General features: G+C 46.8%; 4 protein-coding genes across 6 annotated transcripts in view; 3 read left to right on the forward strand and 1 right to left on the reverse strand.

Annotated features, from left to right (window-relative positions):
• The first annotated feature begins 23,947 nt into the window (after positions 1-23,947).
• GJC2 (gap junction protein gamma 2) lies at positions 23,948-29,509 on the forward strand. 2 transcript variants are annotated; one of them, XM_058804546.1, is made up of 2 exons: positions 23,948-25,033; positions 25,091-29,509. In XM_058804546.1, the coding sequence occupies exons 1-2, from the start codon at positions 23,948-23,950 to the stop codon at positions 25,196-25,198; spliced, it is 1,194 nt and encodes a 397-aa protein (XP_058660529.1). In that variant the 3' UTR covers positions 25,199-29,509. The 2 variants fall into 2 exon arrangements, with proteins under 2 accessions (XP_058660529.1, XP_058660520.1); XM_058804537.1 differs by having other exon boundaries at positions 23,948-29,509.
• LOC131557396 (protein BUD31 homolog) lies at positions 25,490-26,128 on the reverse strand. Its single transcript, XM_058804558.1, has one exon. It carries the CDS (start codon positions 26,046-26,048, stop codon positions 25,614-25,616), a length of 435 nt encoding a protein of 144 aa, XP_058660541.1. The 5' UTR covers positions 26,049-26,128; the 3' UTR covers positions 25,490-25,613.
• A 10,925-nt stretch (positions 29,510-40,434) lies between the features above and the next one.
• On the forward strand, positions 40,435-52,902 carry IBA57 (iron-sulfur cluster assembly factor IBA57). 2 transcript variants are annotated; one of them, XM_058809458.1, is made up of 4 exons: positions 40,435-40,697; positions 42,015-42,346; positions 46,137-46,524; positions 52,679-52,902. In XM_058809458.1, the coding sequence occupies exons 1-4, from the start codon at positions 40,447-40,449 to the stop codon at positions 52,743-52,745; spliced, it is 1,038 nt and encodes a 345-aa protein (XP_058665441.1). In that variant the 5' UTR covers positions 40,435-40,446; the 3' UTR covers positions 52,746-52,902. The 2 variants fall into 2 exon arrangements, with proteins under 2 accessions (XP_058665441.1, XP_058665449.1); XM_058809466.1 differs by having other exon boundaries at positions 46,137-46,528; positions 52,679-52,825.
• An 8,548-nt stretch (positions 52,903-61,450) lies between these two features.
• Positions 61,451-68,483, forward strand: part of LOC131566441 (meiosis-specific coiled-coil domain-containing protein MEIOC-like) — a 15,345-nt gene continuing 8,312 nt past the window's right edge. The window contains exons 1-3 of the mRNA XM_058817755.1: positions 61,451-61,488; positions 66,044-66,199; positions 68,041-68,142. Of these exons, the coding sequence (XP_058673738.1) occupies positions 61,451-61,488; positions 66,044-66,199; positions 68,041-68,142 (296 nt within the window). The remainder of the gene's footprint in view (positions 61,489-66,043; positions 66,200-68,040; positions 68,143-68,483) is intronic.

Consider the following 68,483-nt stretch of genomic DNA (forward strand, 5'->3'; position numbering starts at 1 on the left):
CTCCACCCAGCCCAGGCTCTGTGGTGGCTCCACAAACACCTCTGGAAATGGATGTCAGCAGCAGCAGAGGGGTCAGTTCCTGTGGGATGGAGGCTGCTGCCACCATTTCAATAGCTGGAACTAGGTGTAGTTCAGCTGCCCCCATTACCAGTCCAGCTGGGTGATTTAGTGCCTGCAAAAGACTGGAATATTTTGCTCCCAGTGCCTGACAGAGGATGGCTGGCAGGAAATGAGCTCCAAGGCAGGGCAGGTTTTGCTGGCTCTCTAATTTCCCGCCAGGTTTTGGAAATTCTTGGCAATGAGATGGAGAGCAGAAGAGCTTTGGCCAAAGGAGAAATCCCACTTGGTCAGCGGGATTTTTGGGAAGGGTGGAGTGAGGAGCTCTGAATGGGCAGCAGCAGGACAAGGGCTGGATCTGCTCCGCTCAGGTGTGCCAGGAGAAGGCCTGCTCACTTTTGGGGCTCCAAAAAAAGTGGGGATGGACACAAAGCAGGGTCTGGGCTCATGGCAGGGTGATAATATTGAATTTTGTCATGGCAGAAGAGGCACATCCTGTACGGTGTTCACAGGGGTCTGAGGATGAGGGAAGAGATGAGGATCTGACTCCATGTTTCAGAAGGCTGATTTATTATTTAATGAGCTATATTACATTAAAACCATACTAAAAGAATAGAAGAAAGGATTTAATCAGAAGGCTGGCTAAGAATAGCAAAAGAAAGAATGATAACAAAGGTTTGTGGCTCGGACAGAGAGTCTGAGCCAGCTGACTGTGATTGGCCATTAATTAGAAACAACCACATGAGCCCAATCCCAGGTGCACCTGTTGCATCCCACAGCAGCAGATAATCATTGGTTACATTTTGTTCCTGAGGCCTCTCAGCTTCTCAGGAGGAAAAATCCTAAGGAAAGGATTTCTCATAAAAGATGTCTGCGACACACATCCATGCAGGAGGGTTGGGATCAGGTCCCACGTGGGACAGGGTGACAATGCCATGGGAGAAACCTTCAGTGGGACATCCTGGGCTTGGTCTGGATGTTGTCCCCCACCAGGCAAGTTCCTTCCCTCATCATATCTCAGCCACCCTCCACCCCAGGGCTGTGTCTGGTGCTGACAATCCTGGTCTGCAGGACCCTCACAGCTCAAGGGAAGACAAGACCAACATTTCCCTTGTTCTCCTTGGGAGAGGGGGAAATCACAGGATCCAATGGCGTGGGTTGGAAGGGAGATTGAAGATCATCTGGTTCCCAGAAGGAGAATGCAGGCACCAATCCCATTGCCTCACACATGCTGAGCAAGCACCCCACCACTGTGCAGCTAACCCTCTGTGGGATTGCACAGGGGTGGAATGGGGAATAAAGGGCATGGAACAGGGATCTCCTGCTCATTTCTGCCTGGAGTCACCCCAGGGGCAGCACAGAGCTGGCCAAGCAACACTGGCTTGAGCTCCAGAGGATTCAACTGGAGGCTCCAAGGCTTTGAGGCCAGTAGGGACCAAAAAGCAGTCAGGAAAAAAGATGATAATGGGTGCAGATCTGCTTTAAAATGACACAAGGAAGCTCAGAGGCTCTGTATTTATCACAGCTCAGTGAGTCAGGTGCCACCAGTCAGGTGTGGGGCTGCTCCTCTGGCTCCAGCCCCTCCAGCAGGACATGATTTGAGTGTTGGTTCATGTTGTTTCTTCAAGTTTCTCAGAAACACAGATGGTGGTGTGGTTTCTTAATTGTTTCTGTCTGGATACTGCAGGGAGGATGACTTGGAGAGGAAGGGAGGGAAAGAAGCAGAGATGGAAAGATTGAATTTTCACACAGAGCCTCCCACCACTTCATCTTCTTTCCTCAGCTGCTGGTAACGGCCAGGGTCAGTGATGGCAGCTTTTCACTCCAGAAAATACCCAGGGGGTTTCCTGGAATATGGAAATGTGGTGGGATGGGTGCCCACCAGTGACCACCACAGCAAAGAGGATGGACCTCAGCTGAGCACCAACAAACTGAGGCCTGTCCCAAAAGCTGCCTAGAGGTCAGAGACTCTGGCTTGGCATTTTTAAGGTCTATTTATCACTAAGGGAAGGAGAATCAGGTTTTTTTCCCTTAAATACACTCTTTCCACAGAATTTCTGTGCTGATTGCCTCTTTAAACTTAGCAGAGGAGGCTGAACCATCCCTGGGCTGGCAGAAAATGTGGAAGAAATGTGAGCACCAGACTGGGAGCCTGGGAAGGGGCTTGCTGCACGTCATGGAGGGATTTTGGTATTATTGTGAATTAAACCATGACTGCAACATCCTCTGTGTCCCATCCCCAGCCTCACAGAGGAGCTGCAGGCATCCCTGCCTGGGAACCAGACAAATTCACCCAGGGGTGGTGGAGGTTTGGGGTGAGCAGGGCAGGGCTCACTTGAGCTGTTGTTTTCTCCAGCCAGACCTGCACCTGATTTTGGGGTCTCCTCAAGCCAGGTCTGATAAGCTCTTGGAGATTTATATCACACCCAAGACAGCTCAGCTACCTTAGATGGCATGAAATCAGCAGGATGGCTTCTGTGGCAGTGCTGGAAACAGAAAAGTTTATTAAAAGGCAAAGTAACAAAAGTCTTTATAAAGAAAACCCAGCCAGGGCAAGAGGTTCTTTCTCCTGGTAAAACACCTCACAAAAATGATTAGTTCCTTTTGTTCTCTTCTTTTTCTAGTAAATTACTTAGATAGGACCTTTGGCTCCTGTTCAATTAGCTATCCTTAGGTTTGAGGTGAAGTCCCCAAGGCCCTATGAGATGTCTTTTTACCTAACTGAGGAGAGAAACTTTTGGGCTTTTTTTCCTTTTTTAGGAGACAAAGGATAATTTGGTCACTTTATCAACAGGGGGCACATCCCTACCTGCACCCACAGGCTGGTGCTCCCTTGGGAAGTGTCGGGATCTCTCGCTGGTCACAGTGACCCCAAGATGTGTTAGAAAGTCTCTTTCCCAGCCCAGTGCTTGAAGAAGGAGTCAGAGCTCTTCAGTTCTCGGTCTCTAGGTTGTTTATTGTTTCTTATCTATAAAATTCTTTCTCCTGTCCAGCTGAGGTCCGTCCAGCAGGACAGTTTCAGGCACTCTGCCTGCCCCGGGGCACTGTTATGTCTTTATACTAAAAACTACGTGTACAATGTTTACAATTACTTTCCAATCCCTATCACCTGTATTAGACAGTGAGCTTCTACTCTAAACCAATCTGTAAGTGCCACCATCACAGCAGAAGACGGAGGCCAAGAAGAAGAAGGAGAAAGGCTGGACACACCCAGATTCCTCCATCTTGCCCCCTGAACCCCCATTCCAGAAACCCCAAAATCTACTTTTCCACCCCATGATAACTTCACTATTATTCTACCTAAACTGTTGTGGGTTGCAGATCTTCATACAAGGTTGGTAATTTGCTCCATGGGTCATAATCAAACCCACAGGTGTTTTGGGCTCTGTGCCAGGGTCCCTGAGCCCCCTGGCAGGGGTCTGGGCTGCTCAGGACAGCCAGAGGGATGTCCTGGCTCCTGACAGGGACGATCTCTGCATCAGGACCGACCTGAAAACAAAGACAGAGCCCTCGAGCTCTCATCTCCCCTTGTCTCAGGCTGCGGATCAGCCCTGAGCACGGAGCGTGGCTGGCTCGGGCCCGCAGCCACGAGCTGCAGCTTCCCCTGTGTAACAGGCATGGGAGGGCTCTCCTCCTCCTCCTCATCCTCTTCCTCCCCCACCTTCCTGCCCTCCCCTTCCTCCCCAACGTGCTCATTCATGAAAAGCTCCCAGCTGGAAGGACGTGAGGAGAGGAATTGGTGTTGGCGCGTTTTTTCCCGCGCGCCGGCCAAGGGAGGTCGTAGGCCCAGAGGGATTCCATCTTTGTTTTCACAGCTGGATTCCACATTATCCTCTCTTCTCTCCAGCTTTTTATTGCTGCTCATTCTCCAGAGCAACCTGTAGGGAAGCAGAATGTGTGCTGGTGTGGGGCACAGGCTGCTGTGGCTGCCCCAGGGGCAGTGAGGGGTGCTGTCCCCCCAGGACAGGATGAGGAGCAATGGCCATAAACAAAAACACAACGAGTTCCACCTCAACATGACGAAAAGCTTCTTCCCATGGCGGGTGGCAGAGCTCTGGAACAGCTGCCCAGGGAAGGCGTGGAGCCTCCATCTCTGGGGGCACCCCAAACCCACCTGGATGAGCTCCTGTGCCACCTGCTCCAGGTGACCTGGAGCAAAAAAAAGACTGGTGGAAGGCACAGCTGAATGAAGCTTCAACCCCTTCTGTGTCCAGTTCTGGCCCCTCAGTTTAGGAAGGACGTTGAGATCTTGAGCACACCCAGAGGAGGCAGCAAGGCTGGAGAAGGGCTGGGAACACAAACCCTGTGAGGAACGTTTGAAGGAGCTGGGACTGTTTATCCTGGAGAAGAGGAGGCTCAGAGGTGACCTTATTGCTCTCTACACCTTCCTGAAGGGAGGATGCAGACAGGTGAGGTTGGGCTCTGACAGAACCAGAGGACACAGCCTCAAGCTGTGTCAGGGAAGGTATAAGTTGGATATTGGGACAAAAATTTTCACCAAAAGAATAATAAAATACTGGAATGCTCTTCCCAGGGAGGTGGTGGAATCACCATCTCTGGATATGTTTAAAAAAAAGACTGGACATGGCACTTGGTGCTATAGTCTGGTTGATGTGTTAGGGCATGGGTTGGACTCGATCTTAGAGGTCTCTTCCAATCTCATTATTCTGTAATTCTGTGATGATTCTGTGATTCTGTGACCCTACCTAGGCAGGGGGGTTGGACTGGCTGATCCCCAGAGGTCCCTTCCAACCACAACCGTTCCAGGGTTCTGTGATTCCATGAGCTGTTCATTAAAGACTGAGGCTGGAAGGGATTGTGTGCTCCTGCAGTGGGGCCATGCAATGGATCCTGTCTGGGCAGGGAGAGAGGAAGGTGCCATCCCATAATGGTCCCCTGAGGACACCTGGCTGCAGCCAGCATCTCCTAGCTCCTTGTCCAACTCCTTATCCTTGTCCAACCAGCTTGGTCCATCCTTTGGTGGGACAGGGCAGGGAGCAAGGCTGGGATCATCTGCCTTGGCCTGGAGAGTGATGGGATCACAGCAAACCCTTGGGATCATGGTCCCATCCTGGGCCCACCACGAGTTTGGGGAATGCTCTAGGGTTGGGTGAAGGTGGGCTGTGGATTGGTGGCATGGTGTAGGGTTTGGGGGTGCTGATGTAGGTTTGGGGCTGTTGGGTCGTTTTTCATGGTGTGGGTGAAAGTTTGGTGCTGCTGGTGTAGGGTTGGTGGTGTAGGTTTGGTGGTGCTTGGTATAGGTTTTGGGGTGTTGGTGTAGGTTTGGGGCTGTTGGGTCATTTTTCATGGTGCTGGTGTAGGTTTGGTGGTGTTGGTGTAGGTTTGGAGGTGTTGGTGTGGATGTGTTGGTGTAGGTTTGGGGGTGTGGTGTAGGGTTTGGTGGTGCTGGTGTAGGTTTGGTGCTGCTGGTGTAGGGTTTGGTGCTGTGGTGTAGGGTTTGGGGGTGCTGGTATAGGTGTGGTGGTATGGTTTGAGTTTAGTGGTGTAGGGTAGAATTTTTGGTGCTGCTGTAGGGTTGGAAGTGCTGGTATAGGTTTGGTGGTGCCAGTGTAGTTTTGGTGGTGTGGTGTAGCTTTTTGTGGTGCTGATTATGGTTTGGTGCTGCTGGTGTGGGTTTGGGGGTGCTGGTGTAGGGTTTGGTGCTGTGGTGTAGGTTTTTGTGGTGCCAGCGTAGGTTTGGTGCTGTGGTCTAGGTTTGGTTCTGTGGTGTAGATTTTGTGGTGCTGGTGTAGGGTTTGGTTCTGTGGTGTAGTTTTTGTGGTGCTAGAGTAAATTTAGTGGTGTGGTGTTGGTTTTTGCGGTGCTGGTTTAGGGTTTGTTGCTGTTGTGTAGGGTTGATGGTGCTTTTATAGGTTTGGTGGTGACAGTGTAGGTTTGGTGGTGTGGTGTAGGTTTGCAGGTGCTAGAGTAGACTTGGTGGTATGAAGTAGGTTTTTGTGGGGCTGGTATAGGGTTCAGTGCTGTGGTGTAGATTTTTGTGGTACTGGCGTAGGTTTTTGTGGTGCTGGTGCAGGGTTTGGTGCTGTGGTGCAGGGTTTGGCCAACAGGCAGGTGTGGGCTCATGCCCATGGTGGTGAGGGGGTGGAGAAGGTGCTGCTGGAGCCCCCCTGGGTGCCCAAAGGACTGCAGCCTTTGGGGATGACCAGACACATCATGTCCTGTTGTACTTGTGGGGTGCCCCATGGCAGGAAGGAATGATGAATCTGACTCCATGTTCTCAGAAGGCTCATTTATTATTTTATGATAGTATATTATATTAAAGGATGCTATACTAAACTATACTAAAGAATACAGAAAGGACACAGACAGAAGGCTAAAAAGATAATAATTAAACTTGTGACTCTCTCCAGAGCCTCGACACAGCTTGGCTGTGATTGGCCATTGAGTAAAAACAATTCACATGAAACCAATGAAACAATCACCTGTGGGCAAACAATCTCCAAATGCATTTAAAAGCAGTAAAAAACAGGAGAAACAAGTGAGATAAGAATTGTTTTCCTTTTTCCCTGAGGCTTCTCAGCTTCTCAGGAGAAGAATCCTGGGTAAAGGGATTTTTCCAGGAAATGTGATTCTGGCAGTGTCCCTTCTTGGCACAGGGGACTTGGGGCTGTCCAGATGTGAGGCAGGAGCTGCTGACCTCTGCGCGTCAGCAGGGTGGGGACCACCTATGTAAGCATGTCCAGGAAGGTTCCTGTCCCTGTTCCACCCTCAGATCAGACCCTCCTTGGATCAGGACCTGCAGCCCTGGCTGATGCTCCAGCCTGGAGCTCTGCAAGGTACCGTGCTGCTCTGGGCTCTCCTCTGGGCTTTTCTCTTTGCATGCAAACCTGGCTGTCTAATTGAGTCTGTGCCTAATTACCAAAGGGGTAATTAAATATTTGCTGGTGATATCTGTGTAATGAAATATCTTGGTGAGCAGAGTGGGAACCTGCCCTGGTTGTGCTGGGAACCCGGCCAGGAGGGTAGGAAAGCACTTGTGGAAATGATGTTTTCCTTTTTTTCCTTATTTTCTGTTGTGTCTGCTATCTAAGAACAGTTTGGCAATAACACACCCAACCTATTTGCTGCCTTATTTTTCATGCTCGAGTCTCTGTCTTCCCTTTTAACTCCATTTAGGTCTAATTAGTAATGGGGAAATGGGCCACAAAGTCACACCTGAGTGTCTTGGACCTCCTTTGGCATTTTCCTTCTTGCCTCCATAGAATCCCAGAGTGGTTTGGGCTGGAAGAGACCTTAAAGGTCACCTCATTCCAACCCCTGCCAGGGACACCTTCCACTACCCCAGGCTGCTCCAAGCCACGTCCAGCCTGGTCTGGAACAGCCCCAGGGATGGAAGGGGAGGGCACAGCCTCTCTGGGCAACTTCTTGCTGTCTTCAATACAATTTTCAAGTTGATGTTGAATTTCTTTACCATAAAGACTGTGTTACCATGAAGAAAATCTGTGTTCAGGGCTGAGCTCAGGAGGATATTTTGGTGATTTGGGGTGGTGAGCAGATTTATTTGGGGAGGGCACAGCTTCTCGGGGCAACTTCTTGTTGTCTTCAATATAATTTTCAAGTTGGTGTTGAATTTTTTTACCATTAAGATTTTATTACCATGAAGAAAATCTGGTATCCAGGGCTGAGCTCAGGAGGATATATTCATGATTTGGAGTGGTGAATGTGCAGCAGATTTATTTGGGGAGGGAACAGCCTCTCTGGGCAACTTCTTGGTGTCTTCAATACAGTTTTAAAGTTGGTGTTGAATTTCTTTACCATAAATATTTTGTTACCATAAAGAAAATCTAGTGTTCAGGTGTCCAGGGCTGAGCTCAGGAGAACATTTTGGTGATTTGAGGTGGGAAGTGTGCAGCAGATTTATTTGGGGAGGGCACAGCCTCTCTGGGTAACTTCTTGCTGTCTTCAAAATAATTTCAAAGTTGGTGTTGAATTTTTTTACCATAAATATTTTGTTACCATAAAGAAAATCTGGTGTCCAGGTGTCCAGGGCTGAGCTCAGGAGGATATTTTGGTGATTTGGAGTGGTGAGTGTGCAGCAGATTTATTTGGGGAGGGCAGAGGGATGGGTTTATCTGGTGGAGAGAAGGGTTTGACAGCTGTTCCCAGCCCTTGTCCCTGTTTGCACAGCACTTGGATCATGGAGCAGCCTCACTGTTATGGCTCTGTCTGACCTGACAAGTCAGAGGCTCCTCCAAAGCCAAAAGATTGGGAAATAGATAACACAGATATCCCAGCAATGAGTGTTGGAATCTGCAGAAAGATCTGCTATTTCAGACAGGATGGTTTGGGTAAAGTTTTGTCTTTTCTCACAAGTTCTGCTGCCCGAGCTTCACCTCAGCTCCTGCAAGCAGAAACTCTGTGGTAGGTGGTGGGTTTGGGAGGTCACCAGGGTGACCAGAGGGATGGAGAAGCTCTCCTGTGGGGAAAGACTGAGAGAATTGGGGTTGTTCAGCCTGGAGAAGAGAAAGATTCAAGGTGACCTTGCAGCCCCTTCTTGTGGCTAAAGGGGCTCCAGGAGAGCTGGAGGGGCAATTTGGACAAGGGATGGAGGGACAGGACAAGGGGGAATGGCTTAAAATTGATAGAGGGTAGCTTTAGATGAGATATTAGGAATAAATTCCTTCCTGTGAGGGTGCTGAGGCCCTGGCACAGGTGCTCAGAGCAGCTGTGGCTGCCCCTGGATCCCTGGCAGTGCCCAAGGCCAGGCTGGATGGGCTTGGAGCAGCCTGGGACAGTGGAAGGTGTCCCTGCCATGGCTTTAAAGACGGGTTTTAAGATCCCTTCCATCCCAAATCCACCTGGGATTCTGTGATTCCAGTGCTGGCAGAGCAGGCTGGGCCCCAGAGTGTGGCTCAGCATCCTGAGGAGGTGACACACCAAACCAGGACCTGAAGCTGCCCTCAAGCCCAGCAGCTGCTCCAAACAACCCCCAGATGGTTTTAAACCACCTCAGAGCTGTCAGGGGTGTTTAGAGCAGCAGCTCTGCCTCAAGGATGGTGTAGGACAGGGCAGGACAGGGCAGGGCAGGCCTCAGTGGTGCCAGGGTCTGGCCAGGGCAGTGTGAGGGACAATCCTGAGAACCTGGCAGAGCAAACAAACCTGGACCTGATGCAAACACCTGGGCTGGCTCCTGTTCCTGGACAAATTGATGGAGAACTTGCTCACTGCAAGCTCCTGGCCCTGTTACAGTTGAGAGGTTTCTTTTGGCTGGCAAATTACAGATATTTTTTGCGTTTGTAAAACATTAGAACCATAGAATTGTTTAAGATCATCACCAGTCAACCCAGCACCATCGTAGTCACACCTAAACCATGTCCCCAGGTGTTACAACCACACAGTTTTGAACACTTCCAGTGATGGTGATTCCACCACTGCCCTGGGCAGTCTGTTCTAGTGTTTTATAACTCTTTCTGTGAAGAATTTTTCCCTAATACCCAATCTAAACCTCCTCTAAAATGCCATAAAATTGGGGCCATTTATTCTTGTCCTGTCACTTGTTATGTGAGAGAAGATAAAAGCATTAAAAAAAGATAAAAAATTAAAAAGCTTTGGACCATTTCTGGTGGCTGTCCTGGCTGGGTGAGAGCAGCTCGTGCCATCTGCTGCAGTGTCTGACATGGATGAGGTGTGTGCTGACAGAAGTGACACCAATCATTTTTTCCACTGGAACTTCTGGGGAAGAAAAAAAAAAAAAGAGTCAAACTCTCAGGGTCAGCAGCTTGGCTGTGACATTGCAGAGCATTTTCCACACACAAAACCACCCCAAACCTGTGAGAATTGCAGGGGGGGATTGGTGAGGAAAGCTGGAGATGTTGAGCTTTCAGACAACCATGGAATCATGGAAAGGTTTGGGTTGGAAGGGACCTCAAAGGCCATCCTGTTCCAAACACAGGACAGGACACATTCCATCGTCCCAGGCTGCTCCAAGCCCTGTCCAGCCTGGCCTTGGACATTCCAGGGATCCAGGGGCAGCCACAGCTGCTCTGGGAATCCCATCCCACTCTTTCCCCACCCTCCCAGCCAGGAATTCCTTCCCAATATCCCATCTAAACATCCTCTCTTTTACTCTGAAGCCATTCCCTGTGTCCTGTCCCTCCATCCCTTGTCCCCAGTCCCTCTCCAGCTCTCCTGGAGCCCCTTCAGGCCCTGGAAGGGCTCTGAGCTCTCCCTGGAGCTCCTTGTGAGCATTCCCAGCTCTCCCAGCCTGGCTGCAGAGCAAAGCAGCTCCAGCCCTGTCACCTCCATGCCTTTCTTTGGGAGGGTCCCAAGGACAGAACTGCTCCACCTCCACTTTGGGGGTTGCTGTTTTATGCTCAAGCTGTCCCTAAGGTTTTGCTGCTCCCATCCCCTTCCCACGCTGACATTGGGAGTGTGGTTTTCATGCTGCTGAAAAATAGGGCAAAATGTTCCTTTCACCCACTTGGCACCAGTCAGGGACCTCACCCAGCAGCTCTGAAGTTGTGGCTGAGCTTCCAAACCTGTCCTGACCCCTTTTCCTGGGGCTCTTCCAAGCTCCCTCCATCCCTGCCCACCCACAGGTGTTGGGGAACAGCACCACCAATCCCACACCTTGCTGGAGCAGCCAACAATGTGTCCATTTCCCTTTTTATTTCCAGCACTGCCTGACCTCTCCCACACACCCTGACCCTTTTCCACCTGCACTGAGGCACTGCTGGATGGAGGAATGTCCACATGGACAACAGAGGGAGGAGGAGATGAGCTGTGAACTTTTGTACAGCCCAGGGATGGATTTCCTCTGATTTGAATGGAATTGTTTGATTTTTTTTAATTTTTTTTTCACTCTTTTGTACAAGTTCATGAGGGTCTAGAGCGAGTCCAGCCTGGCTTGGCTTCACAGGGCTGGCAGCACCGAGTGGAAATTTTATTGTTTCCTGTTATGAGAGCTGAGGGAGGCGGCAGGATGGGATTCCAGGATGGGATTCCAGGAGGAACAGGGGCAGCTCCAGCTCCAGGGATGACCCTGAGGGTGGGGTTGGGGATGGCCTTCCATTCCCACTGCTCCCTCAGCCTCTTCAGGAAAGGGAAGCAAATAGAGGAGGGAATAATGGCTCCGTTTGACCTCTGGCTATGGAGGCAGATGTTTTCTTTGGAGCAGGAACAGATGCTGGGGAAAAAAATGCTATAAAGGGCTTTGCTGAGCCACATCCCAGGCCTCCACCTGAGTCCCTTCTTTCCACCCCTCATTGTCATCACCTCAGACACGTCAGCAGAAAGGTTTCTCTCAAAAAAATTAATGTGTTTTTTTCTCAACACTGAAATTTATCTCAAGAATGTGTCCATGGCAGAGAAATGTTCAGCTGGGAAGGGCTGGAATAAATTGCTTCAGCTCTCCAGCCTGGGTTTAAACATTTCCTCTGGGCTTTTGTGCTTTGGAATTGAAATCTTGTTGTTATTTAAGCATATCAGATAAGTTTTTAGGTCATTTTCAAAATGCTTTTACCTTTCTGCAGTCATCAGCCAGCGATATCTGAAGGAAACTTTTCCTGGTTTTCAGCAGAAATGTTATTTATTCTGCTAACAGCACTGGCTTCTGGCTCCAGGCACAAACCAATGCAAACTTCACAGAAATTCCATTTTCTGACCTGTCTTTGTGCTAACTGAGGCATAGCTGTGGTCCAAATGTCACGGCAGCTCAGAGCCAGAGTTTACATTTTCAGAGTGCATGAAGGAAAACATCCCTCACCTCGCTTTCAAACAGTCTTGCATTATTCAGCCAGAATCCCCACGGGCTCTGGAAAAATGTGTAAGACCAGATTTTCCCTGTTTCATCCTTGCAAAGAGCCAGAGACCAACCACATCATTCTTTTCCACATCAAAAAACCTTCCTGGGTTCATCCAACAGAGCTGGATGCAGGATAAAAATCAACCTGATGATGAATAAATAGAGATTTTGTCTTTCTGTCCTTTAAATGACACATTTGCATTGGGGTTGGCGTCACCACTGCCCTGAAAAGTCTGGGCAGAGTTTTGTGATGAAGCAGATTTTAGCACAGCTTTTCCTGCTGCATGTAAATTGGTTTTTAAAAGAGAATTAAGGTTCTGGCTGAGTTCTTAGGATTCGAGCCCTGATTAGCCCCAAATCTTGGAGAGCACCCAAAGCTCCGTGTGAAGGAGGGGAGAAGTTTGCACAGCTGGGATGGGTTTGGTGTTAAATCAGGGAGTTTGGACTGCAAATGAGCCTGGAACATCTGGGCTGGCATGGGTGAGCTGAGCAGCACCAGGGCCATTCCCACTGCTCACCCCTGCCTCAGTTTCCCTAACAGCTCCCTGGGACAGCCACGCTTGTCCCCGATCCCTGACCCACGGAACTGCTGGTTGGGTTTCTGTTTCATGAGGAAATGGCTCCTTCTGTGCCCAGGTGCGGCCCCTCCACCCGTTAACCCAACCCCTGTCCCAGGATGGGGCTCCCATCCTTGCTGGGAGCTGCTGGCCTGTCCCAAAGCACTCAGGAGATGGGGACCAGACATGTCACCAGGACAATGACACAGCTTGGGGCCTTGGGGACACAGGTTTGGTTCCCGGGGACACAACTTGGGTCCCTGGGGACACAGCTTGAGTTTCTGGGAACGCAACTGGGGTTCCTGGGATAGTTGTGTCCTTGGGGACACAGCTTCAGTCCTTGGGGACATGGTCTGGGTCCTTGGGGACACAGCTTGGGTCCCTTGGGACACAGCTTGGATTCCTGGGGACCCAGTTTGGGTTTCTGGGAACACAGCTTGGGTCCTTGGGAACACAGCTTGGGTTCCTGCGGACACATTTTGGGCCCTTGGGGACACAACTTGGCAACTTGGGTTCCTGGGGACACAGCTTGGCTCCTTGGAGATACAGCTTCAGTCCTTGGGGACATAGTTTGGGTTCTTGCGGATATATTTTGGGTTCCTGAGGACATAGCTTGGGTTCTTGTGTCCCCAGAAACCCAAACTGGGTCCCCAACTTGGGTTCTTGGGGACACAGCTTGGGCCCTTGGGAACACAGCTTGGGTTCCTTGGGACACAGCTTGGGTTTCTGGGGACAAAGCTTGGGTCCTTAGGGACACAGTTTGGGTTCCTTGGGGACACAGCTTGGGTCCTTGGGACACAACTTGGCTCCTTAGGGACACAGCTCCAGTCCTTGGGGATGTAGTTTGGGTTCTTGCGGATATATTTTGGGTTCCTGAGGACATAGCTTGGATTCTTTGGGACCCAGTTTGGGTTTCTGGGGACACAACTTGGGTCCTTGGGGACATAGTTTGGGCCCTTGGGGACACGGTTTGGGCCCTTGGGGACACGGTTTGGGTTCCTGGGGACACAGTTTGGCTTCCTGGGGACACAACTTGGGTTCCTTGGGACACAATTTGGGCCCTTGGGAACACAGCTTGGGTCCTTGGGGACATAGCTTGGCAACTTGGGTTCCTTGGGACACAACTTGGCTCCTTGGGAACACAGCTTGGGTTTCTGGGGACACAGCTTGGGCCCTTGGGAACACAGCTTGGGACACAACTTGGGTCCTTGGAGACACAGCTTCAGTCCTTGGGGACATAGTTTGGGTTCTTGCGGACATATTTTGGGTTCCTGAGGACATAGCTTGGGTTCTTGGAGACACAGCTTGGGTTTCTTGGGGCACAACTTGGGTCCTTGGGGACACAGTTTGGGTTTCTGGGGACACGATTTGGGCCCTTGGGGACACAATGTGGGTCCTGGGGTTGCTGAAGGCTCTGGACACTCCAGGCATGAAGAAGGCGCTCCTGTGGGAGCTGGTGGCCTCTTTGCCACCAGGAAATGCAAATGGAGATGTCCCAGCAAGACACAGCTTGGCCCTCAGGCCCAAGGACCTGCTGCAGTGGAAGTGTCCCCACCCATGGCCAGGGGGTGGAACTTGAGGCTCTTTAGGGTCCCTCCCAGCCCAAACCATCCTGGGATTCTCCACAGGGCCCCGTTCCCCTCTCAGCCAGGCATGTGCTGCTGGAAATGTCAAGTTCTCAGGGCTGGCTTGAACCAAACTGGTTGAAAATGAGCCCAAATGCTCTTCCAAACCCATGGATCCCCCCACACCTGTGTGCTCCTGGGACAGCAGCTCTGAGAGCACAAGAGGGGGTGGAGGAAAGGAGGACACATTGAGGAAGGAGGTACCAACCCCTGAAGCCCATCTTGAAGGGGATAAAACCTCAGAGTGCTTCCCCAGATCCCCTTTTCCCCATAATTGCCACCTAATTACTGGCAAATAACAATAATAACACAGTTCAGTGGATTTTTAATCTATGCAAAAGAAAAATAATATTTTCCAAATCCCAATATTCCATTTTTTCAGTGCCTTTGCCACGCTTTCCATCACAAATCCCTTTCAAAGTGGGCAGCACCCACAGCCACCAAAGGTGAGGATGAGTCCTGCATCCCACCTCCAAAAATCAGGGAAAAAAAGTTTTTAGTGAAGTTAATCCAAGAGAAAAAAGATAAGAACTAAAACTGCTGCTTCATGTCTTGCTCTTGCTTGTGATGTTCAAATATTTTTGCTTCTCAGATGGGAAATTCCATCATCTCAAAAGCCCAAATCCAACAATAATCAATAAGGTAAAAAGATGGCGGTTTTAATTTATTCCAATTTTTCACATTTGTCTCTACACAGTGGGCCCTGTTTTAAAAACAGGCTTATCATTTGCACAAAGATGCAAACCTTCGTTGCATTGAGTTTAAAACTGAACAAATGAATATACAAAAGAGGAAAATCAGCAAAGACAATGACCTATCAGCACAATCCAGCCCAGAGCTTTGTAGTTTTGTGCGCAGGGTGGGTAATTATGGTCTCTCCTCATCCCTGCTGTAGCAGGAGATGTTACACCAGGTCTCATTATCATTGGTGACAGCACTCCTGTATTTCCATAGGACATTTAAATAAATATGCACAGATCACTGCTCTGAAACACAAATGGTGCCTGGGGGGGAGAGGTGGCTTGGAGAGGTGACTCCCAGCAGCAGCCACAATTATCCAAAGCTCCATCACACCCTTTCCCCTCTGTCTCCTCTCTTTTATTCCCATCTCTCCTGGCCAGGCATTGAGCTGAGGATGCTGCAGTGTTCACAGGGGTTTTCAGATTGGGGAAGAGATGAGAATGTTGACTCTATGTTTCAGAAGGCTGATTTATTATTTTATGATATATATTACATTAAAACTATACTAAAAGAATAGAAGAAAAGGTTTCATCAGAAGGCTTGCTAAGAATAGAATAGAAAGCAAAGAATGATAACAAAGGTTTGTGGCTCGGGCTCTCTGTCTGAGTCCACAATCACAGCTGACTGTGATTGGCCATTAATTAGAAACAACCACATGAGACCAATCCCAGATGCACCTGTTGCATTCCACAGCAGCAGATAATCAATGTTTCCATTTTGTTCCTCAGGCCTCTCAGCTTCTCAGGAGGAAAAACCCTAAGGAAAGGATTTTTCATGAAAATATGTCTGCGACACTGCAGGCGTGGGTTTTTGTCACAGACGTCTTTTCATAAAAATCCTTTCTTTAGGATTTTTCTCCCTTCTGAGAAGCTGTAGCCTCAGCAAAAAAGTGTAAACAATGGTTATCTGCTGCTGTGGAATGCAACAGGTGGATTCATGATTGGTCTCCTGTAAATGTTTGGATTTACTGACCACTCACGGCAGAGCTGCTCTTGCTCTCTGCCGAGACACAGACCTTTGTTATTCCTTTTCTATTCTTAGCTGAGCTAACCTTCTGAGAACTTTCATTCTATTTCTTTTCCGTATAGTCATAATGTAATATATATCATAAAATAATAAATCAAGCCTTCTGAACATGAAGTCAACACTCTCGCCTCTCTCTTCATCCTGCAACCCCTGTGACCACTGTCACAGGTTTTTCCCTGAACACCCATTCACGGCTCTGCCTCCTTGCCTGGGTGCTGGTTTGGTGATGGGAATCCCTCAGTCCCTGCCAGGGTGATGGCAGGAGCAGGAGCAGATGTTGCCTGGCCTGCCTGGAGCACAGATGCCCCAGAAACCTTTCCCCAGCCACGAGAGCTGTGTGTATAAATAACCCTGATGGTTAGAAAGCAAAGAGCCTGGAAAATCTGTCTGACCCACGGGGCTGGGACCACGCTGAGCTGCCTTTTATCTCTGAGCTGAGCCTGGGAGTTGTTCTCAGCGGGTTATTTTTAAATAACCAACAGCACTTCCCTGCTGCTCTGTCCTGCACCAGCAGCAGCAGGTGGGCCTTTCAGCACAGCTCTAGGGTGGGAAAGAGCTCTTGGTGACCATCCCTGAGCTCTGGTGGATGTCACAGGGTGTGGCTTTAGGAAGGAGTAGGTGTGGCATGCCCAGGCTGCAGCCCTTGGGGGGTTTGGAGATCTCCAGCCCTGGGAGGGTTTAGAAATCTCCAACTCTTGGGGATTTTGGAGATCCTCAACCCTTGGGGGAGTTTGGAGATCTTCAGCCCTGGGAGAGTTTGGGAATCTCCAGCCCTTGGGGGTTTGGAGATCCCTAACCCCTGCAGGGTTTGGAGATCTCCAGCCCTGGGGAGATTTGGAGATCCCCAACGCTTTGGGTGGTTGGAAATCTCCAACCCCAAGTTGGTTTGGAGATCCCCAACGCTTTGGGTGGTTGGAAATCTCCAACCCCAAGTTGGTTTGGAAATCCCCAACGCTTTGGGTGGTTGGAAATCTCCAACCCCAAGTTGGTTTGGAGATCCCCAACCCTTGGGGTGTTTGGAGATCCCCAACCTTTGTGGGTGTTTAGAGATCTGCAGCCCTGGGAGGGTTTGGAAATCTCCAGCCCTTGGGAAGTTTGGAGATCTCCAGCCCTGGAGGGGTTTGGAATTCTCCAACCCTTGAGGGGTTTGGAGGTCTCCAAACTCTTCCAGTGGGAAATCTCCAGCCCTGGGGAGGGTTTGGAAATCTCCAGCCCTTGGGAAGTTTGGAGATCTCCATCCCTTCGGGATTGTTTGGAGATCTCCATCCCTTGGGGATTTTTGGAGATCTCCAGCCCTGGTGCTCTCCTCTGGAACCTCCCTGTGTCCTTTGGGAGAACAAACTGCCACTGTGCCATGTGCTGAAGTTGAAACATGAAGCCAGGGTTGTGGTAATTTAACTTTTTTAGAGGTTTATTCCCCAAAACCACCTCCCACACCTGGTTTTCCTGGTGTGGCACATTCCCACCAAGGTGTGTTCATCCCTACACCTCACCCAGCTGATAAGGCTCTTCCTGCCTATCTTGGGTGACTAATTCCAAACAGGGCATAAACTTATCAGTAATGATAAGTAAGTAATTTGTTTATAACAGGAAACCTCGAGGAATGGAGCTGCAATAAAATGCAGATACTGCTCTCTGCAAGAGCATCAAGGCAACAAATTCCAATGAGAAGGAATTGCCCTTCCAGGTCCATTCAGGCTTTTTGGGAAGCCAGGGCTCTGCTTTTTCAGCACCAGGGATAAAATTTCCTGATAAAACATATGATTTCAAACACCCTTTTTAATCCCAGTGCAGATGGGGATGTTTCCCCATGTTTTCTGCCCTCAGGGATCTGATCCTTGCTGGAATTTCTGCCCTGACTGTCCATTTCCACTGTGAGCACAGCAGAAATGTTATTTATTCTGGTAACAGAATAAATTCAGCATTGACACCCTGAGCCCTGGTGCTGCTGGAATGGCAATGCCAGAGCTCCTCATGGATGGAGCAGGTGCTCCTTGGATCATCAGGGTGGAGATTTTCTTCTTGAGAACCACTTGCCTCAGGTTTCCTGCGCATCCCCATCCCTGATATTCCTTCCTGCATCTGCCAAGAAGCCAGAAAACTCTCTGTAGGTGCTCAAAACCCCTCTCCCATCCTTCACCTGCTTTCTGCTCCCTCAACAGATTAAGGAGAGGGGAACCCCCTCCTTCAGGGACAGATTTCCAAGCAGGAGCTTGAGGGCAGATTTTCCCACTAGCGAGATTCCCCTCTTTTATTATTTTATTTTATATTTTATTTTATGTGTTATTTTTAATTTTATTTTTTATATTTTATTTTATTTTTTATTTAATTTTTAAATTTTATTTCAATTTTTATTTTTATTTTATTATTTATTTTACTTTTTATTTTTTTATTTTATTTTATTTTATTTTATTTTATTTTATTTTATTTTATTTTATTTTATTTTAATTTTTCACCCCCAACAGCCAAGCAGCTTTTCCCAGGATGTGTTTTCCTCATGTTCCCTATTAGTCACACTCTCAGCCTTTCCAACCAGCGCCACAAGCTGATGCCATTAATTCACTCAAGCAAAATTCCAGGCGGCGTTCCTGAAACCAGCCCCGGCAGCTTGTTTGGATTTAAAACCAGCGCCTTTCTCCATCCCGGCCGGCTGTGGAGCCCCTTCCCAGCTTCTCCCAGCTTGCGGAGGGTCGGGCAGGGCTGCGGGCAAAGGCGGGGTCTGAGAGCCTTAAATAGGGAGCCCGGCTTGCCCAGCGCTGGGGAGGCTGCACCGAGCTGGACCGAGCTGCTGGGGCTTTACCCGGGGCAGGGAGGAGGGATCGAGGCACAGGAATGTCGGTGGAGGAGGGAAAGGCACCGCGAGCAGCATCATGTCCCTGTAAGTACGTTCCATCCCTTTCCCTGTAGTTTAGGCAGCATGCGGGATGGACTGACATCCGGCTAGCAGTTATTTATATATTTTTTTTTCATTCTTTAGAGTGTTTTAGAGTCGGTTTTTAAAGTTTTCCCAGTTCCTACAGCTGTGTGGAGGGGTCAGGGGGTTTTGGGAAGTCACTGTGGCGAGAACATCTCATCCCTGTACAGCTCTGACTGCTTTAGGAGCTGGTGGTGGTTTGAGCAGTCCAACCCCTCCTTTGCAGCTGTTTTGAAGTGGAGCTTGTGAGCTGTGTGTGCTCATACCCCTGTGGAGGTGATGGATGACTGAATGAAGGGATTTCAAAGCCACAGGGATGGGGAGTCCTTTCTTGGGGAGATAATTCAGCTGCATGAATCTACACTGTAATTCAGGCAGTGTGCAGAATGGACTGATGTTCAGCTAGCACTGATTTATATATTTTCATTCATTGGTGCATTTTAGAGTCGGTTTGTAAAGTTTTCCCAGTTCCTACAGCTGTGTGGAGGGGTCAGAGGGTTTTGGGAGGTCACTGTGGTGAGAACATCTCATTCCTGTACAGCTTTAGGAGTTGGTGGTGGTTTGAGCAGTCCAACCCCTCCTTTGTAGCTGTTTTGAAGTGTAGCTTGTGCCCTGTGTTCATACACCTCTGGAGGTGATGGATGACTGAATGAATGGGTTTCAAAGCCACAGGAATGGGGAGTCCTTTCTTGGGGAGATAATTCAGCTACATGAATCTACACTGTAGTTCAGGAAGCGTGCAGAATGGACTGAGATCCCACTACCAGCTAGCACTGATTTATATTTTTTTCATTCTTTGGCATGTTTTATACTCAGTTCTTGAAGTTTTCCCAGTTCCTACAGCTGTGCCTGTGGTTGTGTGGAGGGGTCAGGGGGTTTTGGGTAGTCAGAAAATCTCATTCCTGTAGTGCTTTAGGAACTGGTGGTGGTTTGAGCAGTCCAACCCCTCCTTTGTAGCTGTTTTGAAGTGGAGCTTGTACCTTGTGTGTGTTCATACAACTCTGGAGGTGATGAATGACTGAATGAATGGGTTTCAAAGCCACAGGGATGAGGAATCCTTTCTAGGGGAGATATTTAAGCTACATGAACCACCGCATCTAATCCCTCTGCATGCTGCAGATCCACCCAGATGGGTTTACTTTTCACCCAGACTACATAACTTTCACACTGCACAGAGGAACTGGGTCTGTAGCAGGTGGAAAGATGCAAAAATCTGTGTTTTGTGCTTTGATGGCTGGGGTTATGAGGAGAGGAGCCTTTTCCTAGTGCCAGTTCAGCACTGTGAACAAGTCTTTCCTTGGAAGCTTGTTTTATTTATAATCAATTCCAAAACATCATGGTGCACTAACCCCCCATCCAAGCAATTAAAAACATTAAAATCCCACAGTTTGGGATTTGTAACCAGTCAATCCTAAACCCCACTGGAAGTTTAACCAAACTGGTTTGTAGGGAGGGGATTTTTACCTCATTTCCTTCGGCTCCTGCTCTCAGATCCAGTGCCAGGGGGGCAGACAGGGGTGTGTTTTGGTAAAAAACACATTCCAACCCCCAAAAATCATAGGATTTTGAGATTTTATGATCATTTTCCCCACTCAGCCATGCTCACCAAGGTGTGACCCCTCACAGGAGGGTGCCAGGGTGCAGCAAGAGCTCAGGGCTGTTTCCTGCAGATGTTCCTGCAGATCCAGATGTGCACAGAGGGCTGGGCAGCAGGGCAGCGGCAGCACCCACAGCTCAGGGTGGAGCTGGTAGCCAGGGATGTTCTCCTCAAAGCAACAACCCCTCACTTCTGATATTTTACAATTTCCTTCCTTTTCCTTGGTTCAGGAGATTTGGGAGCACCTCATTGGGTCCTCCTTCCTAAAATCTGTCTCCCAGAGGGGACAGGAGGTGCTTTGCTAACAACCCTGACAAATACCAGCTAAAAACTGGAATATTTCCTCCAAAATTGGTGAAAACCTTGGTCAGACACCCCCCCCCCTGCCCCAGCACACAGCTCCTGGGAGGTGCACTGGAGCTTTGGGAATTGTGTCCATGATGAACACTTGTGAATTATGAAAACGGTGAATTATCCTTGCTGTAAGCTTCAGAATCTTTTAGGGCAGCACTGAAATTTGGATGAAAAGGATTCAAAGTGTATTTTTAAGAACAATTTTGGGCTTGCAGCTGATTTGGAGCGCAGATGGGAGCTGGTGGGGGGTTGGACACCTGCATGGGGCCAGCCAGGGTTGGGCAGCATCCAACCTTGCCTGATCCAGCCCAGGATGCTCCACAGGCAGATGCACCATGCCCCACACCCAGCAGGACCTTCCCTTCCCAGACCCCTCAGCTGGAGCTTGGCTGAGAGCCTGGATTAACTCTGCAAATCCTTTAACACCCCAATTTACCCTTATCTGAATGTGAACACCACAGAGGAAGAGTTAAATACAGGGAACTTCCCCATCTCACCCCCGAATAAACCAAATTTCCTCAGTAAATAAAGATTATCTCAGTGGGCATCACTTCCCATGTCCTGCAGTGGCTGAATTGACCAAGGCATCACTTTTGGGCCAGGAGGATTCTGCTCCCAGCAGCTTTGAGGGTCGATGGCAGAGAGGAGAATTTCCCACTTTTGCTGGTTGATGACCCAGCTGTGCCTCAGTTTCCCCAGCAGGGTCTTCCCTTCCCAGCCCCATATCAGTTGAGTGCCTGGATTAATTCTACAAATCATTTAACACCTCAATTTTCCCCACTTTTGAATGTGAAAATGACAGAGGAAGAGTTAAATACTCTTTAGGGTGTACCCACTGTAAGGAAGCAAAAAAAGGCATTCAAACAGGGAACTTCCCCCTCTCACCCCTGAATAAACCAAATTTCCTCAGTAAATAAAGAATGTCTCAGTGGGCATCACTTCCCATGTCCTGCAGTGGCTGAATTGTCCCACCTGCAACCAAGGCATCACTTTTGGGCCAGGAGAGGGGGATTCTGCTCCCAGCAGCTTTGAGGGTTGAGGACAGAGAGGAGAATTTCCCCACTTCTCCTTCTGGATGATGACCCAGCTGTGCCTCAGTTTCCCCAGCAGGGCCTTCCCTTCCCAGCCCCTATCAGCTGAGTGCCTGGATTAATTCTGCAAATCATTTAACACCCCAATTTGCCGTTATCTGAATGTGAACACCATAGAGAAAGACTTAAATACTCTTTAGGGTGTACCCACTGTAAGGAAGCAAAAAAAGGCACTCAAACAGGGAACTTTCCCATCTCATCCCTGAATAAACCAAATTTCATCAATAAATAAAGAATATCTCAGTAGGCATCACTTTCCATGTCCTGCAGTTGCTGAATTATCCCAATTATCACATGTACTGAGCAAGGCATCACTTTTGGGCCAGAAGAGGGGGATTCTGCTCCCAGCAGCTTTGAGGGTTGATGGCAGAGAGGAGAATTTCCCACTTTTGCTGGTTGATGACCCAGCTGTGCCTCAGTTTCCCCAGCCTCAGGACAGGAAGAGCACCATCTGCAGAGCTCTCCTACAGCCCCAGCCCGGCGTGTGAAGACTTGGGGGTTTGCGTTCACAGGGGATTTGTTTGATCTGGAAATAGCAGGGTTAGAAAATTCCATCTGCGCGAACCAAAGCAGCGCTGCTTGGCTCCTCTCCGGGGAAGCAGTGGGAGCAGAGCTGCATTCCAGGAGGGCTGGATGTGGAGATCACAGTGGGGCACGTTTCCCTTCCTGCTGCTGTGCTCCCACCACGGAAACCCTACAGCAAAATTTGTGTCTCCAGTGGTGCCAAGCCAGGCTGGTGTCTCATGGCATCACCATGCCAGGCTGGATGGGGCTGGAGCAACCTGGTCTATATAGGTGTCCCTGCCCATGGAATAGGATCTTTAGGGTCCCTTCCAACCCCCAAAAATTATAGAATTTTGACATTTTATGAGCATTTTCCCCACTCAGCCTTTTCCCCACCCAGCATGGAGAATTATGGTTGATGCCCTTCTTGCACATAGGGAAACAGCTCCTTCTCTTCTCTTCCCTTTTCTCTTTTCTCGGGGTGCAGGTGTTTTCCCTACTGTTCTCATCTCTCAGTATCTGTGCCAGCCAAGCAGCGAAATCCCTCCTGTCTTTGGTGCTGCCTGAGGTCACCCAAGGAACTCTCTGCACGTTAAACTAAACACGAAATGCTCATTACAAGCTCTTCCTCCCCAGGTGTCCAGGTCTCCTAATAAATCCATGCTTTTCTCTTGAAAGCTTCTCAAGGTTTATTTTTGAAACAGTCTGTATTTGATTAAAGTTTTGTTTTGTTTTGCTTTGTTTCAAGAGGAACTTAAAAGGGCCATTGGCCTGTAAACACAAATATTCCCATTCTTCCACTGATTCTTCGCATTTTTCTGGGTTTACTGATGAAAAATGTTTCAGCAGGGCACGTCTCTGTGTTGTGGGAGCATCTTCCACTGCTCCAGCCCTGAACACACTTTAAGGGGAGAAATTTCCCCTGATATCCAATCCAAACCTGCATTGGTGCTGACTGAGGCCGTTCCCTCTGTTCCTGTCCCTGTTCCCTGGAGCAGAACCCAAGCCCAAGGCTGTCCCCTCCTGTCAGGAGCTGTGCAGAGCCACAAGGGCCCCCCTGATCCCTTTTTCTCCAGGCTGAGCCCCTTCCCAGCTCCCTCAGCCCCTCCTGGTGTGATGGTGTTCACAGGAGTCCCAGGAGGGAAGAGATGAGAATCTTGACTCCATGTTTCAGAAGGCTGATTTATTATTTTACGATATATTAAAGGAGAATAATATACTAGAACTATACTGAGAGGATTAAATCAAAAGGCTTGAACAGAATAGAAAAGAATGATAATAAAATCTTGTGACTGACCAGAAAGTCCGAGCCAGCTGGGCTGTGATTGGCCATTAATTAAAAACAACCACCTGAGACCAATCACAGATGCACCTGTTGCATTCCACAGCAGCAGATAATTATAGTTTTTCTTTTCCTCTGAGGCTTCTCAGCATCTCAGGAGAAAAATCCTGGCAAAGGGATTTTTCATAAAATATCATGGCTACATTCTGGTGCTCTAGCCCCTTCTCCAGTTCCATTCCCATCTCTGGATTCGCTCCAGCTCCTCAATATATTTCTTTGTTGTGAGGAGCCCAAACCTGACCCCAGCATTCGAGGTGTGGCCTCACCAGTGCCCAGCACAAGGGTCAATCACTGCTCTGGCACAAGATGTGACCTCCCATCCCTGTTTGCTTTTATCTCCCCCCTCTCCGTGCAGGTTCTAACTGAGCAGCCCTTATGACCAACATGAGCTGGAGCTTCCTCACCCGCCTGCTAGAAGAGATTCACAACCACTCCACCTTCGTGGGGAAGGTCTGGCTCACCGTGCTCATCGTCTTCCGCATCGTCCTGACGGCGGTGGGGGGCGAGTCCATCTACTCCGATGAGCAGAGCAAGTTCACCTGCAACACCAAGCAGCCGGGCTGCGACAACGTCTGCTACGACGCCTTCGCGCCGCTCTCCCACGTCCGCTTCTGGGTCTTCCAGATCATCATGATCTCCACGCCCTCCGTCATGTACCTGGGCTACGCCATCCACAGGATCGCCCGCTCGGCCGAGGAGGAGGAGAAGCTCAAGGGCTTCAAGAAGAAGAAGCAGTTTGCCCTCAACTGGCAGGCCGTGCGCAACATGGAGGACGCCATGGAGGCCGACGAGGAGGAGCCCATGATCTCCGACGACGCGGCCGAGCACGACAAGGCCAGCAAGGCCAAGCCCAAGTGCAAGGAGCAGCAGAAGCACGACGGGAGGAGGCGCATCCAGCAGGAGGGGCTGATGAAGATCTACGTCTTCCAGCTCCTCACCCGGGCTTCCTTCGAGGTGTGCTTCTTGATAGGGCAGTATCTGCTCTACGGTTTTGAGGTGGAGGCATATTACGTCTGCAACAGGGTCCCGTGTCCCCACACAGTGGACTGCTTCGTGTCCCGGCCCACGGAGAAGACCATCTTCCTGCTGGTGATGTACGTGGTGAGCTGCCTGTGCCTGCTGCTGAACATGTGCGAGATGTTCCACCTGGGCTTCGGGACCATCCGCGACGCCATCCGCAACCGCAAAATCAACAGCTTCCGCCAGCCGCCCTACAACTACGCCTACCCCAAGAACATCTCCTGCCCTCCCGAGTACAACCTGGTCGTCAAATCCGAGAAAGCCACCAAGATCCCCAACAGCCTGATGGCCCACGAGCAGAACTTGGCCAACGTGGCCCAGGAGCAGCAATGCACCAGCCCCGACGAGAACCTGCCCGCCGACCTGTCCACGCTGCACAAGCACCTGAGGGTGGCCCAGGAGCAGCTGGACATCGCCTTCCAGAGCTACAGCAGCACCCAGGCCAACACCCAGCCCTCTCGGACCAGCAGCCCCGCCTCGGGGGGCACCGTGGTGGAGCAAAACAGGGCCAACACCGCGCAGGAGAAACAAGGTGCTAAGCCCAAGGCCTCACTGGAGAAAGGCAGCTCCAGCAGTAAAGATGGGAAGACATCCGTGTGGATATAACTGTGTCAGGAAGGCGTGAGAGGGGCTTTGGTTTGTTTCTGGTTTTCGGTGTTATCTCGCGTTTGTTTCGCAGGGCGCAGTTTTTGCATGGAAGTCGAGAGAGTGAAAGGAGTGTTGGACCAATTTAGTGCTGTCTTCCAGTTAACAAAAGACATTTCTTCCCTGTTTCCAACGTGTTCTCCAACTGGGAACCTCCAGTGTTGTAGTGCGTTCATTAAGTTCATTTAATTCCTCCCCCATTTTATGTATCTGCTCCCCCACATTTATGCATGATCCAGGTGACCATGCTGATGCTTTAATTTAATACAGAAATAGCCCATCACAGAAAATGGCTGTAATTACACCCATAGTCCATTGAGGAGAAGGAGGAGGGTGTCCGTCAGAGTTCAAAAAACAAGTTTGATGGCAAAAGGCTTCACCCAGAGCAGCCTCTGCATCCACAGTGAGTGCTCTCAATGATTCTGCCCACTTCCAGCTTGCTTTTGGGGACCCTGCAGATGCAGTTGGTGCCAAAGTTGGTGTCCCGAGTCTGGATGCAGCGCAGGCAGCAGAGGTTCTCATAGCCCTGCTTCTTCCACTTGGCTATCAGGTTTTTGTCAGCACAGCCCTCCTTGATGCAGTACTCACAGAGCTCTCTGCTGATTGCTTTCCTCTTGTAGAAGAGATCAAAGATGTAACGTGTTTTCTGGTGGTGGATCCTGAAGATGGGCCAGAGAGACTCCACTTTCCTCTTCCCTTTGTGTGGCTCTGTCTCAGCTTCTCTCATCTTCTGGTCCAGCTCGTCCAGCGTGGGCTCGATCAGCTCCCAGCCATCCGGGGGCGGCTTCCTGCTCCTCTTCACTTTGGGCATTGCCTCGGCAGCGAGAGGGCCAAAGGGCGAGGGGAACTGCCAGCACTCCCTCAGAGTCACGCCGCTCCTGCCGCGCCGCCGGCCCCTGCTCCACCCACTGTCCCCAAGTCTGGGGGTTCACTGGGGGGAAAGAAAGGAATTTAGGTGGTGGGACCTGGCCCCAAGTCTGGGGAAGCAGACCCCACAGGAAAGGGAAAACAAAAAACAATAGGGGTGAGGACTGTCCCCAGAAGAACACCCCGCGCCGAGAGGGCCCCCCCAGCACAGAGAGAGGGCAGAGCTTCCCCGCGCCCGCCAGCACGAATTCTAAAAGACAGCGAAACACGCTGCAGAGAGAGACAATGCAGCTGCGTATACTGCTTTTAAAATTCCCGCGCAGCAGCAGGGAACTGGGACACGCCCTGCCGAGCCGAGGCAGACACAAAGGCTCCCCTGCCGTGGAACGCAGCCGCCCCGCAGAGCCGAGAGAACAGCTGCCCCCGCGCCACGTGGCAAGCCGATCGCCCCCCGCGCCACGTGGCGGGCACCGGGGCCCCCCGCGCCATGAGGCAAAAAGGCGCGCGAAAAGCGGCCCCCAGCGTAGAGCTCTCGCCCCGCGCCGAGAGAGAGAATTTCCCCCGGCCACGAGCAGCGCCCGGAGACCAGCCCTCAAGGGAAGAAGGGTCGGGAGCGGTCCCCAGTGCAGGGAGGGCTGCCAGGGAAAATTAAAAAGGCAGGGGGGGTAACCACCGAGTCTGGGGCTCACCTAATCCAGCAGCGGTGCAAATGAAAAGTTCAAGCGGATGGTTTCTCATCTCGAAGCTCTCCTCAGGTGCGGGGAGTTGCGGCTTCGAATCCCGTCGTAAGGCCTCGGGCTGTGCTGGTTGTAGACTGGATCGCTGCTAAACGACAAGAAGGAAGGAGTTGGACACTCGCCGGGGGGGGGGGGGCTAACCAGGTTTATTGGAAAGCCCACGATGTATCAGCGAATGACCCAGAACAAAGGGTGCTTCAGGGTTATAAAGGGAAGGAGTGGACCCGGGAGGGGTTTACAGAAGACCAATAGGGGGAGAGAAGGGATGAGCTTAACACAAATGACATAGTGGAGAGCCCAATAGGTACCAGGTATGGGAGGGGCCCCGGGACCACAGCCAACCACAACCCCCAAAGAGGAGAAGCTTCTGGAATGCTAGGTGGAGTGGGGGGGGTGATTGACTTGGCCCGGGGAGGAGAAAAAGCATACATATAAGGGAAAAAGGGGAGGAGGAATATATAACCTAACAGATTGACAATAGAACTGGCAGGGCTGTGGCGGGAAAACTGAGGAGGGCAGAACCATTTTACACAAAATGGGGGGGAGCAGATACATAAAATGGGGAGGAATTAAATGAACTTAATGAACACATGTATGAACACACTACAACACTCCAGTGAGTAACAGCAAACCCTCCCCACCTCCCAGCCCCTGGCTCAGCACCAGAGCCCCCAGCAGAGACTGGACAATGTGCTGTGCTGGGAAGAGGAGCTGCTGGTGGCTCAGGAGAGAAGTGAGGCTGACAGGGATCAGCCACCCTCCTGCATGGCAAGGCTCGAGTGCTGCAGGCCAGGCAGTGTTTAATTACTAAACACCCTTAATCAAATTAATTCTTGATCCTTTGGTAAGAAAACCACTGACATATTGCAGGGACCTTGGTGGCAGGCTCACAGCTGATGGCCTGCCTGGGCTGGCACATGCCAATGAGGGCCTTGTTGGATGCTGTGAACCAGAACTGGCACTGTTATAAACAAAAATTCAGTTGATTTTTTTCTGTGAGAAAAAGGTTACCACTACTGCTGGGCTGCTGCCTGTGTTATGGTAATTACGGGTCGTTGTCGTTAATGGTTGTTTTTGTATTAGTAAAAGCCCTGGCTGGGGCGAGGTAATGGCCCTTCTCCGAGACAGTAACAGGTGGGGACCTTCCCGAACAGGGAGGAGAAGAGACCTGGAGGGGAGGTTTGCAAAGTGACTCCAGAACCAGCATGCTGTGGGGGACTACGGCTCCAAACGTACTGAGAAAACCCCAAAAACAACGAGCCAAATAAGAGTTGAGAGACTGGAGTGATGTCTGGACGTGAGGAGCCGAGTGCTGAGCCTGCAGAGATGCGCAACACCTTCGGAGTCCCTCTCGCCCTGACCACGGGAGTTGTCCCCAGCGCCGACTCTGCTCCAAACCCTCAGTGACATTGCATCCTACTGGTGCCTGTGTAGCACTTGCTACAGATGTGATGGGAATTGTTGCAGTTACAGGGTTTTTAACTAAACTGCTGCTTCACATCATCAGAAAGTGCCTTTATGTAACCAGGAAAACAAAAGTGTAAAGGGTTGAGGCTCCATTACTTGCTGAATTTTTGGCAATCGGCGTCAGCAAACTTGTTTTTCTGATCAATTGAGGAAAAGCACTGTTGGCAAATTTGATTTTCTGATTAATTGAGGAAAAGCACTGTTGGCAAATTTGTTTTTCTGATTAATCAAACCCTTATAAATAGTGGCAGGAGACAGATCTATGCATAGTGGTGTGTGTGTGTCCATGTGTAGATACAGGCACTATGAACATGTGAGTGTGAACATAGACATAGAGAACTCGGTGTAAATGTGATATCAACCCTCTGCTCCTTCTACAGCCTCCCTTCCACCTCCTCTGAGAGAACCCAGCTGCTCCAGGGCTGGGGCTGGTCCCATCCTGGGCCTGTTATCCTCCAGCCCCACCTGGGGAATGGGAGGGGGGTCCCACATTTGCTGGGGGGGGCTTTGAAGAAGGTCTGGCTTCTTGCTGGGGACAGGACCAGGACAAGAGCAGGAAGTTTTTCCTGAGTTATGGGGAATTTTTTTCAGCTGGGCTTGATTTTAGGGTGGTTTTCATGCATTTACCTTACTTTGGGTGTATATTAAAATCAAGCTGCTGAGCTCCAAGGCTCTTACTGTTCTTTGTCAGAGGGTGGTTTCATTTCCACCACAGAGAACCCAGACAGGCAGAGCCCTCAGGATCAAACCTATGGCAAAAGAAGTAAATTCTCCCTGTGCCAAGCTGTTCTCTCAGGCTGTGCCAGGATTTCTCATCCATGGGATATTCCTGATTTCTAGCTGAACAACACTCTCATGTCCTTGAGGTCAGTCCCTAACAGCCCTGGGGATGCCTGTTCCCTAAATGTCCATCCCTTTGGCCATTTTTAGGAACAGGCAGGGAATTTGGATATGCCCTTCATCCCCTGGGAACTTTGGCTGAGCTGTGTGGTGCATTAGAGAACAGTCCTGGAAGCAAAAAAAAAAAAAAGAAAAAAAAGTAGAATTAAAAAGAAAGCAGAGAAACTGTAAGGTATCCAGCAGCAAATATTCACTGTGTGGCTTTGTGTGGCTGTCTGGGGAACCTTCCAGGCCTGCTCCTGGTGCTGCTGAAGGCATTGGTAAAATGCCTGGAATGCTGTTTGCTCTTGCAGCTTGAGAAACGGGTAAGTGGATGCAGGAGGAGCATCAGCACAGCAGCAGCCAGCAGTGCCTGCCATCCATCCATCCATCCATCCATCCATCCATCCATCCATCCATCCATCCATCATCCATCCATCCATCCATCCATCCATCCATCATCCATCCATCCATCCATCATCCATCCATCCATCCATCCATCCATCCATCCATCCATCATCCATCCATCCATCCATCCATCCATCATCCATCCATCCATCCATCCATCCATCATCCATCCATCCATCCATCCATCCATCCATCCATCCATCATCCATCCATCCATCATCCATCCATCCATCCATCCATCCATCATCCATCCATCCATCCATCCATCCATCATCCATCCATCCATCATCCATCCATCCATCCATCCATCCATCATCCATCCATCCATCCATCCATCCATCATCCATCCATCCATCCATCCATCCATCATCCATCCATCCATCCATCCATCCATCATCCATCCATCCATCATCCATCCATCCATCCCTCCATCCATCCATCCATCCATCCATCCATCCATCCATCCATCCATCATCCATCCATCCATCCATCCATCCATCCATCCATCATCCATCCATCCATCCATCATCCATCCATCCATCCATCCATCCATCCATCCATCCATCATCCATCCATCCATCCATCCATCCATCATCCATCCATCCATCCATCCATCCATCATCCATCCATCCATCCATCCATCCATCCATCCATCCCTCCATCCATCCATCCATCCATCCATCCATCCATCCATCCATCCATCCATCCATCCATCATCCATCCATCCATCCATCCATCCATCCATCCATCCATCCATCCATCCATCCATCCCTTCTGCTGTTTTTGCAGGAAAGGCTCAGAAGGGTCCCACCATGGTGGTGACAAACATATCCAAGTGCTGTGTTTGTCCTTGTCCCATGTTGGGAATATGCTCCCTGCTGGCTGGGGATGTGCTGGGCACAGCAGGAGAGGCTGGCTGCTCACAGGGCTGCTGAAACCTGGAAAAAATGCCTGCAGGGCCACATCCCAGGCTGCTGGGGAGGAGAGAGGTGATCCTGGGTGGAAATTTGTTCCCTGGATGGAAATTTGTTCCATGGTCACTGCAGCTGTGTGACCGTGTTCACAGGGGTCTCAGGTTGAGGGAAGAGATGAGGATCTGACTCCATGTTTCAGAAGGCTGATTTATTATTTTATGATATATATTATATTAAAACTATACTAAAAGAATAGAAGAAAAGGTTTCATTTCAGAAGGCTAGCTAAGCTAAGAATAGAAAGGAATGAATAAAAAAGGTTTGTGGCTCAGACAGAGAGAGAGCCAGCTGGACTGTGATTGGCCATTAATTCTAAACATCTACATGAGACCAGTCACAGATGCACCTGTTGCATTCCACAGCAGCAGATAATCATTGGTTACATCTTGTCTCTGAGGCCTCTCAGCCTCCCAGGAGGAAAAAATCTCAAGGAAAAGATTTTCATAAAAGATGTCTGTGACACAGCTGTGCAGGGCATGAGCTTGTCCCCCACATCAGTGTGACTTCTCCTTTATTCCCAGCCCTGTGTCCCAGGGGAAACTGTGTGCATTTAAAGTTGTGATCCCAAGGGAGGGATGGAAACTCTGAGGATAACCATGGCTGGATTCTGCCTGGGTTCTTGTGATTCCTTTTCCATGAGCAACAACAATCCCACAGCCCCAGATCAACTTGTGCTTCCCACGCGATGCTGGGAGGCAGGAGTGCAGGATTTTGGGTTTCTCCTGCCCCTACCCCCCTCACAGCACCATCCATGGCCTGAGCACTTGCTGGTGACTCAGATCTGCCCCTCAGCTCCTGCTGACCTGCAGATCCCCCCTGAGTCACCACACCAGGGATAGGAATGTCACTCCCTTGTTCTTGTGCCAGGAAAAAACCTTGGCTAACGCCTTGCCAAGGGGCAGATTTTAAGCTAAAGCCTCCCAAAGTCAGGGAAAGGGGGAAAGCCAAGGGCAGATTTTAAGCTAAAACTCCCCAAAAACTGGTCACAGAGACCTGATTAACCCATGAATCCCAGTCTGTACAGCAGGGCTGCCCCAGCAATACCCCAGCAGGAGATTCCAGCTTTGGAACAGCAGGGTAGGAGAAGACCATGGATCTTCTGGCCAACTTGCCACCATCAAATGACTCCCTGAAGGGTGACATGAACCCCCTCTCTGCAACCCCACGGAGACATGGAGAAGCCTGATGCCTTTAGCTCTGCATATTTTGGTTGTTTGGAGACTGTTTGCACCCTCAAATGTGCTTTAAGCTGAACTCTTCCAGTCCCACCAACCTCTCTGCAAGGGCTGATTTTCTAGCATGGTTTTCTCTGGTGTCTTTGGACCAACAGCAGCCACTTGACAAATTCCCAGCAGTGTGGCAGTGCTGCTCCTTGTGTCACCTTCCCTGCCTTCTCCTCTTCCTCACTCTGCTCCTCCCCAAATCCCCACTGCTCCCCTCTGCAGATGTGTGGTTGCGCAGTCAGAATCTTCGTGCCCTCCTTCAAACCCCTTTTCATTGTCTCACAGCGAGCCAAGGGGGCAGTGAGTGACCTGCAGAGGGTTTGGAGCCTCTCCCCAGCTGGTGTCACCCTCACATCTCGCATGCACAGGCTGTTTTCTGCAGGGAGAGTCAATAACTGCATTATTGATGGGTGCCAGAGCCAGGGCAGACCCTCGGGGGATCAATAACCCCCTCGCTGGGCAGGGACACGGGATGACCACTCCCAGCCCTGCTCATCCCTCGGGCCTGGAGTGTTTCCCTGCACAACATCCCTTCCCAAGGGGAGCTGAGCCTGCTTTCCCATGTTTTCCAAGAGTTTTGCAGGGACTCAAGCACAGGGGTGCATTCCCAGTTGGTGTCAGGGATGCAAAGTGAGGTCCCAGCCAGCCTGGAGGACAATGCTGATCCTCTGGGCATGGGGAGGAGGGATCCAAGCTCTCCCAAACCCCATCTGGGTCACACACAGGAGCCAGCATGGGTCAGACAGCCCTAGGAACAGAAAATATTATTACTTATTATTATTTCTATATATACTGATTTGCTCACTTCCCCCTTTCCTCCTCCACTCTGTAAACCCTTTAGGATGTTGGGTTTCTCCACTGAGTCACTGCCACAAAGGTGACCAAATGCAATGATGATGACTCTGCAGGAATGACTCCTTTCATCCTGTCACTGGGGGCAGGAAAGGGACAGAGCAGCAAAATATTCACAGCCACAAGCAAAATCCCCACCACAATTGTTCCTAACTCAACCAGCAACCAGAGGAAATTCGTTTAGAGGGTGGAGCATCAGCCATGTAAGAAATGCCAATGGTGTAATTAATGCTTTGCTTTTATTTCTGTCTTTTCTCCAGGTAGCAATTTTGTCCACACACACAAGGGAGGTTTGGCTTTGTGGCTGAACTAATCATAAACGTTGACTCTCTCACTAAACTTGGTCAGATGAAGTGCCCACATTTACATTTCTCTTCTTACCATTCAGGGCCAGGAATGTCCCACAAAAGCCAGATTACCTTCTTGCTTGCATTGCATTCCACTGGGAAATACTTGAACTAAACTCAAGGCCATAACCAGTCTGTGCTGTTACAAAGTGTCTGGGATTGGTGGGTTTTTTTTTTTTTCTTTTTTCTTTTTTTTTTTTTTTTTTTTTTTGGTTGTTATTTTTTTTTTAATGTACTAACTGTATTTGTACTAGAAACTCTTGGAGTATGAGGTGGAATCTGTAAGTATTTTGCAGTGTAAATGTTACATCTGGGCTGTAGTTAGAATATGAACCACTGGTCAAAAGGGAAAGGGACACCAGTCCAACTCAACTGTGGCTATTCCACATCCATTACTAATAATATGGAATAAAACTTACATTTTGTTACAGTACGTAAAGCGTGTGGTGCTTGCTTGAGCAAGGGCTCTGAGTGCTGAGGAGAAATCCTTCTCCATCTCTGGCTGGCCTGGTTTGGCCACGTAGGAGCTCTGTTTTCCCTGCTATGGCCACAAACCATCCCAGAATAGTTTTGCCTTAAGAAGCATTTGACCTTGGTGTTGTTTGGGATGCCTTGTCTCCCTGATGAATCACTGCAGATCCCTCAGGCACACAGCTCAGGCTGCTGAGGGAAGCCTGGCCTTTCACAAGCAATAAAACTTCGGGGAATCTGGGAGAAATTGATGATCCAGGGTGAGCAAACAATGGGAAAACACTTTGTGAGAGAGCCAAAGAGGCTTTGCAAGCACCTCAGTGTGCGCTGCTCCCATTAAATCACAGACACTGGGCACTCACAACCCCTCTCCAAATGTCCTCAGGAAAAAAATTCTGGACTCAAACATGCATTTTTTTACTGTTTCTCTGGAAGTTGACCTAAGTTGACTGAGTAATATATAAGTAAAATACTGACTGTATTTTCTCATACTGCAATGAAGGGAGGAATGATGAACCTGACTCCATGTTCTCAGAAGGCTAATTTAATATTTTATGATCTATAATATATTAAAGAATACTATACTAAAGAATACAGAAAGGATACAGACAGAAGGCTAAAAAGATAATAATGAAAACTCCTGACTCTCTCCTCAGAGTCTGACACAGCTTGGCCCTGATTGGCCATTGAGTCAAAACAATTCACATGAAACCAATGAAACAATCACCTGTGAATAAACAATCTCCAAGCACATTCCACATGAGCACAACACAGGAGAAGCAAATGAGATAATTATAGTTTTCATTTTTCTCTGAGGCTTCTCAGCTTCCCAGGAGAAGAATCCTGGGCAGAGATTTTTCAGAAAATGTGACTTTCAGAAAAGTTGACAACTTCTTTGGCAGGACACAGGATGTGGTGCCACCAAGAGACAGGGAACAGCCAAGGCCAGGTTGGATGGGGCTTGGAGCAGCCTGGTCCCTGCCCTAGGGGTTGATCCCAAATCACAGAAGGAAGAAAGGCAAAAGCAGCCCCCATCCAGCAGCATTTTGGGAACAGGCAGAATAATCACAATTATTGTATTTGCAGGGAGCCTCGTGGCAGAGAGGGATGATGAATCTGACTCCATGTTCTCAGAAGGCTAATTTATTATTTTATTATCTATATTATATTAAAGAATACTAAACTAAAGTATACTAAAGAATACAGGAAGGATACTTACAGAATGCTAAAAAGATAATAATGAAAACTTGTGACTCTCCAGAGTCCCGACACAGCTTGGCCCTGATTGGCCAAAGAGGGAAAACAACTCACAGCAGAATCCAATGGAACAATCACCTGTGGGTAAACAATCTCCAAACACATTCCACATGTGAGCACAACACAGGAGAAACAAATGAGATAAGAATTGTTTCCTTTTTCTCTGAGGCTTCTCAGCTTCCCAGGAGAAAAATCCTGGGCAAAGAGGTTTTTCAGACAATGTGAATGCCACACACAACCCCTCCCATTCCTTTGGAAAGCCACAGTGAAATTGCCAGTGGCTCTCCAGTTCTCTCTGGGGTCACAGAATTCCAGAATTCCAGAATTCCAGCCACAGCATCCCCCTGGCTCCCAATCCCTCCTCCCAGGGTTGGAATGGAGCCCCTCAGGGCACAGGGAAAATTTAGGCACAGGGATTGACCTGGAGAAACTGAGATATATGAAGCTACACAGTGAAATAGAAATATAGATTTAGAATATAGATTTTAGCTTTTGGTAGAAACTTACACTAAGTGCCTTGATGTAAAAAAGCTGGAGCAGAGAGCAGAGGCCTTTTTGCTCATAGGCACAATTCCACCATGGTAGTGGTATTTCCATCAAGTTAGCCTGCCCCTGACAAAATGTAAGCTTAGCTCTTACCTACTCAAAATCCCACTCAATTATTACTATTTCACTAATACTACCATACCAAAAATAACAATATATCCCCTTAGAACTCTCACCTGCAAAAGATCTTAAAAGAATATAAAATAAAGACTTTATATACAGGACAACACAACAACAACCTATTCCTTTTTACTCTCAGCTTTTACTCTCAGTGTTTTACTTACAGCTAGAGTAAAACACTCATAAAAAACCACGCCAGGAAAATGCAGGAAGAGCTGTCCCTTCCTCTCAGTCCCCCCAGCAGGAATCACAGAGCCCTTAATTAAGGTTGGAAAAGCTCTTTAAGTTTGAGTTCAACCATTAACCCAGCACACAACCACCAAACCCTGTCCCTAAGTGCCACATCCACTCTGTTTTTAAACATTTCCAGGGCCACTGATCCCACCACTTCCCTGGGCCACTCTTTCAATGAAGAAATTTTCCTTAATATCCAATCCAAACCTCAGCCTGAGTGCAACTTCAGGCTGTTTCCTCTGTCCCTTGTTCCCTGGGAGAAAAGAGAGGTGCCCACCCTCCTTTCAGAGCAGCTTTTGGATGCACAAACTCCCTCCCTCCAAGCTCAGCTTCCACTTTGCTCTGTTGTACTTGCAATTCCCCCTATCAGCAGTGATTTTGCATTGCCACAATCCCTGTTTTTCCTCTCCAAGGCTGTGGGATATTGTCCCGGGAGTGCTGCTATGGTTTACCACAGCTGCCTGTGGCTGACCTCCCACAATATTTCATGCACAAGGGTTGGGAGGAATAATTGCAGCTCACATGGGTGTTGTGCTTAAAACCCCAAGAAAAAGCTGGAGAAAATGAGTTTATGAGGGCAGCATTGCCCTGCGGGGCTGGCTGCAGAGGCTATCCCTGGTCAGGATGAGTTATTGACAATTAAATGCCAAGGATGGGTTTCCCACTAGATGTGGAATTCTAGTGGGTTCCCACTGGAGGTTTCCCACTAGATATGGGATTATAATGGATTCCCACTAGAGGTTTCCCACTAGATATGGGATTATAATGGATTCCCACTAGAGGTTTCCCACTAGATATGGGATTATAATGGATTCCCACTGGAGGTTTCCCACTAGATATGGGATTCTAGTGGATGCCCATTAGAGATTTCCAATAGATATGGGATTCTAGTGGATTCCCACCAGAGGTTTCCCACTAGATATGGGATTCTAGTGGATTCCCATTAGAGATTTTCCTCTAGATATGGAATTCTAATGGATTCCCACCAGAGGTTTCCCACTAGATGTGGGATTCTAATGGATTCCCAGTAGAATTCCACATCTCCCAGTAGGAATTCTACTCATGGAAGCTCTGGGAATTGTGTTGTCCCTCCCACCCAAGGCTTCAGGTCCCCCATTTTTAGTGAAGACAGGCACACACTCACTGAGGGCTGGCACAAACCCTCCCAGGGCTCAGTTACACCATGGATTGTCTCAAACCAACCCCTGAGCTCATTTAATGCACCAAACTGGCAAGGTTGTCGTTTCTGACACTGAAATTTTTCAACATGACTTTATTAGCCACTAAATTCTGGACTCAAACATGCATTTTTGCATGTAATAACTGAACAACTCCATGAGAAAAGAAAAGCAAACCCAAAGGGAAAGGAATAAAGGCAGTAGGAAGTGGTAAAACAAATAAAGGCTTGAACTGGCTGCCTGATTGTTTTCTATTTTCACTTTAATTCCCCTTGCTGCCCTTTCAGATATCTCTGTGGGGTTTGATACAGCACACCTGTGGTGGTTGGGAATGCAGGGAGATGGCAAAGGGCTGCCTGTGGGATGGCCACTGACCATCCCACAGCTTGGTATAGTGGTATTTTTATAAGGGAAGATAAAATGTAAGCTTAGCTCTTCACAAGATAACAATATATAACAATAATATATATAATCATACAAAAAATAACAATATATCCCCTTAGAACTCTCACCTTCAAAAGATCTTAAAAGAATATAAAATAAAGACTTGGGTGAAGCAGGGGTGTGGAACAGGTAAAAAACCCACAAATGTGGATCCAGATGTGCCTCCATGGTGCCTGTTGGACTCTGCAGTTCCAGCCCAGCTGTGCTTCCAGATTTGTGACTTTCCCCTTTCTCCTTCCAAAAGCAAACCCAGCTCCTGCTCTGGACACATTCCCAATTCCAGGGAAATAAAAGAACCACCCTGGGCATCAGCTCTCTGCTCCTCCAGCTGCCCCAGAGCCTGGCAGGTTTGCCCAGCCCCATTTTGGGTGCCAGCAGGTGGGCAGAGCACACACAGGTGCCGAGGTCACCTCTGCCCACACCTTTATATCTCCAGCCCCGAATTCCAGTGGGGAATGGATTCCAGGGTGAGCACCCCACGTGTCTCAGTGCTGCCAGGACACACTGGGGGATGTGTGATAAGGTTATCACTGTGGGGCACAAGGGGACAGCCCAGCCCTGCATTAACTCAGCACATTTCCAGCTCTGCAAAATGAGCCTCCCTTCACTAAGGGTGGGTTTGTGGTGGTGTTGCCTGTCCTGGAGGTTTTAGTGGGGCCATTGGGACCAGGAGGCTCCCCCTGCCCACAGAGCTGCTGGTGCTGGCAGAGGAAAGGGGCAGGATGGGCTCAAACCGAGCAGCAGCCACTGGAAAAACAGGGGGAAACAGCATCAGCTCCATGGTTTAACTGGGGGCTTTAACACAGGGATTGTCCATGCTGAGAAATATTCAGGATCAGTTTGGGGTGAGCAACCTGATGGACCGAACCTGCCCCTGATGGATTGAACCTGTTCCTGATGGACTGAACCTGTTCCTGATGGATTGAACCTGCCCCTGATGGACTGAACCTGTTCCTGATGGACTGAACCTGTTCCTGATGGACTGAACCTGCCCCTGATGGACTGAACCTGTTCCTGATGGATTGAACCTGCCCCTGATGGACTGAACCTGTCCCTGATGGACTGAACCTGTTCCTGATGGATTGAACCTGTTCCTGATGGACTGAACCTGTTCCTGATGGACTGAACCTCTTCCTGATGGATTGAACCTGTCCCTGATGGACTGAACCTGTTCCTGATGGATTGAACCTGTTCCTGATGGACTGAACCTGTTCCTGATGGACTGAACCTGTTCCTGATGGACTGAACCTCTTCCTGATGGATTGAACCTGTCCCTGATGGACTGAACCTGTCCCTGATGGACTGAACCTGTTCCTGATGGACTGAACCTGTTCCTGATGGATTGAACCTGTTCCTGATGGATTGAACCTTCCCCTGATGGATTGAACCTGCCCCTGATGGACTGAACCTGTTCCTGATGGACTGAACCTGTCCCTGATGGACTGAACCTGTTCCTGATGGACTGAACCTGTTCCTGATGGACTGAACCTGCCCCTGATGGACTGAACCTGTTCCTGATGGACTGAACCTGCCCCTGATGGACTGAACCTGCCCCTGATGGACTGAACCTGTTTCTGATGGACTGAACCTGTTCCTGATGGACTGAACCTGCCCCTGATGGACTGAACCTGTTCCTGATGGACTGAACCTGCCCCTGATGGACTGAACCTGCCCCTGATGGACTGAACCTGTTCCTGATGGACTGAACCTGCCCCTGATGGACTGAACATGCCCCTGTGTAGCCCCACATTTCTCTTCACAGAGAAAAGCAAGGCACAATTTTTCCCAAGGATATTTCTGGATTTTGCATTCTCCGAACCTCAGCGAAAAGGAAATCTCGGAGTTTCCACCCTGACAGTCAAAATGTGCCTGGAGGGGGAGAATGGCTCTGTGACCTCTCTGTTTGGATTTTGGGGGCAGGAATGGAGATGCTAAGGAATGACTGGCTCTGCCATGGAGTGCCGTGCTGTGGTTGGCATGGCTGGACTTGATGACCCCAAAGGTCCTTTCCAGCCTGGCTGATTTTCCAATTAAACGGGGATCAGCTGGGACAGGGGTGTGAGAGACAACTGCTTACTTTGAAAATTTAAAGAGGTTTATTAAACGTTAATAATACAACAAAGGACTAGATAAGGAAAAAGCTGCAGAACTGGGAACTGCCCCTTGTGGACACCATATCCTCAGTTCATCTTCAGGATGCTCAGTGTTTGATACCTCTGGGGGTTGCATCAGCCTGGCCCTTCCCAAAGTCTGTCAGTCAGCTATTCTGTGCCATTTATCGGTGGAAACTGCTTTCTTTAAAAGGACTGGAGATCAGGTGTTGCCATGCTGCACCCCCTAAGCACCAAGCTGTTCCGTTCCCCACTGCCCCATGCAAGGGACACATGTGCACACCTTGTTTTTACCTGTCCTAGGTAAAACCTGTCCTAGACAGCCCAGGCTGTCTGATGGCAACAATACAGGGGGGGAAAGGGAACCATGGGGAGAACAGAGGACATTTCACTAAAGCTTTTCTCAGTATTCACACAATAGTTATCTTTTAATTGCGAGAGCCAATCATCTCATTAACCATCCATAACAGGGAGAGCTGGGCTGGGCAGCCCCGACAGCGCCCACACCCGAACAGCGGGACATGGGAGCGCTCTGGGCTGTCCCTTCGCTGTTCCATGGACGGGGGTGTTCCCAAATCCCTCCTTTGGGATCGCGGGGAGCGCTCTGGGCTGTCCCCTCGCTGTTCCGTGGCCGGGGATCCCGGGGGGTTCCCAAATTCCTCCTTTGGGATCGCGGGGAGCGCTCTGGGCTGTCCCCTCGCTGTTCCGTGGCCGGGGATCCCGGGGGGTTCCCAAATTCCTCCTTTGGGATCGCGGGGAGCGCTCTGGGCTGTCCCCTCGCTGTTCCGTGGCCGGGGATCCCGGGGGGTTCCCAAATTCCTCCTTTGGGATCGCGGGGAGCGCCCGGCACCGCTCGGCACCGGGGGCGTGGCCAAACACAAGGGGCGTGGCTATATGGATATGGGCGTGGCCACCTCAGCGGCTGAGTCTATGGGAGGGGCGTGGTCTCTCGTGCGGAATAGGGCGTGGCTAACGGAAAGGGGGCGGTCCCGTGGCGCCCGGCCCCGCCAGCAGGTGTCGCCCTCCCGGTGGACACACACAAGATGGCGGCGGCAGCGGCGGGCGGCGGCGGTGGGGGGACTCTGTGAAGGCGCCATGTTGGTGAGGGCAATAACGGCGCCCGGGCTGCGCCGGTGGTGCCAGAGCCAGCGGGGCGCGGCCGCCGCCTGTTTCCCGCTGGGCCGGGCGCTGCTGGGCGTCAGGGGCGCCGAGGCCGCCGCCTTCCTGCAGGGGCTGCTCACCAATGACGTCACGCAGCTGGTGGCGGAGGGCGACGCCCCCCCCGCGCTCTATGCGCACGCGCTGAACGTGCAGGGCCGCTGCCTGTATGACGTCATCCTGTACAGGTGAGACCAAGCGGCGCGGCCGGGGGGGGAGGAGGTGGGAGAGACCATTGCAGGGTGGCGGGGGGTGACTCCTGACATTTCCGGCTTAAATGTCAAAAAGTCAAAATTAATGTGTAAAAAAGCGCTTCCTCTGTGGGTGTGTGTCATCACTCAGTGCAGAGTTTGGGGATTACCGCAGCAGAGAAGTGTGATGGGTGCGATATCCGCACGTGTGGATGTTGGCTGTGCTCTGGAGCCAGGCTGTGAGGGCTGGGGGTGTTCACCTGGAGAGGAGAGAGCTCCAGAGAGAGCTCCGAGCCCCTGCCAGGGCCACATATGGGATTTTAGGAAGGAATTCTTCCCTGTGAGGGTGCTGAGGCCCTGGCACAGGTTCCCAGAGCAGGTGAGGCTGCCCCTGGATCCCTGGAAGTGCCCAAGGCCAGGTTGGACAGGGCTTGGAGCAGCCTGGGATGATGGAAGGTGTTGGGGTTGGAACTGGATGGGCTTCAAGGTCCCTCCCAACCCAAACCATCCTGGGATTGTGTGTGACAGTGAATGAAGCTTCTCCCCCAGCTGTGTCCAGTTCTGGCCCCTCAGTTTAGGGAAGATGTTGAGATGCTTGAGCACGTCCAGAGGAGGCAACGAGGCTGGAGAAGGGCTGGGAACACAAACCCTGTGAGGAACGTTTTTTGAAGGAACTGGGGTTGTTTAGCCTGGAGAAAAGGAGACTCAGGGGTGACCTTATTGCTCTCTACACCTTCCTGAAGGGAGGATGCAGACAGGTGAGGTTGGGCTCTGACAGAACCAGAGGACACAGTCTCAATATACATCAGGGAAGGTACAGGTCGGATATTAGGAAAAAAAATTGCACCAAAAGAATGACAAAGCACTGGAATGCTCTTCCCAGGGAGGTGGTAGAACCACCATCTCTGGATGTGTTTAAAAAGACTGGCCATGGCACTTGGTGCTAGAGTCTAGGTGAGGTGTTGGGGCACAGGTTGGACTTGATGATCTTGGAGGTCTCTTCCAACCTCATTATTCTGTGATTCTGTGAATTCCCTTCACTGTAGGTAAGAATAGAGAATTCCACCTGGGCAGACCTGTTTGTGCCCCTGGGAGAAGTGAGGGCAGTGTTTGCAAGGGGAGCTGAAACAGCTCAGGTGTTTCACTGTGGGATGTGGGTGCTGCTCCCTCTGTGCCATCCACACAGAAATTTCTGTGTAAATCCAGAAGTTTCTCTATGGATTTGCACCAGGATCCAAATAAATACCCATCTTTGTCTCCTGCTGCTGTAGGGGTTTATTTTCCTGACCTTGGGGGTGTGATATTTTATTTTAGGCTCCACGGGAGCACAGCAGAGGAGCCTCACATCCTGCTGGAGTGCGACAGCAGCGTCCTGGACTCCATCCAGCAGCACCTGAAGCTCTACAAGATCCGCAGGAAAGTCACCATCAGCCCCTGCCCCGACCTGTCCCTGTGGGCTGTCATCCCTGGGGACACCAGCTCCCTCCCCAAATGTGCAGACCAGGCTCTGCTCCTCACCCCTGACCCCAGGGCAGAAGTCATGGGCTGGAGACTGATTGCAAAGAAAGGAGCAAATCTGGCAGAGATTATCCCTGGCAGCCAGGTTGGAGATGTGCAGGATTACCACAGGCACAGGTATAAACAAGGTAAAGCCAAGCCCTGGTTTGCACTATGGGTTTTGGGAGTCCACATGCTGATTTCAGGCAGGAATAAGTTATAAACCCTTCATTCCCATTTTTAATGCATTTAATTTGTTCGTTAATAGATGTATTAATTGCTGCTTTGAGTATTAAAGTGAGCTGAGGTTATAATTCTGTCTAGTGGCAATGTTTGGGTATAATTTCCTCTTACTCAGGTTATGGGGATTGGTCAGGAATGCTAAAAGAAAGCCACGATTATTCATTTTCTTAGAGAGAACCTCTGTGGTGTGGTTGGAGTAATTTTGATTATTTTGAGATGATGCACAGCCTTGGCACTTTTCTTGTTACTGAGGAAGGAAAAGGAAACACCCAGACTTGGCTTCCTAAAAACTTTGTGGCTGGATTTGCTGAGTTAATTCCAAGGTCAGAGAGACTGGTCAGGGATCTCAGTCCTGGGATTCCCAGTGCCTTTGATTTTAGTGTGTCCATGCTGATAAAGGATGAAATTAATTGGGAAAGAGGGTAAGAGGATGGTCCTGTGCTGAAACTGGGATCCCTTTGGATTGGAAAATCAAACTGAGAACGAGCCAAACAATTCAGAGCACAAATCTAATGAGGAGCAGCATTTACCTTGATGCCTCAGGTTTTGGCTTTTATATTTTCAGATTCTGTGCTGCTTTAGTGTGTGGGTCTGAGCTGCACATCAGGGCATGGGGAGCTCTGTGCACAGAGCAGGGAGACAAAACAATTCCTGCTCCAGCTGGGCACCAAGGACAAATGACCCAAATCTCAGCCCCAGAGCACAAACCCCGTGGGCTGGAGAGAGAAAAACAAGCAGGGTGGGACTGCCTGGGCTAAAGCTGCAATGGGACAATGAACTGCAAGGTGCAAATGGAGCAGAGCTGATCCCAGGGAGAGACCCCGGCAGCGCTCGTGCATTTTGGGGCCATTTTGGTTCATCTTGGGTGCAGCCCTGGCTGGGCTCTGGTGCTGCCCAAGGTGCATCCATGGAGGAGATCCTTTGAATAAATCCCTGCTTTATTCTTTTTATTCTTTATTATTTCTATTCTGAAATATGGGTCTCCTCAAGCCAGGTCTCATCAGCTCTTGGTGGTCTATTTCACACCCAAGATAGCTCAGCCACCTTAGAAGGCATAAAATCAGCAGGATGGCTTCTGTGGCAGTGTTGGTGACAAAAAGGTTTTAATAAAAGGCAAAAGAACAAACTCTCTACAGAGAAAAACCGAGCAAGGTGCCAGAGGTTCTTGCTTCTAGTAAAACACCTCACAAAAGCCATCAGTTCCTTTGCTCTCTTCTTTTTCTAGTAAGTTGCTCAGGTGGGACTTTTTGGCTTCTGTCCAACCCTTAAGTTTGAGATGAAACCCTAAGCCTATGAGGTGTCTTTTTCCCTAGTTGAGAAGAGAAAATGTCACCCTTAGGTTGAACATGACACACACACGTGATCGGGGTCTAAGAAAAAAAAGGTTTTTTTATTCTGTGTGTTCTCCAGCTTATATACTCTTAACAAAGCATGATCTTAAGTGTGACTGTGTTCACAGGGGTCCCAGGATGAGGGAAGAGATGAGAATCTTGACTCCATGTTTCAGAAGGCTGATTTATTATTTTATGATAATAAAATAATTGGCCATTAATTAAAATGTGATTGTGATTGGCCATTAATTAAAAACAACCACATGAGACCAATCCCAGATGCACCTGTTGCATTCCACAGCAGCAGATAATCAATGTTTACATTTCATTTCTGAGGTCTCTCAGCTTCTCAGGAGAAAAAATCCTAGCAAAAGGATTTTTCATAAAAAATGTCCATGATCTTAAGTCATTAACCACATCACACTAACTTATTATATTCATTAGTGCAAAGCAATTAACATCAATATAGTTGGCAAAAATTTTACAGAAATTTAATAAAGCATGTTTACACATCTACTTGTGCACATAGTGTAGCTTACAAAAAATTTAGTGTATTTTTTCTGTTTCCGTGATGACAGCCTTGTCTTCTTCCTTGCTATGGATACACTCAAAAATCATCAATTGTTATTTATTTTATTAACTCAGCTTTGCTTGCAGGCCAGCTGTCAAGCCTCTCTGTGAAAAATACCAATCACTTGTTTTTAAAATTTTAAAAGTTTAATAGTAATAAAATTGTTATAAAAATAGCAACACAATTAGAGTAATAACAATTTGAACAATTTGAATTAAGACAATATGAGACAATAAATACAAAGAGTTATGGATGTCTGGGTACTTTTTTCTGGGCAGCACAAGCTGGAAAAAGGACCCAGGTTAACAAAGGATTAAGAACAATAACCTGTTGTATATTCATACACCTCATACATGATGCATAAATTGCATTCAAACACAGGATTCTGTCTGGTCAGAGTCAACTTCTTCCTCTGAATCCTGATGGTGTCGTCATGGCTGAGCAAGGCAGGAAGAAGTTCATTTCTTCCGATAAGAAGGCAATAAATTCTCTTTCTCTGAAAGATTCAGGTCTCCTGTGGCTGTTATCTCGCTGCAAATCCTTTCTTTAAAAAAAGTATCCTACATAGCATCGTTTCTATTTTAACAATTTTTATAACCTAAAACTACATTTAACACCCTACTTAAGAGAATTAATACAGCTTTACTTTCTAACACAACATATATAATATTCATTTTAATATTTACAAAAAGCCAATCATAAAATACACATTTTTCACACCCTCCACATTAAACTTCTGGGTTTGTTTCCTTTTTAAGGGCACAAAGGATAATTTTGTCACTCTGTTAGCAGAGGCACATTGGTATACTGTTATAGCTCAGTCTAGCCTCCAGATCATCCTCCTCAAGGCACCAATCTATTGGAAAAAGGCTCCCAATATCACCAGCTGGATTGTGCCTGGGCCAGTCTGACCCTCGCTGCTGGGCCAAAGGCAGCAGCTGTGGTGTGTCACCCCAGAGACACCTTGGTGTGTCACCCCAGAGATACCTTGGTGTGTCACCCCAGAGACTCCTTGGTGTGTCACCCCAGAGACTCCTTGGTGTGTCACCCCAGAGATACCTTGGTGTGTCACCCCAGAGATACCTTGGTGTGTCACCCCAGAGACTCCTTGGTGTGTCACCCCAGAGACACCTTGGTGTGTCACCCCAGAGACTCCTTGGTGTGTCACCCCAGAGATTCCTTGGTGTGTCACCCCAGAGACTCCTTGGTGTGTCACCCCAGAGATACCTTGGTGTGTCACCCCAGAGACACCTTGGTGTGTCACCCCAGAGACTCCTTGGCTTGCTGGTGGTTGCAGCTGGGCACTGAACAAGTCCAGGCTTGTTGGAACCCCGTTTACCTCAGGAGGAATGGCTTCAGGTGATGGTGAAGAGAAAAAGGAGAGGATTCTGCTGGAGGGTTTAATGTCCAGAGGTTTATTCCATGGTTACAGAGGTCTGAACGTGAGCAACTGCTCCAACAGAATCCCGGCCGCATGCTCTGATGACCTTTTTAAGCTCAGGGACAGGGGAGGGGAGGTCCAGGTGAGCACCAACCAGGTGACAGGGGCAGGGTCTCAGGGGAAGATGACACCCAGACAGGCCAATGACCCCCGGGCCTGAGGGGCATCCTTTGAACTTGACCAACCACACAACGCCTTGCTGGAATGATAAGCCTGATTGACAGGACTCACTCAGCATGGGGGCAAGGGGGAAGGGAGAGAGGTACAGGCACACCTGGGGGGATGACCTGGAAGGCCAAAATGGGACATTACAGCACACCACAACACCAATGTCCACCTTTGTTCTCCCCTAGGAATCCCTGAGGGGGTGAAGGATCTCCCCCCTGGCGTCGCCCTGCCCCTGGAATCCAACCTGGCCTTCATGAACGGCATCAGCTTCACCAAGGGCTGCTACATCGGCCAGGAGCTGACGGCCCGGACCCACCACATGGGGGTGATCCGCAAGCGCCTGCTGCCCGTCACCTTCCCGGGGCCGCTTCCCCCTGCTGGCGTCCCCGAGGGGGCCGACATCCTCACCCAGGCCGGGAAACGCGCTGGAAAGTTCCGTGCCGGAGGGGGACAGCTGGGCATCGCCCTGCTGAGGCTGGCTCACCTCCACGAGCCGCTCTGCATCCCCCTGGACGGGGACAGCGTGGAGCTCAGGGCCGCCACGCCCGAGTGGTGGCCAAAAGGGGCTGCTAAGTAGGTGAGGGAGCGGCTTTGGGAGAGGTTTGGGGTGGGGAATTTGGGAACGCTGCTGTTCTGTGGGGAGGGTCTTGCAGGATTCCTCACAGTGAGAGCCCAAAGCTGTGGCAGATCGCTGTGGGTTGGATCTGCCGTGGAAAGACAAATCCAGGGAATTGCAGCTTTTCCTGAGGGTAATCCCCACTTTTTTAGGGTGCCATGACTTGTTGGGACCCTGTATTTAGGGGGTGCCCTGTGTTGTTGGGTTGGACTCTGGATGGATCTCCAGGCTGACACTCACTCCCTCAGACTCTGCTCTCCCAAACAACGGGATCAGGACTTTCCCTGTTCCATGCACTGATTTCTCAGTTCAGAATAACCATTCTGAGATATTACAATTTTATTGGTTCACAATAACCATTCTGAGATATTACAATTTTATTGGTTCACAAAACCATTCTGAGATATTACAATTTTATTGGTTCCCAAAACCATTCTGAGGTATTACAATTTTATTGGTTCACAATAATCATTCTGAGATATTATAATTTTATTGGTTCACAATAACCATTCTGAGGTATTAAATCTTATTGGTTCACAAAACCATTCTGAGGGATTATTAATTCTGTTGTCTTTTTTGTGAGTGGAGATCATGCTGCTCTTATTAAGATGTATTCTCAGGCTGAAGTTTTTTGCTGCAAATTGTTCCTTGCATCGAGCTTCTTCAACTTGCTGATGGGGCTGGTGTTTCTTCCCACCACTGGAACTGGGTTCAGGAAGAGGAACATCTTGTGCTTCACATGTCAGACCTTGATTTTAACTCATCCCTGGGGAAAAAAGGTCTCAAATCTCCTGTCCTGTCTCCTGCTTTGGTGCCAGTGGAGGGAGCAGAGCCAGTTCCTGACTCCCTTCTCTCAAACCATTTTTTGGGAGAGGAAAGGGATATTTTCAATGCCACAGGTGCTGGCTTGGCCTGGCCTTGCTGAGGGTGGATTTTCACCATGTTCTGGCTCTTTCTGTGCCCCTCACCCTGTCCCTGCTGCCTCCTGCTGCTGGGGTTTTCTCCATCCACCACCCCCAGGGTTTTCAGAGCAGCCCAATGCTTTGCTTTAATTTTTCTGCCTGCCAACACTCCTCTGCTTCTCCAATTTTTCTTCTCGCTGCAACATATTTCTCTTATTATAATATTCCTCTCTTATTCCAAAGCAAACCAGCTCTGTGCCTCCTGACCCTGTAAACCTGCAGTGATTTATAGGAACCCTTTTTATTTTTGTATTGTAATCAATCCATTACACAATGAGAGAGCTGCCCAGGTGAGATCCCATTTTCTCCAAAACAAAACCAAAAAAGCCTTTGCATGAATATTTGTAACAAAACCCGTCCCAAATCACATTCTGCCTTTGTTTCAGTGTTACTGTGAATGGAATTTGTCTGTAAAGAAAATGCTTATATTGATTAAAATTCTATGGTTGTTGTAAACTGATTCTGTGGAATATCTCATTAATTATTGCCTCTGATTTAAATGGGACTCATCTGAAAGAGAAGATGCCTTTTGTTTGCTTGGTGTGAAGACATGCAACAGAATAAATGCATTTTCAGGTTGCTTGCAGACAAGAACCATGCCTGAGCCTGTTGGTCAGGTGTGGGATTGGTATCAGAGCCTTTCTGCTGGGAAAATAAATAAAATTGGACCCTTCAGAGGCCACAAAGCTGAAGCAGCTTTTCCTCTCTGCCACCCGTTGTGCAAAGGCTGCTCAGAATGGTTTTATTGTCCTGGGGTGAGCAGAGCCTGAACCAACACTCAATCAACTCTTCTGTTTGGGGAAGCCCTGCATCTTCTCTGCCTTGGTCACACATTTCTTTTGTTCTTCACAGTGTTTAAATGGCTTTTGTTGCTGCCAGCAGCTGCAGGTGACACAAGGTTAGACACAAGAAGGTGGTGCTGGGGTGAAGAGGTGTTGGATTCTGGAAAACAAAAAAAAAAAAATGAGGTAGAAATTGAAAGGATGGATGGAGGATAACCCAATCCCTGTTATCCTTAATTTTTTTTATTCTCCCTCACAGCCTTCTCTACCTTTAGTGATTGGAGCCAGGTGAATTTGGGGCTGGAGGGTGCAAGAGTTGATTTTGCCTTCCTGAGAGCCATGCAATTATTAAGGCTGGAAAAGACCTCTTGGATCATCAACTCCAACCATTAACAGCACTTCCAAATCCACCACTAATCCGCATCCCCAAGTGCCACATCCACCCAGTTTTTGGCCACTTCCAGGGATGGTGACTCCACCACTTCCCTTGGCAGCCTGTTCAGGGTTTGACCTTTCCAGTGAGGAAATTGGAAAGGAGAAGGGCTCTGCAGGGAGACCTGGAATGGTTGGATGGATGAGCAGAGTCCAGTAAGATGAAGTTTGATAAATCCAAGTATCCAGTTCTGCATTTTGGCCATGGTAACCCCTGCAGTGCTCTAGGCTGGAGATGGTGTGGTTGGACATTGCCCAGGCACAAAGGGACCCTGAGGAATATCACAGAATCCCAGAACAGGTTTGGTTGGAAGAGACCTTAAAGACCATCTCATTCCAACCCTGCCATGGACAGGGGCACTTCCTCCAGACCAGTGTGCTCCAAGCCCCATCCAGCCTGGCCTTGGACACTTCCAGAGAAGTGGAATGATGGGGATGGGATTTCTCAAGCTCAGAATATCAGCTGCTATAGAAAATGTCCTTCGGTTGTGCCATTTTTGGACTTCAAGATAGACTAAAATCCACAAAAGTGTGCAACAGATTATAGAGAGCAGTGTGGGTGTGTCACTGGGTGAGAAATTGAGGGTTTGGGGTTTTTAGTGTGTTGTGGATGGCAGCAAGATGGAGGGCTCAGGGTGTCATCCTGGGTTTCTTCTTCATGCTGCTTCTTCCTCCTTCTCCATGGGTTTGGGTGGCATTTTGTAATTGGGCAGAAAAGTCCCCATTGCAGCTCTGTGGGATCAGTTATTGGGTTAAAAGGGAAAATAATCCAGGTGTCAGTTCTTCATGGGATAGTTTAGTCTGAAAAGCCCTTGGAACAAGAGATTGTTGGCCATTTTGTGCCTTCTAATGAAAAGCTGCTGAACTCCCAGCAGTGAGACTGTTTTACTGATAAGAAACAATAAACACCTGAGTGTGAGCATGAACTGCTGTCTCAAGTGCCTTCAGTCCAGACCCAGAGAAACCCACAACTGGAACCACCACAAGCTGGATATCAGGAAAAATTTTTCATTAAAAGAATGATAAAGTTCTGGCTGCCCGGGGAGGTGGTGCAGTCCCCATCCCTGGGGGTGTTTAACACAGCCTGGATGTGGCACTGGGTGCCAGGGCTTGGTTGAGCTGTTGGGGCTGGGTTGATTTTGAAGGTCTCTTCCAACCTGATCATTCTGGGAATTCTGTGAAATTTCTCCTGAGCACCAACACGGTGCCCAGGGTGGGCTCTCAGGTGACCTGCTCAGATTCCAGCCCCAACCCAAACAGATGGAAAATGTGGGGCCCTTCCTGATCCCTTTTTAATGTGGGTCCCCCCTTGCTGCCTCAGTTTCCCCTTCCTCTGCCTCAGTGATGCTTTGTGAGGGAAAAGAGTGGAGTAAACACTTGGAATAACCTGAAAGCTCTGTGGGATAAGGCAGGAGTCACTGGCAGAGATTGCAGAGGGGAATACATGAAATGGTTGCTTTCGGGAAAAATTTTCCTTTTTTTCTGCCTTTAATTTGATTTTGTTAAAAATTTATAGGAGCAGTGCTTGTCTTCATTGTTACATATTTTTACTTTCTCTGTCATAGTAAAATGCAAAAAACCCATTGTCTTGGTGTGGTGAAGAGTCCAGAAAAATGACTGCTTATACTTCAGTCTACTCTAGTAAATAGAAATAGAAATAGAAATAGAAATATATTACAACATATTTATTTGTTTATTTATTTATATATTCTAGTATATATTCTATATATATTCTACTATGTATTCTATAGATAGATATATATTCAATATATAATTCTATATATGTTATCTACATATTCTTTATATTCTATATTATATATATATACATAGAGATATATATTTTCTATTTATATATCTATAAATATATATAATATAACATATATAGATAGATATTCTACTATATATTATATATTCTATGTATTATATAGATATATCTATATTCTATATATATTCTATATATATTCTATATATAGATTGATATATATATAATTCTATATATATTCTCTATTTGATATATTCTGTATGATATATGTACATAGAGATATATATTTTCTATTTATAAATACAGAAATTTATAACATATATATTCTCTCTCTATATATATTCTACTATATATATTCTCTATTTGATATATTCTATATATATTCTCTATATATTCTGTATATATATTCTCTATATATTTTATGTATTCTACATTTTCTATATTATATAGATAGATAGATAGATATTCTACTATATTTTATATATATAGTCTATATATTATATACATATAGACTATATATGTATATACATAAAAACATAAATAAATATATATATTCTACTACAGGTTGTTAAAACCACTGCTATGCCCTATTAAAAACATAATTACTCACAGGGATCCACACTGCTGTGCCCAGGTTTTGGGTCAGCATCTTCACTCTGGATGACTTTAAGAATCCCTCACCAATATTGTTACTTAAATCAATATTTTGATTGTTTTTTCCTGCTGCTGAGCCCTTTCAGCCCTTCAGGGAGTGTCCAAAAACTGCCCAGACAAAGCCCCAAATTGGATTTATTCCTCACAGGCTGCCTTGGGGCTGCTTTTCCAGGAGATTCAATTGCCCCAGAGTTTTCAGGGCTGGAAAATTTGGCAGTTTTCATCCCCTTTTCCCCACAATTCCTGCTGAAACCATTCTGCATGGCCATTGTGGCAGTTTTAATGTTATTTTGAGAGGAGGGTGTAGCTCCTGCTACTTCTAATTATTTAATATTTTGGGAACACAGTTTCTGCTGGAGAGAAACAAAGACAAATGCTACATTTTGGTTTTAAATCCTTTTTCCCAACTCTTTCCCTGGGTGGTATTTTGCTTTTTTAGACTGTGAATCCTTCATGGAAAAGTTTGGTTTTTTTTTTTTTGTTGTAACCCTCTTCTTGAGCCATTTCTACCTAAACTGTTTTTGTGGATTTGAGTTTGGATTTCCTCTTTTTCCCTCTGTCCATCCAGGCCAAAGGAGTGTGGAATTTTGCTAAAATCACTAAAGTCAGTTTGTGCTTCTGCCAAACTGCCACAGCTCTGGAAATCTTTGGGTTTTCTCTCTTTTCCTTCATCCCTGCCTGAGATTTTTGATTTTTCAGGGTTTTGAGGAAAAAAAAAATTGGAAATGAATAGAAATCTTCTTGTTTCAGTTTTTAGATATTATTTTATTCTCCAGTTTTGCTGGCTTGGCAGCTGGAGGGTGTCTGGGAATCTCATTGGAAGTTTTGGGACAAACCAGAGGGGGAACAGTAATTCAGCAAATCAAAGTTGGGTTTGTAGAGCTGATCTCATTTCCTACTTATTGCTGTGTCAGAAAAGCTGCAGGGAATAAATTTAATATTTGGGGAAGGTTGTGTGCTGTATGTGCCACTCACATTCTGTTTTATGAGAGCAGTTTAATTCAAATTTTGGAGTTTAACTTCAATAAATGCATGTCAAAGGCAGCTTTTATAATTTTTTTTTCTTGTGGTTTTTCTTTTTAAATTTCATGGGAATTCAGCACTTTCTCTTTTTTCCAGTCTCAAGAATAATAATTCCTGACTGATGATGGACTCCACTTCCCAGCAACCCAACTAAATCGCATTTTAACTGGGTTTTGTGTCATTTTCTTCAAAAAGATTAAGATTGATCTGTTTGCAATTCCCATTCCCATTGTCTCTGGATACATTTATTTGATGAAATTACATTTGATTTTTTTTTTTTGGTAGTAAAAATAGAGTGATGTGGGGGAATGGTCAGGATTTGTAATCTCAGGCAAAGAACTGTGGGAAAACCATGAATTTATTAAGCAAAAATAATGTTTAATAGGTGATAAAATGCAACTGTCACTGAGAAATTTGATAAAGGAGAAAATGCAAATCAGCTTAGCATGGAAGGAAGTCTTGACTTAAAATAAATTTAAATTTTAATTCTTTTTAGTGCTACTTTCAGTGGGAACACAGGAACAGAAGTGCCACCACCACCAAAACCACCTGAATTCCAGTGAATTATTTGAGATACCAAACCCCCAGAGATACAAGAGGTGTAAAGTCCTTTTTCTGTGAAATACGATGCAATTGTAATGTCTATGTCTAATACAGAAACTAAATGTATAGAAACGTTTAGTTTCTATATTAGAAATACAGAAATTATGTCTAATAAAGAAACTAAAATTTCCCCACTGGCTTGTGCTTCCTGATTACAGCTTAAATGGGTTTGAAATATTAAAATGTATAGTTTATTACTCTATAAGTATAGTACATTTAGTATATATACACTAAGTATATATGTATAAGTATATATCTATAAGTACACTGCATATACATGCTTTTATTAGATGTATACATATTTGTTTATTTAATATATATAAATACAGCATGTATACACGAATATATACTAATATAAATAGTAATACATATATACTTATATTTGAAAATATAGAAATATAGTATATATATGAATATATCCACTTATATATGTTCTTTATATATTTTATAGATATACACCTTTATACTCATATTCTTTTTTATATATACACACTTTCACACATATTGTTTAAATATATATGCTTGTATATACACAAATACTTATAGTTTTATAGTTATATAATTTTATATATATGTACTTTTACACATATATATAGTTTAAATATACACAAATATATATATATGTTTATACTTCCATGCTTTTATAGATGTACTTTCACACACACATAAATATATACGTATATGTTTTTATATATACTTTTTAATATATATACATATATTTTTTAACTATATATATATGGACACGTACTTTAAGAATATACTTTTATAATTATATAATTTTACATATATGTACTTTTACACATATATATCCTTTAAATATACATAAATCTATATACATATAATTTTATATATATTTGTACTTATACATTTTATATGTGTACTTTCACACACACCTATAAATATATATATGTATACATTTATGTATAAACTTGTAAATATACATACATATATAGTTTAACTATTTATACATATACACACACATACTTTTAAAGATATATTTACATAATTTTATATATGTGCTTCCACACACACATACAAATATATATATACATTTAGAGATATACTTTTTAATAGCTATATACTTATATAGTTTAAAAATATATACATATATACACACATGCTTTGATATATACTTATATACTTTTACAGATACACTTTTATAGATATGCTTTCACACACATGTACATGTACATATACATTTCTCTCTATATATTTATACTTATATACTTTTCTATATATACAAATAGATATTTTTACTTATTTTTATACGTTATTCTTATATACTTTAATATACTTATACATAGATATACTTTTACATATATATACACATATATGTGTATAATAATAAATATTCTATATTTATACGTAACTACAGAATAATGATCACCTGAGCACAATTAGGCGCTAATTGGGGAGGAGAAGCCGCATTTCCCAAACCTGCGGGCGCTGCTTTCCCACCTGGGCAGCGTTTCCTCATTAACCGGCTCAGCTCATTATAAACCCCGCGGGCAAGGGGATCCTGACCTGGGATAACGGGAACGGACCGCAATTCCCGATCCCAAAGCTCAGGATAACGGGAACGGACCGCAATTCCCGATCCCAAAGCTCAGGATAACGGGAACGGACCGCAATTCCCGATCCCAAAGCTCAGGATAACGGGAACGGACCGCAATTCCCGATCCCGCCCTCGGGAACACCGGGCACGGACCGCAATTCCCAATCCCGGGCACACCAGGTACAGACCGCAATTCCCAATCCTCAGGATACCGAGAACGGACCGGAATTCCCAATCTCGGGATACCGGGCACAGACTTCAATTCCCATTTCCCAATCTCGGGCACACCGGGCACGGACCGCAATTCCCAATCCTCGGGCACACCAGGTACCGACCGCAATTCCCAATCCTCGGAATACCGGGAACGGACCGAAATTCCCAATCCCAGTCCTCGGGCACACCGGGCACGGACTGCAATTCCTAATTCTCGGGATACCGGGAACGGACCGAAATTCCCAATCCCAGTCCTCGGGCACACCGGGCACGGTCCGCAATTCCCAGTCCTCGGGCACGGACCGCAATTCCCAGTCCTCGGGCACGGACTGCAATTCCTAATTCTCGGGATACCGGGCACGGACCGCAATTCCCAGTCCTGGGGCACGGACCGCAATTCCCAGTCCTCGGGAACACCGGGCACGGTCCGCAATTCCCGGTCCTGGGGCACGGACTGCAATTCCCAGCGTCCCCGCGCCGCCCGGCCCTGCGGTGACATCAGCGCTCCCGGGCCGGGACTGGCTGGGCAGCGGCGGCGGCCGAATGTGAGCTCCGCTTTCCCCCCTCTCCTCCGGGGCCTCCCCGCGCCCGGCCCCGCCGCCCGGGAGCCTCCGTGGCCCGGCCAGCCCGAGGTGACACCGGCGGGGCCGCTCCCCGGGGCTGTCCCGAGGCTTTCCCGCGCTGTCCCGCGGCTCCGGGAGGGCGGAGGAGACGCGTTGCTGTCATAGCCTGGCAACGGAGCGCGTGTGGTAACCGCGGCTGAGCGGGGATCCGCTGCTGCCGGGGACGGGATCGGGCATCGGCTCCTCCGGCCGCCCCTGCCCCGCTGGGCTGTGCCGGGGGCAGGGAGAGCAGCCGGGGAACGGCAGGTGGGACCCGGCGGCTGCGCGGGTTGGGCTCGGTGCAAGTTGGCTCTGGATGCGGGATGAGGTTTCTGCGTGTCCGGAGGGGATAACAAACTCGGGGTGTCCGGAGGGGATCACTCGCTTGGGTTGCCCGGATAATAACAAGCTCGGGGTGTCCGGAGGGATAACTTGGGGTGCCTGGATGGATGCTCGGGGTGTCCAGGGGAGAGGGATAATTCGGGGTGTGCCAGGATGATAATTAACTCGGGGTGTCTGAAGGGATAACTTGGAGTGCCTGGGAGGGATGCTCAGGGTGTCCAGAGGGATGCTCGGGGTGCCCGGAGGGGTGCTTGGGCTTCCCGGGGAATAACAAACTCGGGGTGTCTGGAGGGATAACTTGGAGTGCCTGGATGGATGCTCGGGGTGTCCAGAGGAATAATTTGGGGTGCCCGGAGGGATGTTCAGGCTGCCCGAAGGATAATTCGGGATGTCTGGAGGGGATAACAAACTCGGGGTGTATAGAGGGATAATTCAGGGTGCCTGGAGGGATGCTCTGGCTGCCCAAAGAATAATTTGGGGTGTCTGGGGGACGCTTGGGCTGCTCAAAGAATAATTCAGGGTGTCTGGAGGGGATAACTAACTCGGGGTGTCCAGAAGAATGATTCAGGGTGCCTGGATGGATGCTCGGGCTGCCCGAGGATAATTTGGGGTGTCTGGGGGGTGGGGATAACTAACTCGGGGTGTCCAGAGGGATGCTCAGGCTGCCCAAAGAATAATTCGGGGTGTCCGGAGGGGTGATTGGGCTGCCCAGAGGATAATTTGGGGTGTCTGGTGGGGATAACTAATTCTGGGTGTGCGGAGGGATAACTTGGGATGCCTGGAGAGATGCTTGGGCTTCCCGAAGGATAATTCGGGGGTGCCTGGAGGGATGATTGGGCTGTCTGAAGGAGAATTGGGGTGTCCATGGGATGCTTGGGCTGCCCAGAGGATATCTTGTGGTGTCTGGAGGGGATAACTAATTTGGGGTGTCCAGACGGCTGCTTGAGCTGCCCAGAGGATAATTCAGGGTGTCCAGAGAGATGCTGGTGGTTTGAACATCTGGAAGACCACCCAGGATACTGATTTCTGCTGATATTGGTGATACTGATGTTGATTTCATGATCAGATCACCGATGTTACAGTGATTTCTGCACAGTAACGTTGGCTGAGATTGCTGTAGTTTAAAAAAAAGTGTGGTGAGTTACTTTCCTAGTAGTGTTCAGTGTTCAGATTTCTCAGAGCTTTCAGGTGGTTATTTGATACCAGTGCTGATAAAACTCAGATTTCTCCAGTTATCTCGTGGTGCTGAGCTCCAGAGCCTCCTAGCAGGAGGCTATAAAAGTTTTTCTCAAAGTGAATAGGAAATTTGAGAATCTTGCTGTCATCTTGAGATGTGTAGTAACTTCCCAACCAGGTAATGAAAACATTAAAAACTTGTCTGTTCCTCTTTAGAAACAGTTTAGGTGTTTGAAGGGATGTTGTCACAGTGCTTTGTTCCAATCTGAAGCCCTGAGGACACTTAATTAGGACTTTATTTTCACAAAGGGAGGAGGAAATCAAATGGGAAAAGTGACTTTATATCTAATTTGAATAGTCTAATGAAATTAAGACACAAACTTTATATAATATTTAGTGTGTCCTGATCTCTGTTCGGCTGATTTAAAAGTTCTGTTTATTTGTCCACATGTTACAGCAGTTGTAACTTCAGTAAGTGTGGGTTTTCCCCATTCAGCAATGCATAATTTCAGCATTTTTGTGCACTTTAGGATATATTTGGAAAGAGTTTGATTTAGTAGAATTTTAACTGTACTGGATAGGTCAGAATGAACTGGGAGAAATATTTTGTAACTCCAGCTGGGATTTTATATTCCTGAACAAAAAGGTTTATTTTAGTACCAATAATCCTATTTTACAGCACAGGACATTATCTACAAATCAGGCACTTATGGTGCCTTTGGATTATTTGTCAATAAAGTGAGTGGAAGTCCAGTAAAATCTCATTACCTGTTTGTTTAATATTCCCTTGTGTATCCTGGGACTACTAGGAGATAATGGAGTGTGAAATGTGACAGGAATTGTAAGTGAAGGTGAATTCCATTCCCTTTTATTTTCATGTAGCCTGCATTTAAAAAAGGTGAAACTTCAGAGTAAAACACTTAGAAATAGTGGGAGATAAGTGTTCAGAGTATTTGTGGCTTTGGGCAACAATCAGGAGTGTAGAGGTGTAAGATCTATCATTAAAAACAATATTGGTAATTTTTTGAAATGGTTTAAGAGCATGTCTGAGCAGGGCTTTGTTTCTAAACTATCTGCTGGCAAATTATTAATTTTTTTTTTAACTAAAGCAAGAATTTCAGTCAGTGGAGAGGTTATGAATTAGAGGCTTTAATAGAAATGTTGCAGAAATGATTTGTGTGTTTGGGTGGGGGTTTTTGGCTCAGAAAGAGGCACCTGTCAAAGGTATCACTGCCTTCTTTCAGGGATGGAATTGAGGAGCTGGTTGGAACCTCTTATCCCCAAAACCTTTCTGCCATGTAGCTTTGTAAAGCAGGCCTAAATATAAAATAAGGGAAAAAAAAAAATGTGTTAGAGGGAAATGTGGGTCTTCAAACCTGGCACCTGATTCTGGAGCTTGTAATGTGGTTGGAAGTTCTCAGGCCTTCCCCATTTCCTTCTGAAATCCCCTTTTTATTTCCCACTAGTGCAAGAAGCATCTCTTTGTGGCAGCCACAGATGGAAAAGATATTTATCTCTAGGAGGCTGGAGCACAAGGGCGGCACCCAAAGCTGTTTTTGAGCACCTGTGTGAATTTTAAGCTTCACTTGGACTCTTGTGTGGGCTGTGAATTCCAAACGCAGCACCTGCAACAGTTTGGGAGTTTCCCATGATTTCAAGGAATTCCTGTTTTAGAGGGATCAATGGATTGTTGTTTGGGCTTCAGGATATTCCTGAGTGCTTTTGAAATCTACTTCTGAAGTTGCAAATAAGGGTTGTGGCACAGAGGTAATGATTAACCAGATCAATAATGTGTATGGTGAGGGGTGCCTCGACAGAAAAACAGCTGATAAAAGGTTGGTGTGGTGAGATCCCATTTCTGGGAGCAAAATCCAGGTTGGACATCAGATCAGCCAAATCCTTGGTGATTTGGTGCTGCAGGATGGGGGGAATCAGCCACAGTGGGATATGGAGTTGCTGCTTTTTTTTTTTTGCCAGGGTCAGGATTAAATGTGTGAGATGGAATTTCTTGTTGGGACTCAGATGTTTATCAGTTCTTATCTCTGTCACACTCTCACAAACCCTGAGTTCTGCAGCACTTCACTCTCACAAACTAAAAATGGAGCCCCATCTCTCTCTCTGCAAGGCCGTTGAAGGATCAACTGTCCAATTCAGAAATGACACCGAAATTATTTTTACTTTTAATCCAATAACCAACCACCCATGGCTGCAAGGCGGACTTTTTATCCAATTACACAAAACCACCCAAACCCATGGGAGAGGGGGAGAAGAAGGACCAACCTCCACCCCAAAATCTCCACCTTGCTTTATATCTATCACTATATTCTAAACCCTTAAACTCTGAGTTTCCCACCCTGTGATATCACACACTTCTATCCAAACTCCACACCCACAATCCCAGTTCTATAATTCCATTCTGGAAGCTTCTCCACACCCTCAGGTCAGTGCAGTGTTCTCTTGGGGGTCAGTGCCTGGCAGCACAGAAATCTGAAATTCTCAGCACCCAGGGCTCCAACAGTCTGACATCATCTCCTTCCTTTAGGACAGGAGCAGCTGCTTTGTCAGGTTTGGAGAATTTATCATAACGTGACTGCTGCGAAATTTAAATTCTAATTTATATTAATCATAAAAGCTGCGCTGCCTCAAAGCTCTGAGTGAAGTTCAGTGAAGATGAAGCCTTAGGTTTGTGCAGGGTGTTGATTCTGTCACCTGGGACATTGCTGTGTCCTGACAAGTGTCACACGTGTGGCAGGGGACAGCCACAGCTGGACAGTCCCTTGTGGCAGGGAGGTTGTGCTGTGATGGGTCAAAGTGGAAGGATTTTGGGATCAGAACATTCCGCCTGGAATGCTCTTGGGAACAGGGAGTTGGTCAGGTTGGAAAAAACCTCTGAGGTCATCAAGTCCAGCCCTGTCCCCACGTGTCACATTCAGATCCCTTTTGAGCACTGCTGGTGGTTCCACCAGTGATGATGGTGATGGATTCCAGCACTCCCCTGCCATCCTGCTCCAATGCCTGACTCTGATAATTCACTTGTGGGGAATAATGGAAGGAATTTGAGCTGGGACCTCTGAATTGTTTTTGATGGTGCAGTTTATTTTCTTATCTTCCCCTTTTTTCTATTTTTTCTAATTCCTTTTTTCTATTGCCTATGTTAATTCTTTGCAATGCATCAAATGCACTGTTGATAATATTGTTCATGATTTATTTTTTTAAAAAATTTTTCTCCTACTGGTAACCAAAAAATTGGTACAGTGAGAATATAGTTGATAAGAGAATATAGTTGATAAGGCAGGAAGGGTGAGCTTGGCTCACATCTTCACAGCATGGCGCAGAAGGTCACCAGACCCTTAGTTACAAGATTTTTTAAGGAGTTGTTGACCAATAAAACACTGCCAATAGGATATTTATGCCCAGGATATTTGTTTTTTGATTTAATCTTTACTATTTTGTCTTATGGATCCATGCTACAGTGTGAGCTTTCTTATCCAATCATGTTATAACACACAAAGCTACAGTACTGTATTATAAACTCCTTGTTTACTTCTGTAACTACTTTTAATTTTTCATATATCTTAAACTTTAAAACTCTAAACTTCCTCTACTTAGCTTAACATTCTCTGCTTTAAACTATAAATCCACATTCTCCCTTCTAGCACCTCAGTTTGGGAGCCTTTTCCAAGGTCAAAGCAAAGCCTGGGTTTAATTCTAAGCTTTGGTTTACAGGCCCAAAGTTCTGAGAGTTCCTTGCATTTCAGATTCATGCATTTAAGTTAAAAACATAAATATCCTTGTTAGCAGTGTTTTAGTAGTCAATAACTCCTTTAAAAGTCTTGTAACTAAGAGTCTTGTAACCTTCAAACCATACAGTAAAGATGTAAACCAAACTCACCCTTCCTATCTATGCAAAAGGTAAGAAAAATAAACCACATCATCAAAATCAGAAGTCCTGTCTCAAATTCTGTGGGAATTGAAAAAACAGAAACTTCTATGAGCACTGAAGGATTTGATTTGTAGCTTTGAAACAAGCTTGGATTGGTGTAAAAATATAATATACAGATGTTAAGTAGAAAAATCATAAACTTATGTTTCTGTAGTTGTAAGAAAGAGAATATGCTTTAAATAAGTGAGAAATTGTATTGCTAAGATGGTGAAGGGTTTATACTGTAGTGGTTGTATAGAGTGAGCTGAGAGCTTAGGAGTTATAATAGAAATATATTTATGCATGTGAGACAAAAGCCCATTGGACAAAAGTATCCACAGGGCAGGAGAAATGAGTAAAGGTGATGGGTCAGAAAAGCAAAATAAACCCTATAGCAGCTGTCTATTAGTTTAGAAAGTTCGGTATTGTCTTGTAACAAAGAAATTATGACTACTCTGAGCTATGGCCGACTGCTTGCTCCTCTAAAATCTCACAGCCTCTGAGACTGATGTTTATCTGAGCAATAAATCATTCTTAGCCTGAAAATAGTAGCATCCCTTCATTAAAAGCAACAACAATGATAAAATGCCTTCCAAAATTCCCCATGAGTGAGTTCTCACCCCTTCCCTGGCAGGATGGATTTCCCTGTCTGGCTTTGGGATAGGGATGGCTGGACTGGAGGAGCTAGAAATGAATTTTGTGTACAAATACAGCTTTGACAGACCTGGTAACTGCTTTTTTTTGGGTTTTTTATTGCTTTTAACAGGAGAAGTTGTTCCTTAGGAGCCTTGATCCCAGCCTGCACGCAATGCTGCTCGCTCCAGAGGAGACAACCTGGGTGCTGATGACAGGGACATGGTCCAAGTGCCACCCCTGGGCAGTGCCAGCCACAGGTGAGCCCAAAGCTGAGCTTTTGCAGGGCAGCAGAAATAAAAACTTGGGTGAGGGGTTTGTTTTATGGTAAATAACCATGTTACATAAAACCTCAGCACCTGGAGGGAATGTTGAATGAGCAGGTGGAGCAGCTCTCCCTGGTTGTGTCAGAGTCGTCCTCTGGTCATGGAAATCCAGCAGATCCTCCAAGCTGTTCTTGGCTTTGTCAGGCTCACCACAAAGTCCTGAAGAACAACTGCTGGAAGTTTCCATGCACCCAAAAAAAAAAAAAAAAACAAACCTAAAAATCTTTGTTGGTATAAAATGAATATTTAGGTTCTTGTGTTAAAACAAAATAAACAAATGGCCTGTGAGCCTGTGAATATTCTTAATTGTAATTGGGTAACAGAACCCACGTATTGAACAAACACCTCATAAATTTATTAATTTAATTTATTTATGATTATTAATTTACTATTTTTATTATTATTTATTTATTCACACACACCTTAAAATTTATTTTATTCACTTTTATTCCCACACACACACACACACCTTGTTCCCCCTCCTTAAAAGGTGCTTTTTTTTAAGGTGATTTTGACCCAGTTAAGAGTGGTCTGGCAGACTTGGGATTTTCCTCAGAAAAAAAGTTTCTTGATTCTTTGGCTGCTGAAAAGGATCCTTTCCTTTTGCTGCTGTGACAAATCTTTTTGATGATGTGAGTTCAGGATTTAGAGCGAAGTCTTCAGCAATCTGCCATTTCTATAGTTTTATCCCTGATATTAAGGGGTCTGAATAACTGACCTATTTTCTTCCCTGAATTTGGTTTTTTTGCATATTTTTTTTGCCTGTTTACTTCTGCTGGTTCATTTCTTGGGAAACCCAAAAAAGAAATTTAGAGATTTGGGTTATTTTGGGTTTTTTTATTATTTTATTTTTTTACCCAGTGGTTTCAGAGAATCCCTGGCAGTGCACCCTGAATGAGTCAGGCAGTCCCTGTGTGCTACAGATTAAGATATCCATAGGTGGGAGTTATTAAAAATCTTCAAAAAGCCACAAAACAGTGGTTTTTTTGTGCTTGTTTTATCCTGCCAAGAAACAAAACCCTAGGAATAAACAGGAAATCCTTCCCCTGCCAAGGAGTGAGAGCAGAATCCACTCAGTGTGGGTGTGATAATGCTGCAGGGCTGTTGTTTGCTGTTGTTATCAGGGATGTTCTTGCAGTGCTCTGGGGCAGGGAGATCCTGCAGCTTTAGGGTAACTGATTCTAAAAAGGCTTTTGGCTAATTTTAATGCTTTTGTGGAAAATCAAGAGCCCTGTCAGGTGGGATTTCATGTCAGTGAAAGCAGTTTCTCCTGATTGTAAAATGGAGCAATATTTAGCTGTGGTTAGGTTATTTTTCAGCTTATAAAATATCTTCTCAGAGAACTCTTAATCTGATATGAACCACAAGCTCTTCTGACATCTAAAGAGGAGAAAAACTTCCTAAAGGTGCTGAGACCCTGGAGCAGCTTCCCAGAGCAGCCGTGGCTGCCCCTGGATCCCTGGAAGTGCCCAAGGCCAGGTTGGACGTTGGGACTTGGAGCAGCCTGGTCTGGTGGAACCTGCAGGTCCATTCCCAACCCAAATCATTCTGTTCCAGTCCCCCAGATGTTCATAACCCTGGCATAATTTAGGATTCTCCAGGAAAATTTCTAAAACTCCTTCCCGGTGGCCCAAGGGATCTCCCATGCTCTGCCAGCAGCTCCTGGCATCTTGGAATGACAGCCACGAGTCTGGAACTGCTTTCAGGGCTTTGGACAACTCTGGGAGCAAAACCCTTCCAGTGATGAGGAGCAACATGGGAGTGTCTGTCAATTCTTTTGCTTCTTTTCTGCCAAGGTCAGGATTAAATGTGTGAGATGGTATTTCTTGTTGGGACTCGGATGTTTATCAGCTCTTATCTCTGTCACAGTCTCACAAACCCTGAGTTCTGCAGCACTTCACTCCAACAAACTAAAAATGGAGCCCAGTCTCTCTCTCTGCAAGGCCTTTGAAGGATCAACTGTCCAATTAAGAAATGACACTGAAATTATTTTCACTTTTAACCCAATAAACAACCACCCATGGCTGCAACGGGGACTTGGAAAAGAAGATGAAGAAGAAGGAGGAGGAGGAAGGTGAAGGTGAAGAAGAAGGACCAGCCTCCACCCCAAACCTCCATCTTGCTTTATATCCATTACTGTATTCTAAACCCTCAAACTCTGAGTTTCCCACCCTGTGATATCACACACTTCTATCCAAACTCCACACCCACAATCCCAGTTCTGTCATTCCATTTTGGAAGCTTCTCCACGGCCTCAGGTCAGTGCAGTGTTCTCTTGGGGTCTGGCAGCACAGAAATCTGAAATTCTCAATAATCAGGGTTCCAGGCAGTCTCCTGCTGTGGAATCCTGGCTGAGAGAGGATTTTCACAGGGTTCAGGTCTCTGTTTCCAGCTGCCCCATCTGGGAGAATCCTCTATGTGGAAAATGTCTCAGACACATCTTTCACTGATCTTGCAGATCACAGAAGCCCAGAATGGTTTGGGTTGGAAGAGACCTTAAAAATCATCTCATTCCACCCCCAGCCATGAGGAGGGACATGTCCCACTGTCCCAGGCTGCTCCAGTCTGGCCTTGGCCACTTCCAGGGATGTGGCAGCCACAGCTTCTCTTGGAATCTGTGCCAGGGCCACCCCACCCTGACAGGAAACAACTTTCTCTTCACATCTGATGTAAATCTCTCCTTTTTTCTTGTCACAAATACCACAACAATATCAATGTCTAATAGCTTTCATGCTGTTTAATTTTGTATAAATTTATACCTGAAATATTAACATTTTACTGATGAGGTTGTGCTCATGTATTTCTCCTCAAAAGAAACTTTGGCAGAGAATTTAAGTCCAAGGAACTGCTTGAGGCTTTTGGAAATAGTGAATGGTGTTGGTAAATAGTTTTTTTGTCTGTTCCTTCACTGTTTGAATGAAAAAATTAGTCCACCACACCTGTCTGGGTTTAGATGTAGTTTTTTATTGTTGTTTTTGATGGTGATTTATTAAGACCAGTGGCTTTCCTGGGATTTGCAGGGGAATAAATGAAATAATTTGATTTTTTCCCCCTCTTTTTTTTTTTTAAGGCCGCATTTAATTAATTGCTTTTAAACTCTGATTTTTTGAGTTAAATTTAACTAATTTAATTAATTGCTTTTTAATTCTGAGTTTCCATCCCTTTTTTTTTTTTTTTTCCCCTGCAGCTTGTTAGTGGTTCCTCTGTAAACCCCTGAGGAGAATTCAGTGTTTGCCTGGGGGGAAGGACAGGCTCCAGTGTTGTGGAAGCACTGAGCCTTATCTAGGGTACATGAAGTCCCTCTTCTCCTGGGCTTTAGACACAGCTCCCATCAGCAGTGATGAATGGCTCTGGAAATAAAACATGAATCCATTTGTTACGCATCCTATTTTTAATCTGTGCACAAGTGTTTTATTCTCTGGCCAAGGAGCAGGGATTTCTCTCTGTCTGCTGCTCCCTGGTAGCCCAAACAGGACCAGGGGCTGTGGGTGTGCTGCTAAATTCTTGTGGGATTTTGGCCTAATATTAGCATTTATTTAACCTAATATTTGGTTAAATAAACACTGCCAGGCTGTTCATATGTTCCATGCTGTTTATATGGAATTTTACAGGATATTTGTGTGGTCTCCTTGAGGTCTTAATGCCTCTAATTTTGTTATTTAATAGGGATTGGTTTGGGTGTGCAAAATCAGTTTGTAGCAAGTGATAAACTTGTGTAAAGTTTTTATTTATTTATTTAAAATAAATTTATTCACTGCAGAGTTGTTCTGCCCTGCTCTTGGTAAAAACACACATGACCAGAGAATATTTCTGTCCAACCTTTCCAGAAAATCTCCAGGAATGGAGATCTGGGTCTGGGACAGCTTTCAGTAGGCCAAGGATTAATAGTAAATTAAATTCAGAGAATTCCAGGTTTGAAGAGGCCTCAAATACCATCTGCTCCAGTTTTTCTTGGCATAAATAACCTTGGAAGAAATAATTTATTTGTAATATTCCTTTCTGCAGCAGTACTGAGTTACTTTTCTTTACCCACATTTTGCTCTGTGGAGTTCCCAGATGCCTCTCCCTTCTTCACTGGAATATTTTGTGTTTTTTGGGGTGTAACAGGGATGATGGCTCTTGTTTTCCAGAGGGGATGTGTTTGCCTGGCACAGGTGCATTCCCAGTCTCATAGAGCTGTGAAGGTGCCACACCAACACCTAAAATGTGAAACCTGTGGAGAATTCCTATTGCTGTGCAGTAAGTCAACTCTATTTATTTATTGCGTTTATTTTATGCATATTTATTTTTGGAGGACAGATTTGGGTTAGTGTAAGGCAAGGGAGGGACGTGATTTAGACTTGATCCTTTTGTCGTGGTTACGTTACGCAGTGCTGAAAAATTCATTTATTTCAGGAAACAAAAGCAAAGCTTTGCTTTGCTGCCTTTCCTGCTCACTGGATGAACATCTAATATTAAATAACATTTTTTTTTTCTCTGTTCCCTGCAGGAGGCAAACCATGGACACCCAGTTGTTCTCCCCATTCCTCGGAACAGTCCCCAGTCCCCCCACGCCCCCAGAGCCCTCCCAGCTGTGCAGGGACTGCCTGGGGTGTGCTGAGGATTTTGGATCCCAAAATGCCTTCCAGGAGTGCCCAAAAAAAAGGTATCAGCATCCCTGCTGGGGCCTTGGGGCCGCTGGGTCACTTCTTGTGTTACAGAACAAATTCTGGATTCTTTTGGGAGAGTTTCAGGCATCTCTGGAGATTCAGCAGGTTTCCTTTGCTCTGTTGTGGTTATTACTGAGGTTGTGAAAAAAAGGTGTGTGGGGTTTGTTTTTTCATCCTAAAGCCAAGTGACAGTGACCGAATATTGCCTTTTTTGGAGGGTGATAGAAACTTTTTTTTTGGGTGATAGAGACTGACACAGCAACTTTTGATGAGAAAATGCTCTTTTAATGAGCATTTCTAATACCTCACTGCATTTTTTGTATCATTTGCTTAATAAGAAAGGCAAAATCTGAGCTGAGCAGAAAGTGGAGTCCACTGGCTCACAAGGTGCTGAAAGGAAACAGTTAAATAAGATGATGGATTGCAAAAAACCTTAATTTTTTTTGCTGGTTTTCAGTGGGAAATGTCAGAGTGAGGTGTATTTTTGAATAAAAGATCACAGCTTTGGTGTCAGCTGTGAGAGTTAATTTTAATCAAAGAGTGGCAATTTGCTAAATAAAGTATACGGTATTTTCTTAAAGCAGCCTTTAGATTATTGCAAGCTAGCTTTAAAAAATAAACAAGTTTTGGAATTAGGGTTAATTCATATAAATTATTGGGTTAATTCATGTCTACACCCATTCTGAGCCTGTGGATATTCAAAATTCCTTGAGGCCTCCCTTAAAAAAAAAAAAGAACAAAAAGAAAAGAAAAAACTTTGCTATTTGACCAAAGCACATAAAAGATCTGGTTATCAAATATCAGTTCTGCATTCACAGAACATTTTCAAGAACCTTTGCACTTCTGAGCATCCTAAATTAAATTCAGGTTCCTTGGAGAGGAAACTGAGCAATCATGGGGTAAATCAGGGACTGAGTTAGAGGTGAAACCGGTGAGGTCTGAAAAGGCAGCAGGGTGTGATTCTCACTGAGATGAAAAATGTGATTTTTTTTTTTTTAATATGAGTTTGTCCAAATTTTATGGTCTCTGTTAATCAGCAAAGTCAGTGAGCAATTGTGTGGCAGCCAAGGGGCCTTGGGTAAGGTGGGACCAGAAAATCTCAGATCTTCAAGAACCCTGAAAGGTGAGGAAGGAAGGGAAGTTTATTGGAGCAAAATAATGAGGATAGAGGGAAGGAGAGCTTTGTAATTCAATTGTGAGGAAGAGTCAGGAGTTACTACAAACAACTCCATGAAAATCTCATCTTGCACTAGAAGTAAAAAGTTGCGTTTGTTTAAAGATTGTTGGAAACCTTGAGTGTTTACCAGAAATATTTAGTAAAATTTTGACCTGTCCAGAAGGGGATTGAAAAGTGGTTCAAGTATATATACCTTACGAATAAATTATTTTTTGGAGATTACATAATAAGTTTTGAATTATTTGGCAGTAGGTAAATTAGAGTGCTCCAGACTTTGAGAGTAGTGATTCTATTTATGCTCTAAACAAGACAGTCAAGGTTTGAAGGAATGTTCATGAAACAGTTTTTTTTTTTTTCCCTTGGAAAGAAAGGGAAATTTTTGTTGCTTGGAAAGTCTCTGGTAAAGAAAGAAGGAAAATAATTCTACTTCACTTGGGCAGTAGAATTCACAAATGCAGGAAGGGATTTCTGTAGAGGGATGCTGAGGATACAATAAATTCAGAACTAAAAAAAATGCTGCCAAGATAAAGGTTTGATCTTTTTTGCCTGTTTTGTTTAGGAGAAAACTTTAATAAGTTTTACTTACTTAACACTTTTACTCTGGGTTTTTTTTGTTTTTTGTTTTGTTTTTTTTTTTTTGTTTTGTTTTGTTTTTTTCAGGGCACCAATAAATCTTTCTTACTCTGGCAATGGGCCTGATGTGTTTGGGTTGGTGTCGAGCATTTTAGAGGAGCCAAACAAGCCAGAGCCAGCTACAGATTGGTGAGTTTTTTTTGAGGGTTCTTACAATTCCTGTGCTGGTTTTTATGCCCATTGTCACACATATATGATAGAGATTTTTAATTAATTAATTTGAGTAATGACAGCCTTTCAAATCCCCTTAAAATGTGGAAGTGTTTTTACTTCATTTGCGGGTATAAAAAACAATACCGAACTGTTAAAAATGCAAATTTTAACAAGTTTTCCATCAGCTTTACAGCATTTGAAGAGGGGGAAAAATATAATTAATTTTAACCAGTAGGGAGCTGACAGAACACAGTGGAATCTGAGATATTTAATAAGTCCAAATAAACTCTGCATTTCTGAATGTGCAGAATAAACAG

Source organism: Ammospiza caudacuta, chromosome 1 (genome assembly GCF_027887145.1).
Source record: "Ammospiza caudacuta isolate bAmmCau1 chromosome 1, bAmmCau1.pri, whole genome shotgun sequence".
Classification (NCBI taxonomy): domain Eukaryota; kingdom Metazoa; phylum Chordata; class Aves; order Passeriformes; family Passerellidae; genus Ammospiza; species Ammospiza caudacuta.

Excerpts from the sequence above, each read along its gene's own strand:
- GJC2 (XM_058804537.1), top strand. The coding sequence starts at position 23,948 with ATGACCAACATGAGCTGGAGCTTCCTCACCCGCCTGCTAGAAGAGATT.
- LOC131557396 (XM_058804558.1), bottom strand. The coding sequence starts at position 26,048 with ATGCCCAAAGTGAAGAGGAGCAGGAAGCCGCCCCCGGATGGCTGGGAG.
- IBA57 (XM_058809458.1), top strand. The coding sequence starts at position 40,447 with ATGTTGGTGAGGGCAATAACGGCGCCCGGGCTGCGCCGGTGGTGCCAG. Across the intron at positions 40,698-42,014 it reads TATGACGTCATCCTGTACAG|GCTCCACGGGAGCACAGCAG; the intron begins GTGAGACCAAGC and ends ATTTTATTTTAG. Across the intron at positions 46,525-52,678 it reads TGGCCAAAAGGGGCTGCTAA|TGCTACTTTCAGTGGGAACA; the intron begins GTAGGTGAGGGA and ends AATTCTTTTTAG.